Here is a 57,075-nt window from a genome sequence, read left to right on the forward strand (position 1 = left end):
AATGAAAACAAACATCCATAACCCACAATATAATCACTAGCCATGCACACAACTCTTGGGAAAGTGGACGTTATTTTCTCTAGACTGTTTCCTGCTGTCTGTTGGTGAATCATCTTTAGGATGCCAGAGGGAAATTTTGAGATAATAGCCAAGTCCTGGGAAAACCAGCTATAATCTTCATTGGTTGCTATCCCCTGTCAAGATTCAGGAAGTAACCCCTGATAAAATCTAATCCATAATAATCTGGAACGAGTCTACAGCCTCTTGTTTTCTGTGGAAACAAAAGCAAAATCGTTTTCTCAAAGTATCACATTTTTTTAATTTCTTTTTTAAAGTTAAGGCATTCCTAAAGTACATAGGTTGGTTCAATCTAGCAGTCCAGTTCACAATCCCATCAGCTGCTGTTTCTTGTTATAAACATTTTTTAAAAAATCAAAATCAACACAATAATGTACAGGACTCAGACTCCCTGTGTATTTCCCATCTCTACATGGCTTATTCTTTTTGATATTACTTTAATTCTCTCTTACAGACTTCTTATTTTTAAACTATTTATTTCTTTTTATGACTGTCTATACCCATATTATTTCTTCCTTAAGCCTACACACATTGTAAAACACACTGGAACCATGTTTAGAGGTTTTCCCACCTGGACCTTTTTTAGTGTATATCTTTTAGACTTTTTTTACCAAGTGAGCAAACGTTTAAATTACTAACCTACATCTGGATTCTCCACATGGCTCTCAGTTAGATCCACATGCTTCTCAGTTTGTGAGAGCCAAACCTAAAGCTCTTGTCCCGGTCAGAGGTTAGTGACCAAGAACTGCATTCAACCATTCTAGAGCTCTAAAATTCTGATACTTGCACTGTGGCAGGCATTTTTACTTAGATTTTTGTTCCTATTTAACATGCTGGAAGCTCAAAGGCTCACCAGCAGACAGAAACTCTTAAAGGAATCATGCCCCCCTCTTTTTTTCCATGTAGGGCTTTCTCAGGCCCTACATGAAAATTCGAGAACCTCACACTTGTACACCAAAATATTGCTGTTTGTTTTTCACTCTTTTACTCTTTGCTCTTTTGGGGGTTGGGCAATACCCAACTCCCATGTAAATCACACATGGAGACTTATTCTTAATTATAAATGCCCAGCCTTAGCTTGGCTTGTTTCTTGCCAGCTTTTCTTAACTTTAAATTATCCCATCTACCTTTTGCCTCTAGGCTTATTCCTTTTCTTACTTCTGTATATCTTACTTTCACTCTTACTCTGTGGATGGCTGAGTGGCTGGATGGCTAGCCCCTAGCATCCTCTTCTCCTTGTTCTCTTGCTCTTTGTTCTTCTCCCAGATTTCTTTTTCTATTTATTCTCTCTACCTGCCAGCCCTGCCTATCCTTTCTCCTGCCCTGCTATTAGCCATTCAGTTCTTTATTAGACCATTGGGTATTTTAGACAGACAAAGTAACATAGCTTCACAGAGTTAAACAAATGCAACAGAAAAGAATGCAACACATCTTTACATCATTAAATAAAGGTTCCAGAGCATAAGCAAATGTAACATATCTTATAATAATATTCTGCAAGAGATGACCTTCTGCTTGCATGTAGACAAAATGTAAATTTAGGTACTTAACCTTTAAAATCACCTGACTGAGGTGTCTGGGTGCTACATATAGGAATCGCAAGTCCCAGATATATACTTGATGCCTGTATTATCTATGAGAATCTCTTCTATGTTAAAATTTATTAATGGTGTTGATTCTTGAATTTGTCTTGGTTGGATAGGTGTTTCATTCCTTGGTTTCTGTTTCCTTTCTGGTCTTCTGGCCTAAGAGCCTAAGGGTTCTGTGACTAGCAAGGGATCAGGTCCAGTAGGGTGTCTCCCCCAGGTATTTTGTGGTCTGTAAAACCTCTGTGTCTTTTAGGTACCAACATTGCCTCTGAGGTTCCAAGTAGACATGTGACCTCTGAGGATCAGGGTACTTACTTGGTCTCTGGGATTCCTAGTATGGTATGGCCTCCAGTAAAGTAGAAGTCTTCTGACAAAGCTTTGGGTGAGAAATAGAGCTCTGAGGAGAGGATGGAGTTGGGAGCTGTGGGCCAAGTTTATCTTACCTTGGGTCCCTAGAACCAGCCTGGCCTCCAGTAGGAGCAGAAGTCCTCTGCTGAAGTTATAGCCTGGAAGTTATAGCCAGGGAAGTGGGGAGTATTGAGCTGTTGGACAGGTTTAAGGAGTGTTAGCAGGCAATGGATACTGTCTTACCTGGGGTGTCCAGGATCACACGACCTTGGGTAAAGCTGCAGGATTTGGGGGTCAGAATACAAAGCCCAGGGGAGGGGGTAGAGTCCGGGACATTTGGGGCATGGGCTGTTGGACATGATTTAAGGTGTCTTTACAGGACAGTGGACATGGGCAAAGTCTTACCTTGGATTACTGGAAACAGTCTAGACTCTATTAAAACAGCCAGAGCTGTAGCAAATTCAGGAATCAAGGCCTAGAACTATAATCATCCAAAAACCAGATGCCCAAATGCAATGTAAGAATACATTCAACAGCAGAAAGGGTGATATGGCACCACTGGAGCCTAGCTAATCTACCATAGCAAGACTTGAACATTCCAATTCAGCTGAAGCACAAGAAAATGACCTCAAAATCAACCTTATAAAGATGATAGGTACTAGTAAATAGGAAATGAAAAAAAAATCTCTTAAGGAAACTGAAGAAAAGACAAATAAAAATTGGAGGAAATTGATAAATCTCATTATGCTAAGAAAGCTCAGGGAAAAAAAACAGGTGAAGGAAAGTTTTCAAGACCTGAAAATGGAAACAGAAGTAATAAAGAAAATACAAATGGAGGGAAATCGGGAAATAGAAAATCTGGGTAAGTAAACAGGAACTACAGATGCAAGCATTACCAACAGAAAAAGGAATGAAAGAGACAATCTCAGACATAGAAGAGACAATAGAGGAAATAGATTGATCAGTTAAAGAAAGTGCTAGATCTAAAATATTCCTAACACAAAATATTCAGGAAATCTGCAACACTGTGGAAAGTCCAAACTTAAAAAATAATAGGTATAAAAGAGAAGAAGAATCCCAGTTCAAAGGGCCAGAAAATATATTCAAAATAATCACAGAAATACATTTTCCCAACCTAAAGAACATGCCTATAAAGGTACAAGAAGCTTATAGAATGCCAAATAGATTCAACCAGAAGGAAAACTACCAATACCATATAATAATCAAAACCCTAATCATACTGGGCAAATAAGAAATATTAAAAGCTGCAAAGAAAAAAATTTCAAATAACATATGAAAGCAGACCTATCAGAATTACTTCCAAGATCTTGATGGAGACTCTAAAAGTCAGAAGGACTTGGATAGGTATCTTAAAAAATTCTAAGAAAACACAGATACCAGCCCAGATTATGATACCCAGAAAAACTTTCAATCACCACAAAAATATTTAATCACAAAGCCAAATGTAAACAATATCCAAGCCTACAGAAGGTACTAGGAACAAAATTTAAGCCCAGGGAGATTAAATATACCCATGAAAACATAGGTAATAAATAATTTTACACCACAAAAACCCAAGGAAAGGAAACACACACACATACACACACTGCCAACAACAACATAATAACAGGAATTAACAACCAGTGGTCATTAATATCTCTCAATATCAAAGGACTCAACTACCCAGTAAGAAGACACAGGCTAACAGACTGGGCATAAAAGTGTGATCCATCCTTCCACTGCAGACAAGAAACACCTCCACAGCAAACATAGACATTACCAAAGAAAAGAGAATGAAAAAGGTTTTCCAAGAAAATGGACCTAAGAAGTAGGCTTGTGTAGCAATTCTATGATCTAACAAAATAGATTTCTGCCCAAAAACAATCAAAAGAGATGTAGGATATTTTTTTCTTTATTAAGAAATTTTCTACTCACACCACATACCATTCACAGATTCCTCCTCCTCACTCCTCTCACCCCCATGCCTCTTTCCCAAGCCACCCCACAACCCCACATCCCCCAAATCAAAGTCTGCCATGGGGAGTCAACAGAGCACAGCACACAGAGCCTAGGGAGGGTCAAGCCCCTTCCCACTGCTCCAAGGCTGTACAAGGCATCAAACCACAGGCACTGGATTCCAAGAAGCCTGCCCATAGACCAGGGACAGATAACGATGCCCCTGCCTGGGTTCCCCTGAAACAGTTCAAGCCAACAACCATTTTTCATATCCGGAGGGACTAGTCCAGTCCCATGGGGGCTCCACAGCCACCTGGCCACAGTTCATGGGCTTCCACTAGTGTGGCCAGTCATCTCCACACATCCTCCCATCATGATCTCGACGTCCCTCACCTCAGATGAGGGATATTTTAAACTCAGTAAAGGAAAATTACACCAACAGAACACTGCAATTCTTTTTTTTTTTTAACACTTTCATCTTTATTTTTATAAGGAAAATCTGAAAATAATGTATCTACCTGTTAGACTATGAATCACTGCCTCATAAACACAGAAAGGGGCAGCAAATTTTGAGCAGTGGTCTTTGTCAAAAAAATCATAGCTCATCTTAAGTTGAACATGCTTTAAGAAGTTCATCGGTACACAGCAGCAAGTCTCATGCTGTGCCTCATATCACAGTCCTGTAGAAAAGTTGTTTTTATGAAGTTAGTACTTTTCTCTCTTTTTTCTCGTTTCTTTTCCTTTTATTATTAAGAGATTTTCTATTAATTTTACATACCAACCACAGATCCCCCTGTCCTCCCTCCTCCTGCCCCCAAGCCTTCCCCACAACCCTCTTCTCTCTACCCAATTGAAAACCTGGAGCTCCACATGGGTTTGGGCAGGGATCTATGCATCTGCTTCCACCAGTCACTGGATGAGAGTTGTATCATAACAGTTAGGGTGTTTTTCCATCGGATCACCAGAGTAGGTCAGCTCAGGCACTCTCTTGACCATTGCTAGTAGTCTATAGTGAAGGTATCTTTGTAGCTCTCTGGGGATCTCTCTAGCACTCTGCTTCTTCCTATTTCTCATTGACACCAGAGATCACTTCCTAAATATAACAATGGTAGAGCAGACCCTGAGAGCAACAATTAATAAATTGGACCTCTTGAAACTGAGAAGCTTTTGTAGGGCAAAGGACACAGTAAATAATACAAAATGACAGCCTACAGAATGGGAAAAGATCTTCACCAACCCCACATATGACAGAGGGCTGATATCCAGAATATATAAAGAACTCAAGAAATTAAACATCAAAATAACCAACAGTCCATTTAAAAAACAGAGAATTCTCAACAGAAGAATCTCAAATGGCTAAAAGACATTTAAGGAATTGCTCAACATCCTTAGTCATTGGAGAAATGCAAATCTAAACGACTCTGAGATACTATCTTACACCTGTCAGAATGGCTAAAATCAAAAACACTGATGACAGTTTATGTTGGAGAGGATGTAGAGCAAGGGGAACATTCCTCCACTGTTGGTGGGAATGCAAACTTGTAAAGCCATTCTGGAAATCAGTATGGTGGTTTCTCAAAAAAATTGGGAATAAGTTTTCCTCAAGACCCAGCTATACCACTCTTGGGCATATACTCAAGGACTGCTCAGTCTTACCACAAGGACACATGCTCAACAAGAACCTGGAAACAACCTAGATGCCCCTCAACTGAAGAATGGATAAAGAAAATGTGATATATATATATATACAATGGAGTATTACTCAGCAGTAAAAAAAAACAATAATATCATGAAATTTGCAAGCAAATGGATGGAACTAGAAAATATCATCCTGAGTGAGGTAACCCAGACTCAGAAAGACAAACATAGTATGTACTCATTCATAAGTGGATACTAGATGTGAGGGAAGGGATGGCCAGACTGCAGGCCACAACTCTAGAGAGGCTAGCTAACAGAGAAAGACCCTAGGAGGAACACATGGATGACCCAGCAAAGGAGAAGTGAATGAGATCTACAGGAGTGGACTGGGTGTGTCAGGGTTGGTGGAGGGAGAGGGGTTGGCGGTAAGAACATAGGGAAATGGGAGGATCAAGCTGGAACAGGGACAGAGTGGGAGGGCAGTGAGGGAGATACCGTGATGGATGAGGACATCATGGGAATAGGAAGAGCCAGAGTTCTGGTGAGGCTCTCAGGAGTACACAAGGTTGACCCCACCTTGGCTTGCTGGCAGTGGTCCAGAGGGTTCCCGGACTGATCTACTCCTGTGACCGGTCTACTGAAAAGCCTATCACCATAGAGCCTTTGTCCAGTAACAGATGGAGGCAGATGCAGAGATCCACAGCCAGGCACCAGGCTGAGCTCCAGGAATCCAATTGATGAGAGAAAGGAGAGATTCTGCAGGCAGGGCCCGTAGAGATGATGATGGGAAGACATGCAGAGATGACTGGCCACACTAGTCGAAGCCCATGAACTGTGGAATGGTGGCTGTGGAGCCCCCATGGGACTGAACTAGGCCCTCTCAATATGGAAGTTGGTTGTTTAGTGCAAACTGTTTCGGGGGCACCCAGGCAGGGGGATCGGGATCCACCCCTGGTACATGGGCAGGCTTTGGGGAATCTGGTGCCTGTGGTGTGATGTCTTGCACAGCCTTGGTGCAGTGGGAAGGGGCTTGGACCTGCCTAGGCTCAGTGTGCCAGACTCTGCTGACTCCCCATGGGAAACCTTGATTTGGGGGATGTGGGGATGTGGGGTGGCTTAGGAGAGAAGACTGGGGTGTGGGAGGAGGGAGGAAGTGGGATCTGTGGGTGATATGTGGAGTTAGTAGAAAATTTCTTAAAGAAAAATGAAAAAAACAAGTTATTGTTAATGGTCAAGAAAGAGGTTAAACAAAGGAGATTAGATTTAAGGTTCTTGTTTGAAAAAAGAAAAGAAAAAGAAAAAAGGAGAATATATATAAAAAGTAGATTTTTTAATCTACTCTGAAAAAGATATAGAAATGATCAAATGAAAGGTAGACTATTGAATCTACTCTGAAAAGGAAAAAGAGAGGATATAGATGTGATATAGACAAAAAGGTAGATTATTGAATCTACTTTTAAAAGGCAACTACTATTTTTAAATACTTTACATTGGATTGGGTTTTTGTATATTGTATACAAAATATATATATTGATACAAATTTGAGATTGGTTTTGTTAGAAAATACTGTATGGATATTTCTAATCTTGTTCAGGATATTGTACCTATACAGTTCATTTAACAACACAATGCAATTTGCTAATTCTTGAATGTTATTATTACCAACTAATTAGGATATAAAGAAATGAAAGTTAGTCGTTAGACATTACAATTGAACTTGTAGTCGTATTAGGTATGTTTTCAATGTCAAGCAGAGATATATTTTAGATAGACAGATCATCTTAAAACCCTTCAGAGATCTGAAAAATATGGCATTTAAGATGTTTTAATGATATAGAATTTCTTCTTTTTTTATGACTATGAGGCATGTCTGCTCCTGGCAGAACCAATCTACTTCAGTGAAGATATGGACATTGAAGAACCTTGACATGGAGTTAACTTTCACTGTGGGAAAAGTGAGCCACTGGACATGAAAGTGCCCTTGAATGGACTGCTGACATTATGCTATCCAAAATGGACAAACAGGACACAAAACAAAGGACTACCGATCCTTGCCAAGACAAGTGAGGTTGGATCTTTGGCAACTTGTGTCCTCTGAGGCCAGAATAATATGACACTATTGGTGAAGTGGCTTTGCAATCCGGAAAAGGTGCAGTGCCCCTTCCTTGGAGGCAGCTGAGTAGGCAGTGGACTGAGAGCTTCTGGTATGCAGAGGAACAGCAGCTGGAATAGTTATTCTTGGAGGAGTAACTCGGCTGACAGAGTCTGGCCTCTCAATGGTAGACTGGCATTTAATAAAGGAAATGAAGCCATCCACAAGCCAAGAAGAATGGGAAACTGAACTCCAAAAACACCAGTAATTTCCAGAATTTAAGACCCTGAGTCATGACAGGACACTGGCAAAATTCAAGTTTATCTGGTACATGGAATACTCGCACTGAATGTGGGGTGGAGCTGTAGGCCTTGAGTACATCCTGCTTCATAAACAAATCTGTCAGATACGCAAAGCCTGAAGATGATGCCCCAACATGTAGAGAAACCTTGGGTGGCTGTCCAGGAAACTGGCTGTTTCCATCATAACTCATGTTATTTGGAAGTCACTTGTTTGTACTTTCTGTTTTACTAGGTAATAGTATTTCCTTCTTGGGTCTCTGAGGAAGTTAAAGATTAGGTAGTTGTAATTACAGTTTTCCTTGTTAAGAAATTAAGAAAAGAGAGCTCCCATCCTGCCCCGGACTTCCCTTCTGGACCAAAGGTGAGTATCCAGGCTCAGCCTGGACCCCATCCCTGGGCACCAGCCACTCCGGGGAAGACCTGCCCAAATTGGCTTCAGGTTCTGGCCACCGGGCAGGTTCCCTTCTAGCCCCACCGGGAAGGATCCCCTTCTCCAAGACCCCTGGGAGACCCTGCAATCTCCACGCCCTGCCCCCACGCCCATCTGCCCCAGACCCCAGGCACTTCTTGAGACTTAGAGACTGGCCCCTAGCTCCCATCCTGCCCCAGACTTCGCTTCTGGACCAGAGAGAGAGGGCTCCCATCTTGCCCTGGACTTCCTTCCTGGACAAGATCTCACATCCTGACCTGGACTTCCTGCCTGGACAAGAGCTTCCATCCTGCCCCAGAGTTCCCATTTGGACAAGAGAGCTCCCATCTGGACAAGAGAGAGAGACTTCCTGAATCTGTCAGCTCTGTCTGAACCAAGTGCACTGATAAGACCAAGAAAGATCCACAAGGAGATGGGCAGATGTCAAGGCAGAAGTACATACAGCAAAATGAAGAGCAATACAGCATCACCAGAACCTAGCCTGCCTCCAACATCTAGACATGAACATCAAAAATTGGAAGAAGCAGAAGAAAACAGCCTTATGAATAACATCATGAAGAAGAAGGCTTGTGTAGAGGAAAAGACAAAAAAATGGGAAGAATGCTATAAACAACTAGAGGAAAGGGCAAACAAACTAGAAGAAAACAATAAAGTACTGAAAGAAAATCATGAAAAAGTAATGAAACAAATGAAGGAAATAGTCCAAGACCTGAAACAGGAAATAGAAAAAGGGAGACACAAACAGAGGGAATGCTGGGAATAGAAAATCTGAGTAAACGATCAGGAACTTCAGATGTAAGTATAACCAACAGAATGAAAGAGATGGAAGAGAGGATCTCTGGTGTTGAAGATACAGTAGAAGAAATAGATTCATCAGTCAAAGAAAACACTAAAGCCAACAAAGTCATGAACCAAAATGTCCAAGAAATTTGGGACACCATGAAAAGACCAAACCTACAAATAATAGGGATAGAAGAAGGAGAAGAACACCAAATCAAAGACACAGAAAATATATTCAACAAAATCATAGAAGAAAACTTTCCCAACTTAAAGAAGGAAATGCCTATGAAGATACAAGAGCCTATAGAACACCAAACAGACTAGACCCAAAAAAAAGTCCCCTTGCCACATAATAATTAAACAACTAAATGTACAGAATAAAGAAAGAATATTAAGAGCAGCAAAGGAAAAGGGTCAAGTGACTTATAAAGGCAAACCCATCAGAATAACACCTGATTTCTCAATGGAGACTTTGAAAGCCAGAAGGACCTGGACAGATGTAATGCAGACACTAAGAGACCATGGATGTCAGCCCAGACTAATATACCCAGCAAAACTTTCAGTCATCATAGACGGAATGAACAAGACATTCCAAGACAAAGCCAGATTTAAACAATACTTATCCACAAACCCAGCCCTACAGAAAGCACTAGAAGGAAAATTCCAACCTAAGGAAGTCAGATACACCCTCAAAAACACAGGCAATAGATAAAGCCACAGCAGTAAACCCCAAAGAAGAGAAGTACACACACACTACCACCAAAAAATAACAGGGATGAACAATCACTGGTCATTAATATCCCTTAATATCAACGGACTTAATTCACCTATAAAAAGACATAGGCTTACAGAATGGATACAAAAGCAGGACCCATCTTTCTGCTGCATACAAGAAACACATCTCAAATTCAAAACATACATTACCTAAGAATAAAAGGCTGGGAAAAGACTTTCCAATCAAACGGTCTTAAGAAACAAATGGGTATAACCATCCTGATATCCAGCAAAATAGACTTCAAACTAAAATCAATCAAAAGAGATCAAGAAGAGCATTACATACACATCACAGGAAAGATCCACCAAGATGAAGTTTCAATTCTGAACATTTATGCCCCAAACACAAGGGCACCCACATATGTAAAAGAAACATTACTAAAGCTTAAACCACATATAAAACCCCACACATTAATAGTGGGAGACCTCAACACCCCATTTTCTCCACTGGACAGATCTCCCAAACCGAAACTTAACAGAGAAATAAAGGACTTAACTGATGTCATGACCCAAATGGACCTAATAGATATCTACAGAACATTCCATCCTAACAAAAGAGAATATACCTTCTTCTCAAGAAATTAAGAAAAGAAACTCCTAAGAGGTGTCAAGTGTGCAAGTTTGAAAGACATCATAAAATAGTTTTCTTTTGGAAATGTAAGTTAAGATAGAAAGTAAATTAGGCACATTTTGGACTCACCAAAATAGGATAGATAATGGAATAATTTCTGTGAATTTGTCAAATGCAAATGGACTAGTCATTGTTTATGTATTTATTGCTTACATATTGTATATAGTTATTGTACTTATTGTATATTGTTTTTCTTATATTAGTTATAACCTTTTAAATTTTTTATTTTTTATTAGACAAAAAGTGGGGAATGTGGTGATATTTTATTTATGCTTTAATAAATAAAGCATGCCTGGAGATTAGAGGAAAAAACAAGCCATTTTAAGTAAACAAAGAAGTCAGTCAATGTTAGCACACTCCTTTAATCCTATTACTTGGCAGGAAGGGATCTGTCTGGATCTCTGTGTGTTCAAGGCCACACTGGAAACAGAACCAGGTGTGGTGGCAAATGTCTTAAATTCTAAAACTAGTTAGCCATGGAGGTATGGAGGTCTGTACCGACAGATAGGAAGTGACAGAGTTGGGTAGAAAGCAGAAGTGATGTAACTGAACAGAGAGAACAACCAGATGGCAGAACAACCAGATGGCAGAACAACAAGGCAAAGAAGGTGTAGGTAGACAGGAAGCTGCCCAGTTGGTGAGGTAAGGTTGGCTGGTAGCTTTCCCTATTTCCCTGATCTATCTAAAGCTTTCACCATATATCTGGCTCCATGTTTTTTATTTACTAAGACCATTTAGATATTCATCTACATATGAGAGTGTGTGTGTGTGTGTCTGTCTGTCTGTCTGTCTATCTGTGTGTCATCAGTCTATTATTTGATAGAGGGACTCACTAAGTATTCTCCAACTTGTGCTCTTCCTGCCATACCTTCCCAAGAGTTAAGGTTACAGGGACTGTGAGAATCCTGAAGATGGAATTTTATTTGAAGTCTCTTTAATCCAAATTGCCTTGCAGGAAAGCAGCAGAGAGGTGCTTTCAAAACAATGTAACTTTAAAGTTTTATGAAGTATAAAAAAGTCTAATGCAAGAAAATGGATGCAATTGGAGATGATTATGTTTAGCAAAATAAGCCTGATTCAGAAAGGTAAAATTGCATATATTTATATGTGTAAACAATATTTAAAAGTAAGCTTTTAGTTTTTCATTTTTGATTAAGTTTTTAAGTTAGCACACAATGTATTGTGTTTCATTATGACATCTGCATACACAGTTGTCAATCTGTATATGGATGTAAGTAATATGGTGTGTGTGTTGTGTGTGTGTGTTGTGTGTGTGTGAGAGGGGGGAGAGAGAGAGAGAACTAGGAAGAAGGTCATTGGAAGGAAAGGAGAGATCTTCTTAATATAAGAATTTTTAATTGGAAAGAAATTTCAATGTATATACATGGTATTTTGGTCATATTCAAAGCCCCCTCATCTCCATAAACCCTCCCAAAAACAGTAATCTTGAAACATCTCAATAAACCCCTTCCAGAACTTAAGGACAACACAAAAGAGGATGCAGTGAAAAGAATGTAAGATCCAGAGGATGGGGAAGAGTGCTGGGCAAGGCTGGCTGGTCTCTGATGACACAAAAAAACTCCAAGCAGCTGTGATGACCTAGTAGATCAATAAACATAAATATGCAACTGTATCCATGGTGCACTGAAGACTAACAGTCCTTCTTCACATGTATTCCCATGATTGGTTGGTATAGTTAGATAAAGTGTTAACACTTGTGTCTAAATATTTTAGGCAATTTTAAATGGTAGTATCATCTTGCTTTTTCTGACATTGTTATTTTTAATTTTGAATGTCAAATGGCCATAATCTAGAATCACTTCAAAACAGAATCTGATTTCTCTAAATCAGAAAGAGTTGGCCTATGAGCATATCTGGGGAAATTTTACCTGTTTAGTTTAATTGATATGAGAAGACCTGCCCACTATTTAAAGAATGAGAGAATTCCCTAAGCAGGATATCCTGAACTGTCTATCAGTAAAGAAAACAAGCTGAGCCTGAGCATACATTCATTAAACTCTGTTTATTTAGCTGTGGATGCAATGTGACCAAATGTCTGTTTCTAGGGAATATCTCTGTGACTCACCCACAGTGACGGAACTGTGAGTCAAATAAACCTTATCTCAATTAAAAAGAAAAGTTTTTAAATACAAGTGCAGTAATTTTCACTTTATTCCCAGAATTTAGCTAGCTGAAGGAGAAGAAACCTGAGTTTAAGGTCAGTCTGTACTTAATAAACTGGGTGTAAACTGAACTGCATAATAAATCCCTCCAGAAAAACTTGAAACGGAATTTAAGGTTAAAATAGAATCAGACACATGAGCACTGAAAGGTGTGCTTTGAGGAAAACCTTCCTACATGTCAGAAATATACACAGAAAAACTCTTCTGTCTCTACTAAGAGTCCAGCCAAGATCAATTGAGAACTAATTATTTCAAGAAGGAACTGTTCTTTTGCCTTTGGATTAACAGATACAGAAATATGTGGTCAGGTTATCAGAACTCACCACCCTGTGCATTCTACTCTATCACAAATATCTGTTGTTTTGAACACACAGACAGGAAGCTAAGTAGGCTGAGACCATATTAACATCATGGCCACACAGGACACCACACTCTTGCCTCTCAGTGAGTCCTGAAATGAAAGTAAGTTAGCAAGTAAAACAGAGCTCCCACAAAAGCTAGACCTTCTATTAACACCAAGACTAGCTAATTGTAATAGCATCCAAGGATACTGTACTCTCCTTAGCGTTCTGCTGAGGTGGCTGTACCTGGGTATTGAGCTGTGGAGCTTGGTTGTTTCTATTCAACCCATGATATATCATCTGGGTTTCATGGTGACTGCAAGGAGACACTGAGGGACAAAAAACCTTAAGTGTGGTTCTCAAGACTGTGCTTATTTGGATATAAATGCTTATGGGTATACAGACCAATATGAGAGCTAGAGCTAGATAAAAGAAAAGATAGACAGACAGACAAAAGTAGATGACCTATAAAAGAAAGATAATTTGTAAATAGATAATTGAAAGATGGTTTGATAAATAACAAATACATAAATGATTGAATGGCAGATTTACTGATAGATTGAAGGTGGTAGATAAAGCATGATCATTGAAAATAATAGCTTCATAGGTAGGTAGCGAGAGATGATAGATGGACAGTGTTTCAATCCATGAGTCATCTCCCAAATACCAAAGTAATTGTTTTTAAAACTAGTCATTGTGGACACATTGAGCCATTTATGGTCAAGAAGCATTAACAAGAAGCTATTGCTGATGTTTCAGCATTTCTAAAGGATGGAACTGTGTTTATCTTCTTCATGACCACCATGGCAGAGTGACCTTAAGTGTGCAACAGTGACACATGTATCTTAGTGGCAGATCACAGCTGTCTAACTGGACTCAAGTTCTGCTCAAATACAGGAAATATGGCCTGGTTCTGGAAATCTACCCAACTACCCAGAGCTAGTGCCTTTGACCTTGGAGAAATCTACAACTGCAACTTTACTAAACAAGTTAATTCCTAATTGCATTCCAAATATCACAGTATTTTCCCTTGCACCCGTAGATAAATCTAACTCCAATATCAAAATAAACTTTGTTTAGCCTCGAAAAAACACTATTCCAAAAATGGACATAAATACAAATATAGATAACAAGTAGTTGCACAGATTACACCTCCAGCAGATGCGTTTACAACAGATTTCCTGCAACTAAGGCTGAAGGAACATCGTGTAAAAAGGTGGACAGATTGTGAGAACCAGTGGAAAAAGAGGCTTACTGTGAGATCTCATTTCCGTGGAATGTGCTCAACACTAAAATTATATACATATAATAGCATTATACAGATTAGTCAGATTGTGTTTTATATTTAGTAGTGTGTATGTGTGTGTGTGTGTGTGTGTGTGTGAGAGAGAGAGAGAGAGAGAGAGAGAGAGAGAGAGATAGAGAGAGAGAGAGAGGATACATACATAAAGGTAATTAAAGATAAAGATGTATTTGAGATTTTAAGTTCAAGATAGAAGAGAGTGGGAGAGCAATGAAAGAGAAACCATGATAGAGGGAGACATTGTGGAGATAGGGAAAAACCGGGAACTAGGGAAGTTCCCAAGAATCCACAAGGATGACTCCACCTTGGACTACTAACAATAGTAGAGAAGATGCCCCAACTAGCCTACACTGGTAATCAGATTGGTGAATACCCTGTCATCATAGAGCCTTCATCCATTAAGAGATGGAAGCAGATGCAGAGATCCACAGCCAAGCACCAGACTGAGCTCCCGGAGTCCAGTCAAAGAGAGTGAAGAGCGATTCTATGAGCAAGGGGCATCAAGATCATGATGGGGAAACTTACAGAGACAACCAAACCAAACTAGTGGGGACTCATGAACTGTGAACCAAGAGCTGGGAGCCTCCATGGGACTGGAATAGGCTCTCTGCAAAAGCAAGACAGTTGTGTAGTTTGATCTGCTTAAGCAGCCCCCTGACAGTGGGATTAGGATCCATTCCTAGTGCATGAGCTGCCTTTTAGAACCCACTGCCTGTGGTGGGACCCCTTACACAGCCTTGGTGCAGTGGGAGGGGCATGGACCTACCTCAGCTGAGTGTGTCAGGCTCTGCTAATACCCATGAGATGCCTTGCCTTGGAGGAGAAGAGAATGTTTGGTCAGTTAGAGGGGAAGTGTGGGTGGAAAGAGGAGGGAGGGGAGTAGGATCTGCGGTATCATGAATTGACAATTTATTAATAAAAACATGTATTTGAGAGAACAAAATACAGGAGAGATTGAGAGGAATAAAAGCAAGAGAAATGATAGAATTATAATTTATTTGAAAAAATATACAAACAAAAGCTTTAAGTTTAGATATGTAGAGTAATATAAAAAACATAACAATGCAATAAAATATATTTTAGTAGATAATAAATACTACATATGCATGATACATTCCCAGAGTTTGTGTAGCCAACAGATAGTCCTGTTTCAAAATTCCATTTTCTTGCAGTGTCTTTCAGGTTTTTATCCTCTGACAGATTCTTGTGGAAATACATCATTAAAATATTGATGTTTCTTATCTCAGTTCACTATTGTGTATTTACTATGTCCTACTGAATTAAAGAATTAGTGATGTAGACTCCAGAACTAGCACTGTAAATTAATTATCTATAAAAATGCAAAAACAACTTGTAGAATTGTACATATTAAACATTCTCAGAAATTTCTGTGTCAATCATTAAAAAATGAAATGGAAAAACACAGCACAAGAAATATGTATCTGGGCTTTTGGTAAAGAATGGTAAGTGCACAGGGCTGCAGAGATTACTCGGGGGGTAAGGGTATGTTCTGCACTTGCACATTAACCATTGTTAGTCCCCAAGGCTACACCAGAGGCTCACAGCTGTGAGACTCCAGCCACAGGGGATCCAATCAATGCCCACTTTAGGCCTTCCAGGGAACCAGCACCCACATGCACATACTCACACAGACATGTGTGTATTCACACATACTTTAAAATGAAATTTTTATAGAATGTGAATCTTAAAAAAAATCAGTTAAAAAATATACTTGGTTTATTTCTTTGAATTTTAAAAATGTGTGGAATTTTATTATTCTAAAAATCGACAAAATCAAGAAAAAAATTGAATAATTATAACCTGACACTGGATTACTACAAGTATGGTCATTTTGATTGACACATTAGGATTACTGTTACAACATGAATAATACTCATTGGACATGTTGCACAGAAAACTAGAGGAGAAATTGAGCCTCAGATGTAAAAAGTTACAATATGCAAACCTTTGGAATCATAATCAAATTTGATTATTTGAAATAAAAAGTGTTGGGTCCAGGATACAACTCAGTAGTAGTCATGGTGAATGCTGTGGCTGAAGAGCTGAACTCTGAAGAATTCCAAGAAGCTGTGATCCTCCAAGGCCATGGTAAACGGGGAGCATTTGCAAAGCCTCATATGGCAACACGCACCTTTAATCCAGGCACATGGGATGGGATTGAGGTGCACTTTGAGTTCAAAGCCAGCGTGGTCTACAAAGTGAGTTCCAGGATAAACAGGGCTACAGAAAAACTCTATGTGGAAAAAAATCAATAAACGTGGGAGTGACAGCGGATGTGCTCTGTTGGTCAGCTTTCCGTGCTGTGGTCAGGTAGATGCTTTGAGCCTCTCACAACATCCTGTAAGTTTTATTCTGGCTCTACCTCTTGTCAGCTGAAGCAACACCATGCTGTCTCTACTCCCAAACCTTGTGTGTACCGGTGAGTCCTCCGGGGAATGAAGGGTGTTGAATACCAGAGTGCAAATGTCATCCTGGGAAGCTGGATCCATCCTCAGCAGAAACACTGACTTCCATGCTGGATTTCAGTTCCTGAGTTCATCTTAACTAAGTGAACTCTGATTCTACTCTACAGAGACCCAACAGGAAAGGGGAGGGTCATATGGCTATGCTATTGGAAGGAGATGGATCATCCAGCATGACTTTTTCTTTGCAGGCTTCTTCCTAATCCTGAGGACATTGACAGAAGCAGGTGGGTCCATCCTTAAAACTTTGAGATACTACCCATCCCAATACATAGGTTTCATTCTAACATGAGAGCACATATCACAGGGTGTTGACCGGTGGCTTCTGTGAGTGACTCCTTGGTGAGTCTTCTGAACTTCTGAGTTAGGATCCAAGGAACCAGTCTCTCAGGTCTCTCCCAGATACTCTCTGGCACTGTCCCTGGCAGAGTCAGGCATCAGCTTTGATCAATTAAATTTTTTTGGTTTTTCAAGACAGGTTTTCTCTATAACTCTAACTATACAAGAAGTCACTTTTTACACTAGGCTGCCCATGAATTCAGATATTTGCCTGCCTGTGCCTCCCAACTGCTATGATTAAAACAGTGGGCTATTACACTTGGCAGATAATCAACATCTTTAATTAAAATAATCTTCCCCCTTGCCATGCTCTGAAATGACCACCTCCACATATTTTGAAATTTGATGTAATAATTTATGACTTTTTAAATATGTGAGTCACTTGACAACCATTGAAGTTGTTATTTTTATCTACACACATATATGCTACAGATAGAATCTGTGCACCACTGGCACACTATTGCAGCTTCTTAGTTTGGCTTGATTTCAGTGAGAATCTTTTACTTTTTCCACATGAAGATGTTTTCATGCAACTCATTAGCAGCCTTTACATTTAGTTTGAAGAACTCCACAGAATTTCCTGTGCTTGTGGTGATGAACTCTATCTCCTAATCTTTTTCTGAGAAATTCATTATGTCTATTTCTAAAGCACAGAGTTGCTGACATTTATAGGCAGGTTTTTCTTTTTTCTACTCACCTCATCGAATAAATCATCCTGGTCACTTGGGCCCAGAAATCTTTGCTCAGTTGTATACCATTAGGTGTGTTGAAAGTACCTCGTGTGTTCTTTGCTTCTTTTATCATTCTGATTTCAGGATCTCTTGTGAAAATAATGTGCTCTGTGATTGTGATTATTTGGGTTGGATTTCTTTTGTGTCTCTTGAACTTCTTGGACTTGACCATGTTCATTTTATTCCAAGTTTCAACAACATACTAACCTTTTTTCTATGATTTTTTTCTCTTTATTTTTATTAGCTCTCTTATTTCTGTCTTTTTGTTAATATTTTATTGAATTTCACACAATGTATTAATTATATTCACCCCCTGCCTAAACTCATCCTAGTTCTAACCCCCTATACCCAAGAAAACCTCTATATTCCTTTACCTTTTCTTGAAATTTTATGACTGGTAATTTGGTTTTGGGATGATATTTAAAAAATCCTGTCATTCTTCTTCATTGAATTTTAATTCAGTTTTTGTATTTACTCATTAGATTACATAATGCTTGATATAAGCACACTCATTCTCCTATTGTATCAATATACTATTGAAACATTTTATTAATTTTTAAATTTTTGCATTTATTTATTTATTTATTATACTATGCCACAAGTGTGGAAGTCAGAGGACAACCTTCTGAATTTCATCATGAGAGTCACAGCAATGAAATACAGAGAGCCAGATATGGCAGCAAGACCCTTTTCCTATTTAGACATCAAGATGACCCACATGTTTTTTCCAACTCAGTAGTTGTGTTCTTGACTTAAGAGGGATGTTGCCAAAATATTTATCTGTTGAATAATTAACTTCCAAATTTTATAAAATATTCTAGACGGTTCCTTTTTAAGTTATATCATGTCTTTTTATTTTATAAAAGATTTTGCCATTTAAATTTAATTTCTTGAGACTTTCATAAATGAGTACTATAATTGCATCATTCCTAGCCATTGGAATATATCAAAAGAACTTGACATCTTATGCCATGGATGCATTCCATGTCATGTTCTTTGCTGCTCTATTTTCAATAGCTAGGACAAGGAAACAACCTGAATGTCTTTCAGCTGATAAATGGATGATAAAAATGTGTCACAGATATATTGACGAAAAACAATGAAACCATGAAATTTTCAGGAAAATAAATGAAACTATAAAATATTTAGCTGAGATAACCTCGACCCAGAAAAAAAAGTGCCACTTATTCTCTCATTGGGGATCATAGCTCCAAATATTTATTCATAGTTTCTTATAATTCTATCACTTCATTAAAAATACTACTGTGAATTATTTATTGTGGGCTTCATAGGCCTTCCTTTCCTCTGTGTTTACTTCCAACGTCTCACCATTGTTCTCTGTCAGGTTTGACTTCTCGGATTTCCATGCTTAAGTTCTGACACAAACACACCTGCATAGTGAAGAGAATCACCTCCTCTGCACATGCAGAAGTTCTTTGGTTGTAAATAGACCTTTACTACTTAGTCTAGCCTGAGAAAGAAGTTGGACAAATTGGTTACAATTCTGAACTGGATGACCTTGATGTCAATTTCTGTTGTTTGACTAGCTTGCATCCTCTGTTTTGAGATCAGATATTGTTGTCACCTGGGCTTCTGGTTCAGTAAGATCACTGACCACACTCCACAATCAGGGACAGTTTCTCACTGGGTCCATAATCGCCTCTGCCAGGACAGTGTTGCAAGATGCCCTGATTATCTGGAGTCCAAATTGTCTTTACTGTGGTGTTTTGTTATTGTCTCTTTCATTAGGAACATCCACTATGTGAATACAAAACATAGACCAAGATTCATGGGCTGTCAATCGTGAGTCCAAACCCTTTTCATCACTATGTGATCCAAGTGACAGGCCAATTGTATACTCTCAATGTTCTACATGCAAGGAGTCGTGAGATGGTGGAGAAACTATATGTCTGCCTCTAACATCACTTTCAGTGTAGAAAAATGAGCAAGCAAGTGGCCCGAGTGGCAGAGCAATGCTAGACTCTCAATGTTCCACATATGTGCGAGGGGTCTTAAATGGTGGAGAAACTGTATGTCTGCCTCTAACTTATCACTCTTGGTGTGAAAAAGTGAACCAGTTTGACCTCTGTGAATGAAGCTCTGTACAAGAGTACAGAAGGGACAGAGTAGTTCAAAGACTGTTTTCCTCTCTTATGTTGTGGATTTTCTCAATTCTGTGGTCATATGGGACAGCTCATCCTCACCCCTGAGGTCTGGAATAATCACAATGTAATTCTAATCTTAGTATTGTTGGACTTCTAGAGTCAGTGAGGGTGAATCAAGAGCATTCCTTTTCTGCTGTCTTAGTGACCACAATTCCCTTCTGTTATTTTACAAATAAAGCTTTTACTCTAGCATCTAAAGTAATTTATTTTTAAATTACAATTTTTCATGACCAAATATACTTTGTTATTTAACACTTACTCTACATTATCAGTTAACATATCTTAGCATAGAAAAATAAACCATAGATATGTGGTAGTTGGGGGACATTCATTACATGAAAATGACCCTATTGTGTTTGAGATTATCCTTGGGAACATACAACACATGAAAATCTGCTCACCCCATAAATGAAGCCCATAACAGACCAAGCTGATTGCATCAAAGTTTAAATAGGTGAATTTATGCATTAAATGAGATAATAGCAGTGTGGATGAGGGGTTATTAGCAGAAGCAAAAGCATTACTGAAAGCACACCTCATGTAGGTGATTACCAAGAAAGCCAAAACTAGGGAGCTCTCTGCACAACTTGCAGGGAGATAAACAGGTGTTAAATATCTCCACTTAGGATTCAGCAGGTCCTATAGCTTACTGTTTCTACAGAACTGGGAAAAGCTGATGAATCTTGCAAGTTTCAGCTTTCCAATATATATGATGTTTGTTTACCTCCTGTATCCCCTGATCATTTCAACCTCTCACATTGAAACAGGGATGCTTCAGTTCAGAGAAAATGGTTGTATAAATGACCAAGAAGAAGTGAACACTGACACTCAGCACTCAGGAATAAAGGGGGATCATTAAATATTTTCTGTGTATCTTTCTGCAGGAAGTCATGACAAGCCTTCACTGTCTGCTTGGCCAAGCCATGTTGTTACACTGGGACAATATGTGGATCTTAAATGTGACTATCATAAGGAGTCTTCCATGTTCAAGCTGTACAAAGAACTTGGACCTCCTATCCCTCAGTTCCATGACAGAAAATTCTACAAAACCCTTCTCTTGGGTCCCGTGACACCGGAATTTGGAGGAACCTACAGATGCTATAATTACAATCATCAGTACCCTAATGAACTGTCATTACACAGTAACCCCATAGAGATCATAATATCAGGTCAGAGATCATGATTGGAGTGTAATTTCATTTCCCCAAAGCTCCTCATTTTTGAATTTTCAGAACAAGTTTTAGTCAGAGTCTCAGCATTATAAAGGAATTTTCAACACATGGAAATAGGTCCTATGGTGGACATAACATAAACCCAAGGACATGCACTTTCTTGTGCCTAAGCCTTCATGAGTGTTAAGGCAGTGTTAAGGAGTGTAGTGTCATGGATAAATTGGGCTTGAAGATGGAATTCAGACATTAACAAGTTGACAGCAGAATGGGAGAATGTCCTGAATTATCCTGACTCTGTAGAACCACAATGGCTCATATAACAAATAAGGAAAATGCAGTTGTGGGCAGAACAAAGTATCATGAGGGAGACGCCCTCTTGCTAATTCTGACAGTGGAGGACGGGTCCACAAGCTAAGGAGTGCTTGAGACTTCTAAAAGTCGAAGGAAAATAGTAGTGGATACTTCCCTAGTGATATCAGCAGCAACAAATCCCTGCAGATAACTGATTTATTCTGTTTGGGCTTGTTTCAGAATTCTGATCTTCCCAACACTTATGTTCTTTTTAAGAATATCATTTGTTATGGTAGTGATTGGAAACTAATACAGGAATTCACATCAAGGGAAAATTAAAAACTTGGGCAGAGAGCAATAAAACCCAGTTGGTAATGCATCAACATGGAGGAAACAATGCTCATGATGGTAGATCTGGAATGCCTTGTAGAACTTTAAATAATAGAGAGGGCTAGAAGAGTTGCCCTGATATATCTACCTTCACTACACATTCCCTTATCTTGTCAATTAGTATACTTAGTCCAAAGTAGTATTAAAAGGTCTCATGATGGAGCATGACACAAAGCTTGCCAAGTTTCCAGAATTCTTAAAACTAAGAACAGAACAACAGGAACTGTGGTGGACAGTATCAGCAGATACATTCCACAGCAAGCCATTGGGGAATAATTGTGCCGGTACAGAAGTGGGAAATGTCCAGAGAATGATGGAGGTGTCTGTGTAAAAAGTCAACATAAACAGAGACAGGACACTGGGACACTGACAGGAAGAACAGGTTAGGGGGGGAAACATAGATTTTCTTGGATTCATAGACTGGCATCAGGTTCATACTCACAATCTCCTTATTCCTAGGAATCTACAGGAAGCCTTTCTTGTTGGCCCTACCAACTTCCCTGGTAAAAGCAGGAGAGAAGGTGACCCTGGAGTGTCATTCAGATATTATGTTTGAAACCTTCATTTTGACTTCACATAGAAAGAAAATAATAAAGGCTTCTTTTGAGCTTTCTGCAGAATCTCATCTTGGGGGATCCCAAGCAAACTTCTCAATAGGCCCTGTGACACCTGACCATGCTGGGACTTACACATGTTATGGTTCTTACAATCACACACCATATGAGTGGTCCGAATTCAGTGACCCTGTTGACATAAAGATCACAGGTAAGTGAGTGATACCTGCTGCTCATCCTCTCTGCAATACAAAGTAGTAATTCTATATGCTAGAAGTCCTGGGAGGTCACCTAGAAGATGAGCATGGGAAATGTAGAGAAAGGCAGCCTTGGTGAGAATATTACTGACATAAACAAATAAAATGGGGACACAATAAGAGAACATTTGTTATATCATATAGCACAGATACAGAGCGGTCAAGGGAGTCATAACTAGAGGTAAAGAGAAAGGGGCAACTTGGTGAGCTTCATATGAATCAGAGACAATGTTGTCCTTCTACTAATGTTCAAAGGCCTCAACAGTTCAGATTTTGTTCACCTTCTACCTCCATAAGACATCTGTCAGAAGACCTAGACACATCATTTGTCTGACTTGAGTTTATGTGTTGGGTAGGTCTGGCTCTTCATTTGTCCTGAGGCCTTGGTACAGATGACATACCTAGAATTTTTATGTTGACTAACATTCTTCCTTTCTTGTGGTTGACTGATTATTCATCCTAGAAAAGCATTACCTTAGGAAATTGAGTAGACCTCCAATCGCTGTCTGTTTTCTACATCTCCAAACTGTTTTCTGTCCATGTTTCAATTATTCAGACATTCCAGGATGGCTGATAAATGCTGCAGGGGTGACCCCTGGGATAAGCTGATACAACTAAAACAGAAACATGGAAGTATATACATACAGTAAGTCAGACAGAGGGACTGAGAGATAGAAATGGCTGAGGAAATAATGGCATAACATGTGATGGAAGAGGAAACCTGCAAAAAGACTTAATCTTGAATAGAAAATTTGAAAGTAGAAATGGAGAAATAATGGGGGATATTGGATTTTTTAACATACAGCTAGAGAGGCAGATGAAAGGTCACTCTAATAGTACACACACTAAGAGGAACAAGAGAGGGGAGACCATCATGGCCCCTGCTCAAGGGGAACAAACGCATGCATAGAACAGTCTGTGCTTGAAAGAGAGATTGATTAATATGGGAATGTAAAAAGACACAAGATCGGATTTGAATAACTTAGAATGAACTCAGATTCTGGATTATCAGCATACATAGGATGAAGGAGCTATAGGTTATGAAACTGGAAACTAACCATGAGGGAGGAGGAGATTTACAAGGACAGATGAGGAAAGAGGTGGAATACACATGCCATGGAAGAGGAAATAAGGAGGAAAGGACCAGCAAAGGTGGTACAAGTGAGGGAACCAGGAAGAACTGTATGAGGATGTCTTAATGAAGTTCATTACACTGCATTCTAATTAAAAATAACAAGTGCCTCTAATTAAAAGAATTGATTGACAAAACATTTGGAAAAACTGAAAGGACAAAATAGAACAATTGTAGAAGGAATGGAATCAGGGGAAGTTCATGGACAAAAGAGAATAACAGCATAATTATGATCAAGATTACATAGATAAATATATAAGGAACAGTACTTGAAGAAAAAGAGGGCATGAAGTTATTCAATTATATTTTAAATTCAAGTTTTTAATGAAAACAAATATACTAATACATCATATATACAAGTGAATATTTCATAATAAATTCAACTGCTACATAAAATTAATATATGTTAATGAAACAAAATTAAAAAGACAGATGGTATGAACCTATTCATATAGAGGCATAAACCAGTAAAAGCAAAAACTGGGGTACAATGTGTGGTTACAGGATTGAAGTCAGAGACTCAGTAAAATAATGTAGGAGGAAAGGGGGAGAGGGGAATGTTACACGAATCCTAATTGATCTTTTAATAAAACCCAGAGCCAGATATCAGGGTGAAAGCTGAAATTTCAGAGAAACAGAACAGCCACAGCCACCACCTCTTACCCCACCAACTCCTCAGCCTGAAAGTGCCTGAGTTCCTGTCTCCTCCAGCCTTATGTTCCTTTCTCTGCTCAGCCATATCACTTTCTGTCTCAACCTTCCTAGTGCTGGGATTAAAGGTGTGTGATCCCAAGTGCTGGAATCAAAGGTGTGTGCCACCGCTGTCTAGCTCTGTTTCTCTTTTAGACCGGATTAATCTCGTGAGGCCATTGTGGCCTTGAACTCACAGAGATCCAGATCAATCTCTGCCTCTGCCTCACAAGTGCTAGTATCAAAGGTGTGTGCCACCACCGCCTGAACCTCTGTGGCTAACTCTGTGGCTAGCTCTGTCCTCTGATCTTCGGGCAAGCTTTATTTCCCAGATTACAAACAACATGTCACCACAGGGGAAGAGATGGTGGAGTAGAAAGAAGGAAGGTAAAGGTGGAGCCGAGAGAGAGAGAGAGAGAGAGAGAGAGAGAGAGAGAGAGAGAGAGAGAGAGAGAGAGAGAGAGAGAGAGAGATCACAGACCAGGAAGGAGGAGACAGAAATGAGGAGGGAACGAACCCTGGCAAGGAGCTGCCCCTCTAACTGTCTTTGGCTCTTTTCTTCCAGGTTTGTACAAGAAACCTTCTCTGTCAGCCCTGATGGGCCCTGTGGTGATGTCAGGAGAGAACGTGACCTTGTCCTGCATCTCTGACCATCAGTTTGACATGTTCCATCTGTCCAGGGAAGAGGTGCCTCTGGGGCACGGGCTGCCTGCAATGCAGAGCCACAGTGGGACATTCCAGGCCAACTTCCTTCTTGGTCCTGTAATCCAGACAGGGAACTATAGATGTTATGGCTCTTTCAGTAACTCTTCCCATGACTGGTCATCCCCAAGTGACCCATGGTACTTTCCTGTCACAGGTAAGAAAGCCTAATATAGAGATCTCATATCTTGTGACTAATGAAATACTAAAACCATGTCTGGAAATGATTCAAATGATGATGGAGAGAAAGTATCATAGGCTGCTGCAGAAAAGGGTTGCTGGGAGTCGTTTTGTAATATACATACAAATATAACATATATGTTAAAACATTGGTCTCAGTAAGATGTGTGTGTGTGTATACATGTAACAATACTAATCAAAGGCAAAGGGGCTATCAACTTAAGGGAGTATGTAGAAATCATAGCAAAAGATTATGTGGCGAAGGCTGGAGACAAAGGAGGGGGAGAGAGAGATAATTATATTTCATTTAAAAATATTTCATTGGATATCAGATTACAAAATAATCAACAAGGAGACTCCCAAACAATCCTTATCTTGCTTGGCCAGCCACACTGAGATGTGTGTGTATCCAGGGAGAATTAGAAAAAGGTCAGGAAAGACTCATTAGGTGTAATCTTGCAGTCAGTTTGGGCAGATCAAAGAAGGAGCAGCCCTCCTGAGCTCTCCCTCACATAAATCTCTCCGCAGTATTCCTATTGATTCATCACAATTTGAAATCCAAGGAGAGAGTCTGTTCCTCAAGTCAAACCACATAATGTCATCCTATCATTCTAAAGGGTCAGCACTAAGAGGTGTAGTGGGTTCTGGTTACTGTGCAAATTCATAGGACTTTCCATAAGTGGAAAGCAGACAGCCTCTTGATGAACTTTCTCCCTCTCCTGTCCTCTTCCCTAGTAAACTCATCAAGAAACTGCACTTTGTGCACAGAACTGGACTCCAAAACTTGTGAGTAATTGATTCCTCTCCTCTATTTTGGAAACTTAGGGACCAAAGACTCTTGCATTCATGTTTTGGCTCAGCTCCCTCTCAGCTCTGTAGTCTTAACATCATATCCCCTCTGATTCTTAAACTCTACAACATCAAAATTTTTGGGAGCAGCATGGGGGCTGCACCTGAGGCCTCCTACAAGTGAAAAGGAGAATATATTTTGCTGTCTTACCAAGAAAAAAGGGGTCGTTCGAGTTCTGTTTCCCCTGGAGAGGGAGTGATGGGTCATGACATAGGAAGCAAGTGAGCAGAAGGGAAGACTTTTTTAAAATATTATCTGTGGAAGAATAGACTTGATTTCTTTTTTCCCTTTGGGAGAATTTGTTGTCTGTTTCAAATGTGTTGTCGATGAAGAAGTTGCTAAACAAATTAAGTGAGCAGTGGTCTCAATCTCAGATTAAGAGACTGAATACAGACCTTTACCAGGTGTCCTACAGATTACTGCCACTGGCAGAATGTTCATATATTTTTGGATGTGTGAACATCTGCTGGAGCGTGGTCAACTTACTAATAACAACACCCTGGAAGCTGACACTCGTGCCCCCAACAGTTACCACTTGCAAATATCCCCTTGACTAGGGGTGGAACTTCACATCTACCTCCACTCTTCATGCTGGGATGTTGTCTTGTTTGATCTTGCACCACTCTTGGGCATGCTATGACAACCTCTTCTTCACTTCATATATCCAACTGCCCTGCAGTGTACAGAGACAGTTTCCCTATAATTATCTCTTCTGTCATCTCTTTCACAGTGATGCTGAACAGTTGGAGAAGGATATGAGACATAAACATCTGATTTAGGGGCAAGATTTCTACAGTCTCATATTCTCCACAGCTTTCCCAGTTGTGGGTATCTGAAATAATCACCATCTATAACAAACATAGACTTCACTGTTGAGAGTTGAAAATGCATTAATGGGAGCAGGGCGGTAGTGGTGCGTGTCTTTAATCCCAGCACTCGGGAGGCAGAGGCAGGCAGATCTCTGTGAGTTCGAGGTCAGCCTGGGCTACAGAGTGAGTTCCAGGAAAGAGGCCAAAGCTGCATAGAGAAACCCTGTCTTGAAAACCAAACAAAAATGCATTAACATATGGGCATAATGATAAGCCATTAAGAGTCAGCTTAATACTATTTTCATTGAACAGTATAATATTCATGAAGTTTTCCATCAAGTCTCTTGCCTGAAAAAAAATTATGTTAATTATCTATCAATCAGTAAATATTATGCAATCTATCAAAATGGAGATCCTAAGATTTGCCTCTTATTGGGTTCACATCTTCCTCCAGATAACCACAGGAACCTGTATATTCTGATTGGACTGTCAGTGACCATGACCCTTGTCTTCCTCATCATCCTCTTTTATTCTTGTTGCTCTGCCAAAAAGAGTAAGTCTCAGGAACAAGCCAGTGAGTGTCATCTGAGAAAACAAGACCAGAGAAATACAGGTGTGTATTCTTTACTTACAAAAGGACACTTGGACTAAGACAGGGAAACTGAGGCAGGGCTTTCTAGAGAGGAACCAGAGCCCTTGTTCTTCCCTTCAGCTCTCAGACCACTGACTAATTCCTCACTGCACCTTCTGCATCTTCACATCCAAAGCATGCACTAATATCCAGAAAAATGTTTTATAAGACACAGACAGAGGGGGAAAGGGAGAGAGAATGTGCAGAAGAAATAATTACTAAGGTAAAGCATTTGTAGGGCAGGGCTGTCAAAATAGAGCAGCAGAACATGTTTCTAATTTGCTACAAATGAGCAACCTTGGGTTTCACCATATCGCTCACTAGTAATTTGAATTTGAAATGAGAGTGCAGAAGTACTTTATTACATGTGCTTGATTACTTCTGTCTCCTAAAATGCAGCCATCATGGATCAAGACTCTGAAATGAGAACAACACTGAACAGACAGGTAGGTCCTCCTAAGTCTGCCCTCTTCCATACAATCTAATATTACTTCATTCTCTGCAAGATTGTGTGTACACAACATCACTTGACATTTATCTCTTTCTAGGATCCTGAAAGACAAGAAGTGCAGGAGGTGGCATACTTAGAATTTGATCAGATGATCTTCAAACAAAAATTGACCACTCCTAATTCCCAGAGTCCCAAGGAATTTTCCACAGACCCCAGCATATACATGGAAGTCAGGAAATGATAAACTAAGATCAAAGGTTGTTTGTACTCCATGAGTTCTCCAAGATCTGAGGAAGTCTTCTGTGGAGACCACAGCCCTTTTTCAAACAAGGACTGATAGATGCAGTGAAACAACAGCTGGAATCTGAAGACAGAGGTCTCTAACTTTGGAACATCCTTCGTGATTCTTATATGGTTCTCAAAGTGGCTTTCCTTTACTCATAGATGTTATGGTCCTCACTACCCACTCAACAGAAACTAAACTCTATGCTTGGTCCATGGGTCTCTATTTCACTTCACTCTGGCAGACCTCTACAACCTGATTAGCTGTAAATTCTAAACCTACTTAAAGCTGTAACCATGATAACTATTTCACAACTCTACATTAACAAGAAGCTCATTTTTATTAGTATAATTTCTAACATGTAATAATGTTATGCAATATATTTTGTCTCATGACAATTTCTTATATGTATATGTATTTTGATCATACAAAGTATTCCTCTAATTTTTTTCATTCAGGTATTCTTTTTTATTAAGGAATTTTTTATTCATTTTACATAATAATCACAGATACCCCTCTCTTCCCTTCTTCTGCCCCTCCACCCTTCCTCCCAAATGACCCCCCATCTCCAAGGCAAGGCCTCCCATGGAGAGTCAGCAGAGCCTGGTACACTCAGTAGAGGCAGGTCCAACCCCCTCCCACTGCATCAAGATTGTGCAAGGTGTCCCACCATAGGTAGTGGGCTCCAAAAGCCAGATCATGCACTAGGAATGGATCCCAATCACACTAGCAGAGGGCCCCTCAAGACTTTCTACCATTCCTACTGACCTGTTGATCCCAGGTATGGCACCAATGACAGGTCAAGACTGATCCACTCAGGTCTATTTCACTGAATTAATGAGTTTATTAGGATCATAGATGCCTGGATAATTATTGGAGCATGGGTGACTCAAAGGTGGCTGCATCTCAAAAAGCCCATGCCAGCATGGGTGCTGACTCATGAAAGCTGTATCTCTGGAGCTACCTAAAAGAGTTGCTGGCAGCTTGGTTAATTGGAAAATCTCCTCTCTTCAGTTATTGTTATTGCTCATAGTATCTTGGGGAGGAGCCTTGACTGATCTTGTATGTTTCAGGATTTTCCTGAGACTTGTGTGATATTGTTTACTTCCTTAGTCTTAATGAGTTCTCTTCCAAAAGGCAAGGTTTCAATACAGAGGAACTAAATTTTCAAAAGCATGCGATGAAAATGTGAGAAGGAGGAGATTTCTTACCTCCATTACATCCTAGAAAATATTTTTGAGTAGAGAAGTCTGTAATAAAATATTAAAGAAATATGTAGGTACCCCTGGTGAGAGAATACTTTGACAAACAGCATTTGGTGTACATAGAACAGTATATGATAAGGCCCACATGGGAGGCCTTGCCTTGTTGGAGAAGGAAATGGAGGGTCATTTGGGGGGAAGGTTGAAGGGGCAGAAGAATCAACAGGCTCATATCTCCCCCCCAGAAAGAGTCACACAATCTATGTACACACTACCAGTCATTGAATTGTTTTATATTGATGTAATAAAACCCCATTAACAAAAGGTAATTGGGGTAAAGGGTTTATTTGGTTTACATATCTTAAACATTCCAGTACAAAATCCAGTGAAGGAAGCAAAGGCAAGCAACTGTTGGCTGGACATGAAGCAGACGCCATGGAGATTCATGTCATATTGGATTGTTCCTCATGCCTTGTTCAGCCTACTTTCTTATACAATTTAGGATGGCCTGCCAAGGAGTAGCACCATCCACAGTGGTCTAGGCGTTTCCACATCAACCATGAATCAAGAAAATGCCCAACAGACTTGCCTATAGGCTAATCATGTGCACGAATTTTCTCAATTGAGACTCTTGCTTCACAAAAGACTAGCTTGTATCAAATTGAACAAAACCCAACTATTACAGTACCTCATACATTCTCTTTTGCATTTTCCTGACTGGGCTATGAGAGAAATATTTGCCTGTCTGTCTCTTTGCTGTTTTGAAACAGGGGCATGCTAGGTAGCCTCCAACTTTGATCTTCCTGCCTCAGTATCTCAAGAGTTAAGATTACAGAGTCATCATCAGATGTACTTATCTTCTTATACTCCCTTGGCGGTCTTTTACAGGTAAGCTGCATCTGGGTGTGCCAGAAGGAGACCATCCATATAATGGACCAAAAGGACATCCCTGGGGACATTGACCAAAGCTTGAGAAACATATAACTGGTCAATAGTGGGGCTAGTCTTCATTCCTTGGAGCAAAACAGTCCATTGATACCTCTTAGCTGGTTTATGTATATTAGGTTCCCACACAGTAAGGGCAAAATGATCTTGGTCCTGTGATGCCAGGGGAATTTGAAAAAAAGCAATCCTTAATATCTAAAACTAAATATAGCTGGGGGTGGCACACACCTTTAATCCCAGCACTCAGGAGGAAGAGCCAGGTGGATCTCTGTGAGTTTGAGGCCAGCCTGATCTACAGAGCAAGATCCAGGACAAGCACCAAAACTACACAGAGAAATTCTGTCTCAAAAAAACAAAAAAATAAAATATAGTAAGATGGAGGAATATCACTAGGTGGGGGAGGCCTGGCTGTATAGACCCCATTTTTTTCATATTACCATTAACTACATGAAGATCTAGGAGGCAGTAGTGTCATGATCTCTTGGGGATAACAGATAGAGGAGTATTGTGTTTACTTGTAGATGGTTCTCTGTGCCCCAAGTTTAGCTGTTCTGCAACTAATTCTTTTAGGATTGACAACTTGGGTCAGTTATAGGCCACTGTTCCACCCATACTTATTGATCCGAGATCCAAGTGAATGGAATGGGTCTAGGGGACTCGATCATGGTTGATCTCATAAGGACACTGGCCCTTAAAATTGGGGGTACAGATCTCATGCAGAGTCAAAGACCATAGGACCCACCTTTTCATGGATCTTGATGTCATCCAAAAAGGTCCTATCATCTGTAATTAGAACAATACCCATATCCTCCAAAATATCTCTGCCTGACAGGTTCCTAGGCACAATGGAAATGATAATGTGAATGGATCCCCAATTGCCATCAAGGTCCTTCCAATGGACCAGATGGGTGGCCATCTTAGAATCTTGTTGGCCTCCCACACCACTGATGGGGGCAGGCTGGGTTTAAACTTCCAATGAGGGAAGCAAGTGCCTCACCTCAGTCTTGGTTAAAATGGTGGTGTCCACACCAGTGTCCACTAAGCCTTTAACAGCTTGTCCATCAAGATAGATTGGTCAGCATCAGGGAGTGTGGGAAAAATAGGCATTGTCCAATAGATCCTTGGATTACTAGAGCCTCCTCTTACTGGTGGGGCAGAGGAGTACCCTGCCTAGAGTATAAAGGGGCTGCTACAAACCAATACCTCAGGAACTCTAATTAGCACCAGCTTAGATGTTTATGTTCTAGTTGCAGTGGTTCCAGAACTAGATAGAAGTTGTGTCTATTTATTTTTTCCCATGAAGGGACCACTGATTGATCCACACTGAATTATTCCCATTGTAAGGAAAAACAAACAAACAAAAAACTAAGCTCTGGGACCGTCAAGACACAGCTCGTGCTGTGTCAGACACTCAGGCCATTCCTTGCAACTCAGGGGTTCCCTCAGATGCCTTTCCAAACTCCATGATCTGCCAGACCTGACCCTCTAAAAAGGCAGAGGACCAGTAGGAATTTGAGTTCCACTCAGATGGCTTTAGAGCACAAGCCCCGAATGGGTGTGCTGGTCTGTAATCTAAGCAGCTGCAGGCTCCATTTGGTTCCCCTCGCTGAGGCCTGACCAGATGTGTCCAGCAGTCAGTCATTCAGTCAATTTCTCTCTCTCTCTCTCTCTCTCTCTCTCTCTCTCTCTCTCTCTCTCTCTCTCTCTCTCTCCCTCCCTCCCTCCCTCCCTCCCTCCCTCCCTCCCTCCCTCTCTCTCTCTCTCTCTCTCTCTCTCTCTCTCTCTCATTGTCTATCTCCCCCCAGCCTCCTTATTTTGCTTTTATTCCTCCTGAGAGGATCCAAGCATATACTCCTGTACTCTGACTTGTAAAATAATTGAGAGTGGTTTCATTTCTCCTTTCATAGGCACTCCATACATTGAATGCCTATGAATGAAGAGTATAAAGTTGCAGAGCTGTTGCCATGAATATTTTGGTACTTTTATGTTGGATCTTAGCAAACACTTGAATATTTTACAAAACGATTTGTCTCATAGGACTAATTAGAACCCATGTTAATTCCACCCTCACCAACAGTTGTGAACCCCTGGGTGTGAGATCCAGGTTGCATTAACCCCTGATTTCTATTTAAAGAAAAATGTTCTAACCTTCTCTGGGGATTGAGGTCCTCACGTGGTTTGTCAGCTGTAGAGATCCTTGCAAATGCAAAAATAAACCTCAAAGGCGAGAAGGTTTGTTGGCTTGGCTGGTACAAACTTCTGGAGCTTGACATCAAGCAGTTTATTTTAAGCATATTTAAACAGTATACTTAGAGGGGGGAAGCTTCCTTGTGTAATATAATCCCCAGCACAAAACGAAGTATAATAGCAGCACTACTCAACTCAAAGTACATCTCATTTCTTCCAAGAAGATAGGCTCTAGAGATAGACTACCTGTATTCGTTTAAGGGTCAAAGGAAGGTTCTGGCATGGTCTCAGTCAAACAAATAGCATAGAGGTCATTTAAGCTATTAGCCACCTCGGGTCCTGGTAGGAAGATCCTGGGGGAGCTCCTGGCTATACAGATAATGTAAGGTGCATGTAGATGATTAAGCATCTGCAGTTCTGGTTATAGAAGCATGATATGCCCTGGAAATTCAGATAACATTGAGATTCCCCTAGACTATTAGTTACCTCTACTCCTGCTTGTAAGAAATTGACATGATCTGTCCCTGCAGATAGCACAAATCACCAAGCTATTAATCTCCTCTAATTCCAAGACTTCTAGTAGGAAAAATAGGTGATACATCTTTTTCTTTGAAAACACAATTCTCCATGTTTAACATTCCTGGTTTCCCAAATGTTCAGTGGTCCCAAGGACCTTGGTACACCCAACAAGATGTCATAAGGAAATCTAAAAAGAAAATTTGCAGCAAAATGGGTGCAACAAGAAATCATTACTTACCATAATAAGCCAGATTCAGAAAAATAAATACTGCATGTCTAGATATGTAGAAGCTATATTTAAAATTATGTTTCTGTATTTTAATTTTTATTAGCTATTTGGGTTAGCTTATAAATATTGGGTTTCATTATGGCATCTTTATACATATGTGTCATACTATGTACTCTTATGTGTATGTGTGTTTGTGTGTGTGTGTGTGTGTGTGTGTGTGTGTGTGTGTGTGTGTGTGTGTCTATGGTTACAAAACTATAAAGTCATGAGCATTGGAGGGCCTTGTTGCTTGGTGGTTGCAGCCCACCATGTCTGAACAGCTCTCTGGAGATCAAAGCAAAATGGAGGACTCCTTCCCCAAAAAAATGGTTACCTGCTCTCTGTCCGACCTTACTTGGAAGCTGCCTTTGATTACAAAAGCCTGACTTACCTTAAGTGTGACCTTTTACAGTTCTTTGACAGCACTCTCCCCTGGCACCCATTAGGCATTGAGCTCCAGCTGTACGATGGGACCATGCTGTCCTGTATGACAACTAGATATGGGGCTCCAGCTGAATGATAGGAGGTGCTGCCCAATGCAAATCAGGTGATACCCCAGCCACTGTTCCCAACCTAAAGGTTCCCGTTACTCTGGAACAAAGCTGAGCTGTCTCACTGAAGCTGTATTCCAGAAGGCTGTTTCCTTCATGCTCACAGGCCATACAAAGCCCTGTTCATGGCTTCTACCACCTTGTCATCATGGCCTAATGACCAAAGGACCATGGGAAAAAGGGGACCTCACAGTGAGGAGAAATGAATAGACCTTAATAAATATTTTTTTAAATTGTAATGCCGAGGTCCAGTCATCTCAAGAAGGCATCTTTTTGCTCCTGTTGTCCTAAGCTCCTGGCTTATGTAATCCTTAATTCCTCATAGTTTATGAAGATCCCTGAAACTTGCAGGGAGGGTGTGATATAGAGAGGAAAGGAGCATAAGGAGGGTAGAAAACATAGTGGGTCTTGGAATGCATGTGGTACAGAAGCAGGAAGGAGAAACAACTAGAAGAAAAGAAACCAGTAGGATGAGGGAAGGCTGTGATCTAAAGTCTTCCAAGTACAAATTGAATCATTTTGTACTAACTTCAGCACAACTGACCTAAAACCCTATGTAGGGACAAAGACCCATCTCGGAACATCTGCATCAACACTTTCAAAGCCACAGGGAACTTCACAAAAGAAGGGAAGTGAAAAGAACACAAGAGCTGGGGGATGGGGAGGTGACCTGTGAGTGGCTGGTCTCTGGATATAACATGGCTGTGACAAAAATGAACTGTATCCATGGTATGCTGACTAAAAGTCCTTCAGTGATATTCTCAAGAGTGTTGTAGTGGGATAAAGTAGTGAGACTTGTTTCTAAATATTTTAGGCAGCTTACAGGTAGTGTTATCTTGGTACTTCTGCTAGTGTGAATGTTAATTGAAAATGTTAACATGCCATGATCTAGAATCATCCAAAAATAGACTCTGACAGAAATTTTTTCTAAATCCAAGAGAGTTGTCCTATGGTGAAATATGGGGGTAAGTTTTTCTGTTTAGTTTAATTGTTGTGAGAAGACCCGCCCACTATGTAGGGAGTAGCACCATTCCAGAAGCAGGATATCCTTAAATGATTGACAGTGAAGAACACAAGCTAGGCATACGCATGCATTCTTGATCTCTGCTTTTTAACTGTGGGTCCAACATGACCAATTGTCCTTCTCAAGTTATTGTCTCTGTAATTCACTCAAAGTGATGGAATAAGCAGAAAGAAAGACCTTTCATACATTAAAAATAACAGTAAAAATGGTTAAAAGTGAGGGTGGTAATGCACACCTGTATTCCGGAATTTAGCAAGCAAAAGGAGAAGGAACTAAGTTTGAGTGCAGTCTGTGTTTCATACGTGAGCCCTGGGATAAACTGGGCTGCATAATAAACCCTGTCAGTAATAAACAATGAGAAATTTTATGTTAAAATAGAAACAGGAATTTGAGCACCACTAGGCCTTGCCTTGAGGAAAGAACTACTTTAAGGTTAGAAATAGAAACAGAATTCTTGGTCTCTTATGTGAGTCCAGCCAAGACCAATGGAGAACTAATATTTCAAAAAGGAACTAACTATTTCTTTTGTCTGGAGTAACAGATATAGAAATGTGTGGTCAGGAACTAAGACCTCACACATCCTGTGGGTCCTACTCCATCACGTATATCTGTTCTCATGAACACACACAGGCAGGACGCTAACAGGCTGAGGCTGTATCAGCATGGCCACACAGGTCACCAACTTCCTGATTCTCATTGAAACTGGAAACTTCACTGCAAATTGCCCTGTAGCTAGCACTTACTTTTATTGCTTGCTTCAAAGGTCAATGTGTTCATAAGACCACAGTTGCCACAGCTTGGTCTATGAACCTATGACTCTCTTGCTCATCCTGTGAGCTTACTTATTTGTTACTTAGTCTTGAAATGAAAGTGGCTTAGCTGGGAAGACAGGACGCCCACAAAAGCTGAACTCTCTCTCATCATGAAGACTGGGTAATTTTAGCAGTAGTCAAAGAGAGTCTAATCTGAGCAGTGGGACATGTTTGCCTCTATTCAACCCATGACAAACTGTCTGAGTTTTATAGTGACTGTACACTTCTGAAAAGGAGATACTGAGGGACTGAAAACATACTAGGGACTCTCAAGACTGTGCTTATTTTGAAAAAAAAATGTGTTGCGGCTATACAAACATACACATGATAGCAGAGTTGTTAAAAGAAATGACAGACAGACAAATAATCAAGCAGGTGAAAGTAGATGATGGATGTAAGAAAAGATAAATAGATAATTGAAAGATAGATTTCTACATCACAAATACATAAATGCTTGACTGAAACATTGGCTGATTGATAGAATGAAAAAAATAGATAAAATATTATTAATAATATCTATATATGTGTGATAGATGACAGAAAGTCAGATAGATAAATAGATGATAGATAGATAGATAGATAGATAGATAGATAGATAGATAGATAGATAGATAGATATAGATGATAGAAGATAAAAAAAATAAATAGATAATAAATGGTAGAGTTATAAGTTATTAACTTATGTCTTAAGTCTCTCTGAGCCATTATAACTCAATGAGATGATAGATATGAAAATACTATTCAAAGTGTATGTATATATACTTATTATAATTATTATGAATTTGTTAAAAAACAATCTGAAGACACCAAAAAAAGAAAAAGAAAAGGGTAAACAGAGAATCCTAAGAACATGCTTTAAAAATCTGTACTACAACAAATCAGAAAATCTAAAGGAAATGAATGATTTTCTCTATACTAAAAATTTAAAACAAGAATACATAAGGAATTTAGACAGATATATAACACTGATGAAAAAAGCAGTCATTAAAACATCTCCCAAATAAACAAAAAACAAAGCCAGAACCCAGATGGATTTAGCATGTAATTCTGCCAAAATATTAAAGAATATTTGATACCAATATGCCTCAAGCTATTCCACAAAATTGAAAGAGGGGGAATGTTGTCCAGTTCATTTCCTATGACCATAGATAGTTACCATGATGCCAAACAACATAAAGACCCAAGAAAGAAAAAGATTTGTAGCCCAATACCCCTAATGAAAATAGGGTACAAAAATGCTCAATAAATAGGGTACAAAAATACTCAATAAAATACTTGCAAACTGTATCCAAGAACATATCAAAAAAATCATCCACTATGCTCATGTAGGCCCCATTCTAGAGAGGAAGGGATGCTTTAACATATGGAAATCATTAATATAATCCACCATGTAAACAAGAACAAAAAACATACAACTATCTCATTAGATGCATCAGAGATCTTTGAAAAACTCCAACACCCTTTCACAATAAAAGTCCTAGAGAGTTTGTGGATACTTGTGTCATGTCTTAACATAAAAAAGTCAGTTTCCATCTAGTACATAGTAAACATCAACTTAAAGTGAGATAAATTCTAAGCAACTCCATTCCAATCAGGAACAAGACAAACTTGTACACTCTCCCATATTTATTCAATATAGTACTTAAGGTAACTAAAGGAGATACAGGGGATGCAAACTGGAAAGGAAGAAGTCAAAGCATCTTGATACGCAGATGATAAGATGGGATGACCCCCAAAATCTACAAGAAAATGGCTAAAAATGACAGATGGGTCAGGAAAGAAATCGGGGAAACAACACATTTCATAATAACCTCAAATAATATCAAATATCTTGGAGTATCTCTAACAAGGCAAGTGAAAAACTTGGATGATAAAGACATCAAGTCATTGGGGAAATATCAAAAGATGGAAAGAACTTTCCTGCCCATGGATTAGTAGAAATAACATAGTAAATAAAATGAACATTCTACCAAAAGCAATCTACAGAATGAATGCAGTCCCCACCAAAATTCCAACACAATTCTACACAGATCTTAAAAAGACAAATTTCAACTTCATCTGTTAACATATAAAAAATAACACAATAGATAAAATAATCCTGAACAATAAAAGAACTGATGGAGGTTACACCATTCCTGATTTCATGTTGTACTACAGAGCTATATTAATAAACACAACATGGTATTGATACAAAGATAAACATTCCATTCATCAGTGGAATCAAATTGAAGACACAGACATGAGTCCACACACTTAAGCACATCTGATCTTTGCTAAAGAAGCTGGAAACACACACTGGAAAACACGGTTTCTTCAAGAAATGGTTCTGGTCAAATTGGATGGCTTCATGTAGAAGAATGCAAATATATCCATACTTATCACCTTGCACAAAACTCAGCTCCAAATGTTTCAAAGACCTCAACATATTGCCTAGTTCTGAAGATCTAATCAACTGTCCATGGCTAGTGAGGTCAGTGATTTTGAAGAAACCTACTACTGCCTTTTTACTAATTAAGCATAATTCCTAATTGCATTCTAAATACCTATTTTCTTTGTATCCACAGGGAAATGCACCACTAACCTTAAAAAAATTTTCGATTAGCCTAAAGCAATCAGCAATACAAAAAGTGAAAGCAATAAAAATACAGATAATGGGTGATTGTGTAATGTCCAGCTCCAGGTGGTCAATCTACAACATAACTCCTGCATCTAAGGCTCAAGGAACATCATACAAGAAGGGGAGGCAAGAGAAGTTTACTGTGAGATTGCATCTACTAGGAATGTGGTCAGCCCTAAAATAATATACAAAAGAATAACAATGTACATATAAATAGTTTCTACTTATATATTTAGAAAATCATATGTGTGTGTCTGTGTGTAGATATATAAAGGTAATTAAAGTTTAATTTGAGAGATCAAAAGCACTACATAGGAGATACTGAGAACAGTAAGGCAAGGAGAGATGGTGTAATCATAATTTATTTGAAAACTATATTAATAAACTGGTAAGTTTAGACAGGTAGAGTAATATGTAAGAAAAAAGCCTAACAATGTAACAAAACATAGCAGATAATAAATACTATACAAGCATACTAAATTCCCAGGTTTGTGTGGCCATTTGTCAGTACTCTTTAAATGTTCCCACTTCTTTGCAGTGTCTTGCAGGTTTTTGTCCTCTGACAGATTCTTCTAGAAATGCATCAATAGAGTACTGGTGTTTCTTATCTAGTTTAATTGTTGTGTATTTAATACATCCTACTAAAGCAAAGAATAAGTGCTATAGAGTCAGGAAACAGCTTTGTAAAATAAAATTTTCTGGAAAAAAATGCAGAACCAAAGTGTCAAATTGCAAATATTAACCATGTTCAGATATTTCTATATCAACCATTCAACAATGAAGTGAAACAACACAACATAATAAACATATATATGAGGGGTTTGGTAAAGAATTGTAAGTGTACATGTCTGGAGCAGTCATTCAGAGGTTAAGAGTGTGTTCTGCCTTTGCAGAGGACCCAATGCCCACACCAGGGGGCTCACAACTGCCTGTGACTCCAGCTCCAAGGCATCCAATCAATGCCCTCTGCTGGCCTTACAAGGCAACAACACTCACATATACATGTTCACATAATTTACAATGAAATTTTTTAAAGAATGTGAACAATACATTTTAAAACAAATTTCAATTAAAGCAAAGATATACTTGCTTTGTTTCTTACATTTATAAAAAGAGTGGAATTTTATTATTCTAAACAACTACATAATGAATCAAGTAAGAAGTTAAATAATTTGAATGACACATTAGAATTGCTGTTACAACATAGATAATAGACATTGGACATACTGCACAGAACCCCAGAGGAGGCACTGAGTCACAGTTTAAAAGGCAACAGAATGCATCAAAACTTTTAATACAACAAACAAATTTGAATTTTTGGAATAAAAGGGGTAGGTCCAAGATGCAACCCAGTTGTAGTCTTGGAAAATGCCGTTGCCGAAGAGCTGAAGTCTGGATAACTTCCAAGAAACTATGGTAGTACAAGGCCATGGTAAAGGCCAGTGCTCACGAAGCTGGGAGAATGACACACCTCATTAATCTAAGCACTTCTGAGGCAGACTAGGTAGATCTTAAAATTACAAGCCAGTCTGGTCTACATAGTGTGTTCCAGTACAGTCAGGGTTACAGAGAAACACTGTCTCAAAAAAAAATAAATAAATAAACATGAGGTGAGCACAGATACGCTGTGTTGGTAAGCTTTCCATGCTGTGGTCAGGTAGATGCTCTGAGCCTCTCATGACATCCTGTGAGTTTTATTCTGGCTCTGCCTCTAGTATCAGCTGAAGGAGCACCCTGCTGTCCATGCCCCTAAAGCTTGTGTGTACAGGTGAGTCGAGCTGGGAATACAGAGTGTGGAATAACAGGGTGGAAATATCATCCTGTGAGGTTGGGTCTGTTCACAACAGAAACTCTGGCTGCCAATGTTAATATTGGTGCATGAGTTCATCTTAACTAAGGGAGCTCTTATTCTACTGTACAGAGGCCCAACAGGGATGAGGAGGGTCAGATGGCCAGGCTCTTGGAATAAGATAGATCATCCACCATAAATTTTTTTCTTTCTAGGCTTCTTCCTAGTCCTGGTGACATTGGTGCAAGCAGGTGAGACCATCCTTAAAACATTGAGTTACTACACACCCCAATAGGTTTCATTTTAGCAGGAGAGCAGGTACCAGGGTTTTAGATGGTAGTTTTTGTGAGTGACTTGTTGGTGAGTCTTCTGAACTGTGAAATTAGGACCCTGGAGACCTGCATCTCAGTTCTCTCCCAGACTGTCCAAGACACTTCCCTTGGCTGAATCAGTCCTCAACTTTGATTAGATAAACATTTTTTCTTTGTGTTTTAAGAAAAGGTTTCTCTTTGTAGCCCTGACTGTCCTAGAACTTACTTTGTAGACCAGGCTGGTTGTGAAATCAGATTTTCACCTGCCTCTGCCTCCCAAGTGCTGAGATTAAAAGTGTGGGCCATAAAACCTGGCAGATAATCAATTTTTTTAATTTAAAAAATCTTTCCTTTTGCTATACTCACAGTGGACCACCACCACGTATGTTGAGATTTTGATGTTATAATTTGTGATTTTTTACATATGTGTGACTATTGAGAAATCACTGAGCTTACAACTTTTGTTTTAGATATCTGTGCTATGGATCGAATTTGTGTGCCACCAGCATGATTTGGAACCTCATATTTTGGATTGTTTTTATTTGAGCTACTTTTACTTTTTCTACATGAAGTGGTCTTCAGGAAACTCATTAACAGTCTTTTCTTTCAGCTTGAAGAACTCCACAGCATTTCTTGGTCTTAAGATCATGAACTCTGTCTGCTTTCTTTCTGAGAAATTTATTATCTTCATTTCCAAAGAAAAGTGTTGCTGACCTTTGTAGGAATGTTTTTCCTTTTTCCACTCACTTCATTTAATAACTCATCCTGGTCTCTTGTGGCCTGTAGATGTTTTCCCAGAAGTCTACACTTATCTGTAATTGAAGAACATTCTGTCATTATCCTCTATTGTCGTTCTGATGTCTGGATCTCTGATGATAATTATATACTCTGCTACTTTGAACATTGAGTTTAAATTTCTTTTGTGTCTTTTAACTGTGTTGGACATAACCATTTTGATTTTTCATTATTTGAGACATTTTTGTTAGTGAGTGTGTGTGTGTGTGTGTGTGTGTGTGTGTGTGTGTGTGTTGCATGTACATATGCCATGACATGAGTGGGAAAGTGAGAGGACAATCTGCTGGAATCAATTTTCTCCTCTAACCATGTGGGTCTTGGCTATGGAATTTAGAGAGTCAGGCTTGACAGCAAGGCCCTTTACCTACTGAGACATCAACATGGCCATGTGTTTTTCCAATTCAGTAGTTATATTCTTTACTTACAGGAAATGTTGCCAAAATTTTTATACTGTTCAATAATTGATTTCCAAATTTCATAAAAATTTCCTACCCATAGTTTTTTTCATAGTTAGATCATATCTATTTTCATTTAGAGAAGATTTTTTCTTTTTAAATTGAATTATTTTACACCTTCATACATGAGAACTATATTTGCATCATTTCCATCCCTTGGCACATAGCCAATGAACTTGACATCCTATGCCATGGATGCTTGCTCAGTTGTGTTCCTTTCTGCTCTGTTTACAATAGCTAGGACAAGGAAACAACCAGAATCTCCTTCAGCTAATGAAGAAATGATAAAAATATGTCGCATGTACACCATGAAATACTATTCAGCAGTAAGGAATAATGAAACAGTGAAACGAGCAGGGAAATAGTTGGAAATGGGAAATACTGTACTGAGTAGGATAAACCAGACCCAGGAAAACAAATGGCATGTGTTTTCTCATCTGTGGTTCCTAGTTCTAAATCTTTATTCTTTTTTTTTTTTTCAAAAATAACTGTCAGGGTATTTTTATTCTCTTTGCATATATTTCCCCTCCCTCCACTCCTCCCAGTCCCTCCCCTCACACATCCTTTCCCCCAGATCCACTGCTACTTCATTTCCTTTCAGTAAGCATCAGGTCTCCCAGTGATATCAACCAAGTACAACAATATAAGTAAATTAAAATTAGGCACATACCCTCATATAAAGGGTGGAAAAGACAATCCAGTAGGAGAAACAGGGTCCCAACAAGTGTCAGAGACAACCCCACCTCCCACTCTTAGAATCCCCAGAAGAACAGCAAGCTATACAACCATAACATATATGCAGAAGACATAGGTCAGACCCATACAAGCTATCTGATGTCTCTTCAGTCTCTGTGACTGTAGCCCATGAATCCTGCTTAGGTGAAGGTGTGGACTGTGTTCTTCTGGGGTCCTCGACCCCTGAGCCTCCTACGGTTGCTCTCCCCCCTCTTATTTGGGGTTCCTGTAGCTCTGCCTAATGCTTGGCTGTAAGTATCTGCACCTATTCCCATCAGTCCCTGTACCTGATTTTAGGTTGAGGTAAAATCAAAGGATCCTTTTGGATTTGAATTTTGTGCAGGGTGATAGATATGCATCTATTTGTATTCTTCTATATGCTGACATCCAGTTAGACCAGCACCAATTGTTGAGGGTGCTTTCTTTTTTCCATTTTATATTTCTGGCTTCCATTTCAAAAATTAGGTGTCTGTGGGTGTGTGAATTTTCATTTGGGTCTTCGGTTTGATTCTGTTAATCTGTCTGTTTTTATGCCATTATCTTGTGTTTTTATGACTATAGCTCTATAGTACAGCTTGAAGTCAAGGGTGATTATAACTCTAGAAGTTGTTTTATTGGACAGGATTGTTTTAGCTATCCTGGGTTTTTTGTTTTTCCATATGAAGTTGAGTATTGTTCTTTCAAGGTCCAAAAAGACTTGTGTTGGAATTTTGGTGTTTGGGTTTTTTTTGTTTTTTTTTCATTTGCAAATAGGATTTATTACTCAAATTGTCATATTTTCCTCCATCCTTAGGCAACAATATGCTTACAATCTGAAAAGAAGACAATATTTTACTAATGTAATATTTCAACTAATCTTGTTTGAGCACCAGTGAGACAACTCAGTGGGAAATGTCTGTAGTGTGGAAGGCTGGAACCTGACGTTGATCACCTAATGAAGATGGCCAAAAGAAGAAGATCCTACAAAGTTGTCTTCCATTATCCACATATCTTCCATGGCCTAGAAACCCAGAATCACAATTTGGACACACACATCATATATATATATATATATATATATATATATATATATATATATATATATATATATATATATAATCATTGCCATTATATTATCCAGCATCTCTGGATAATCATCTTAAGATGACGAGCCAACTGAATAACTAATGGGGACATGAAGAAACATGGATCATCAAATAATATATACATATCCATAGCAAAAGCTATGTTATGAGATACAGAGTTAATTGCTGATTATCCTACTATATTACATCTCTACCAGACAGATGAAAATGCTGCTTTGTATACACACATGAGGTATTTATTTACTGTTTCTTATATTCTCTTCTATTAAGTACTTTAACATTAACATTGTTAAAAACAGGTTGACAAAATAGCACACATTTGGGGTACGTCTTCTACCCTTGGACTTGTACTCAAGAAGCTGACACATGAGGATCAAATGTATCCCTGACTAATTACTGACATCCAAGCCAGGCTTGATAACAAGCATCACAAGGGAATTTGTGAAAATATGAAAACCAAGACCAGGAACAACAACCCACCACCCTTTCACAGACACACTTACTTGAAAAATAAGATCACACACTGCCTGATATTTTTTAAAAAATGGACCACTTAGATGATGTTGGGATTTTTTGGGAGAGCATGTTGAATCTGTACATTGTTTGGGATAGGATGGCCATTTTTATTGTTTGAATTCTACAAGTTCAAAAGCATGTAAGATCATTCCATCTTCTGATATTGTCATCAATTACTTTCCTCAAAGATGAAGTTATTGTCAAAAAAGTCTTTCACTTGTTTGGTTAGAGTTATCCCCAATATATTTTATATTATTTGTGGCTATTGTGAAGGGTATTCTATCCCTGATTTCTTTCTTATTCTGATCATCATATGTATATAGGAGAGCTACTAATTTTTTTAGATAATCTTGCACACATCCACTTCACTGAAGGTGTCTATCAACTGTTGGAATTCCCAGGTAGAATTTTTAGGGTCACTTATGTTTGTCTGCATCTCTGTGATTGAAACTAGTTGACTAGGGTCTGTGATCTATTTGATGTGTTCTTGGATGAGGTTCATGAGAATTAACTGAGTATTTTGCATCAATGTTCATGAGGGAAACTGATCTATTATTCTCTTTTTTGTTGAATTTTTACATGGTTTAAATATCATAGTGACTATGTCCTCCTAAAAACAATGTGGAAATGTTCCTTCTGTTTCTATCTTGTGGAATAATTTGAGTAATGTGAGGAATATTGGCATTTGCTCTTCCTGCAAAATCTTTTTCAAAGTCTTGTAAAATTCTTCATTAAAGCCCTCCGACCCTGTGATTTTTTTGTATTGGCTTTTAATGAGTGCTTTTATTTCCTTAAGGGTTATGAGTCTATTTAAATTGTTTATATGATATTTATTTTATTTTATCAAGAAAATTGTCCATTTCTTTTAGATTTTAAAATTTTAATGAGTACAGGTTTTTAACATAAGCCCTGATGATTCTGTGGACATCCTCGTTGTCTGTTCTTATGCCCTCATTTTTGTTTCTGATTTTCATAATTTGGATAGTCACTCTCTGTCTTTTAGTTGATTTTCTTGGGGTTTGTCTATCTTTTTTATTTCATCAAGGAAACAATTCTTTTTTGTTGTTGTTTCTATTTTATTGATTTCAGTCCTCGGTTTGATTATTTCCTGCCTTCTGCTCCTTTGGGTGTGCTTGTTTCTTTTTGTTCTAGAGATTTAAGGTGTGCTGTTAAGTTGCTAGTATGCAATCTCTCCAATTTCTTTATGTAGGTACTTAGTTCCATGAAATTTTCTGTTCCTATAAGTTTGGTTATGTTCTGCATTCATTTCCATTCAATTCTATAATGTATTTAACTTCTTTCTTCATTTCTGTCTTGACCCAGTTTTCATTCACTAAACAGTTCTTCAGTTGTCCTAAGTTTTCAGGTTTTCTTTTGTTTCTGTTACTCTGGAATTCCAGCTTCAATACATGGTGAACTGATATGATGAAGGCCTTATTTCAATTATCTTGTAACTGTTGAGAACTGCTTTGTGACTGAGTATGTGGTCAATTTTGGAAAAAAGTTCAGTGTGGTACTAGAAAGAAGGTATATTCCTTGGCATTTGGGTGAACTGTTATGTATATCTGTTGGGTCCCTTTGGTAATAGAACATGAGATTGTTCCAGTATTTCTCTGTTTAGTTTTTGTCTTCATTACTTGCCCATTGGTAAAAGTCAGGTATTGAATTTTCCTACTATTAATGTGTGTGTGTGTGTGTGTGTGTGTGATTTAAACTTTATTAAATTTTCCTTAACAAATGTGGGTGCCTTTAATTTGAGACAAATTTAATTTAATTTAAGAATTGAAATGTCATCTTGTTGGATTATTCCCTTAATGAGTATGATGTTTCCTTCCCCATCTCTTTTGGTTAATTGTGGTTTGAAGTCTATTTTGTTAGATATTAGAATTGCTACAACAGCTTGATTCTTAGGAAAACTTTTTCATTGCTTGGGAAAACTTTTTCCAATCCTTGACTCTGAAGTAATGTCTATCTTTGAGATTGAGGTGTGTTTCTTGTATGAAACAAAAGGTTGAATCCTATTTTCACACTCATTGTATTAGTCTGTGTCTTTTTATTGAGGAATTGAGTCCCTTGTTAGCAAGAGCTATTAATGACCAATGATTGTTAATTCCTGTTCTTTTTTATTGATAGTGGTGATGATGTGGGTGTGTGTGATCTTCCATTCTTTTGGTTTTGTTTGTGTGGGATTATTTATTTCCTGTGTTTTCATAGGGGTAGCTAATCTCCTTGCATTGGAGTTGTCTTTCTAGTATCTTCTGTAGGGTTGAATTTGTACATAGATATTGTTTGAATCTGACTATATAATGGAATATCTTATTTTCTCAATCTAAGAAAGATTTTCTGCGTTTGGGACCAGGAAGGGATGGAAGCATACTGGGTCTTTGGAAACAGAACCAGGGGAGTTGCAGAGTTCCTCTTATCTTGCCAATGATTGTACTTAGTCCAAAGTATCATTAAAGGGACCATGAAGGAACCTGGCATAAAGTTTGCCATGTTTTCTGCCTTCTCCAACTTAGAAGGGGACAATAATTGTTAGAGTAGACAGATTCAACAGATGCAGTCTTGCACCAGGCCAGTGGGAAAATATTGTGCTGTTACAAGAGTCATAGAAGTGGAAAATGGTCAAAGAAAGATGAAGGAATCTGTGTACAAAGTTGGCATAAACAGTGACAGAAACACTGGGGCACTGACAGGAAGAACAGGCTAAAGGGAAAAAACATAGGTTTCCTAGGATTCATAGACTGGAGTCAGGTTCATATTCACAATCTCTTTATTGTAGGAATCTACAGGAAGCCTTTCCTCTTGGCCCTACCAAATCCCCTGGTAAATTCAGAAGACATGGTGACCCTGAAGTGTCACTCAGTGATTATGTTTGACAACTTCATTTTGGCTCTGCAAAAATAAATAAATAAATAAATAAATAAATAAATAAATAAATAAATAAATAAATAAGATAATCAAGGATTCTTTCCAGCTTTCTGTGGAATCTCATCTTGGGGGTTCCCATGCCAACTTCTCAATAAGTCCTGTGACACTTGACCATGCTGGGACTTACACATGCTACGGTTCTTACAATCACACACCATATGAGTGGTCCGAATCCAGTGAACCTGTTGACATAAAGATCACAGGTAAGAGGGTGTTACCTGCTCATCATCCTTTTTGTGATATAGAGCAGTTATTCTATAGACTGCAAGTCCTGGGAGGTCATGAGGAATATGAGGAATGTGAAACTTAGAGAAAAGTAGCCTTGTTGCATATATTACTGACATAGACAATGAAAACAGAGACACAAAAACAGACCATTGGTTGTAATGTGAACCACAGATACAGAGAGGTCAAAGGAGTCACAACTAGAGGTAAAAAGAAAGGGACGGCTTGCCTAGCTTCATATGAATCTGAGACAATGGCGTCCTTCTACTAATGTTCAGAGACCTGGACAGTTCAAAATTTTGTTTGGCTTTTACCTCTACAAGACATCTGCCAGAAGTCCTAGACACAACATGTGTCTGACATCAATTTATGTATTGAGTGGGGCTGGTTCTTCATGAGTCCTGAGGCTTTGGTGCAGATGTCACTGATAGAATTCTTGTGGTTGACCAATCATTCATCCTAGAATAACAGAACCCTGGGTAATGAGGGGACCACCAATTATATGTGGGATGACTCATCCCTAATGGGCTTGTGGGCCAGACGGCCCAAACAAGTAAAACAGATACTTTCTGAGAGCCATCCTAGGTCTGCCTGATGGTCTTAGCAACAGCAGCTGACACATGATCTGGAGATGACCTGGACCAATGAGAGGCAGCCATGTCACGTGAGCTGATGCATAATCATCAGACCTCCCCCCAGGGTGGGGTGGGGGGTATATAAGGCTCGCCTCTTCCTAAATAAACTGAGCTTGTTGTTTTGACATTCTCCTGGAGTCTGAGTGGTTTGACTCTGCGCCTACTTGGCCCTCGCCCCCAAAGGGAACAACAGCAAGGACCCTGCTACAGTCTACATCTCCAAACTGTTGTCAGTACATGTTCCAAAGTAACTCAGACATTCTGGGATGGCTGAAAAAAATCCTACAGGCTTTCCTCCTATGATAAACAGAAACAAATAAAGTAGTGACATGGAAATATATACAGACAGTAAGTCAGACAGAGGGACTGGGAGAAAGACTCAGAGATAGAAATGGATGAGGACATGGTAAACAGTATGTGAGGGAAGAAAAAATTTGCAAAAGCCTTAAGCTTGAATGGAACATTTGAAAGTAAAGATAATAGCAGAAGTTGGATACTTCAAAACAGAGCTAGGAAGGCAAATGATAGATCACACTTGTGCAGTATACACACGAAGAGGAACAAGAAAGGGAAAATCATTGTGGCCACTGTTTGAGGGAAACAAGCACAATCCTCGAATATTCTCTACTTAGAAAAGTGAGATTATTTAACACAAATATGTAAAAAGAGACAATATAGAAAATGAATAACTTAGAATGAAATCAGATTCTAGATTTTCAATGTACATAGGATGAGGAAGTTCTAGGTCAGGAAAACTAACCATGAGAGTGAAAAGGAGATTAACAAAGAGTAGTGGGGAAAGAGGTGGAATACAGATGCCATGGAAGAAGAAATGGGTGGAATGGAAAAGGGAACAGTAAAGCTAGTACAAGGGAGGGGATGGGCAAAAATGGACAAAATGAACTGTATGAGGATGTCTTAATGAAGTCCATTACTTTGTATGCAAATTAAAAACAATAAGTACCTGTAATTAAACACATTGATTGACTAAACTTTTGGAAAAGCTGAATGTACAAAATGTAAGTAAATTGGTTGCAACTATTTGGGTTGGGTCCTGGGTTTTGGCACCAACAATATAAGTAAATTTGTTGCAACAACTCTGGGGAAAGGTGTCCTGACTACCTAGGGAGTCAGGCAACATCTTGAGCTGCTTAGGACAGCTCTGATGGCTGGAACTGCAAGGAGACAGTCCAGCCCTGGAGGGCAAGGTATTCTAGACACCTTGAGCTGCTCAGAACAACAGCTCTGCCCTGAAGGTGTTCAGCTCTCACAGCTGAAACTACAAAGAAGCAACCCAATCCTGGAAGGGAAATTTTTCTAACTTCTCAGGAAAGTCATGCCTGGAACTGCTTCAGCAGGGAAGGGTATCCTGACTGTTTGGGAAAGTCAGGGTATACCTGATGTGATGGGGGATGGTCTCCTCGCAGGATATAGCAATCCTGCTCCTCTCCTGGAGAGCCACTACAGCTGAGCTTTGCTCAGCCCCCACTTAAGGGAGATTTCTAACAGAGCTCTGCTTCTCCAGCCTAAGATGTTGCTTCTTTTGCTTCACTCTGCAAAAGGGGAAACCCCTGCAGAAATGTAGCAATCTCCTCTGGCTCCAGAGAAAAGCGTTACTTTTTCATCTCTCTTGTTCTGTCCATGGAGGGACATTTCAGCAAAGATCTTCTGTTCAGCTCTGCTCTTTCTGCTCTCCCTTGTTTTGTCCACTGAGGGACATGTCAGCAAGAATCTTCTCTATACCAGTGAATGAAGATCTTCACACCCAAAACTCTTTTGAGAAATAGATTTATTTGGGGAGGAGGAGTCCAGGAGAGTAGCTGCCACTTCTAGGGTGGAAAGAGCAACCTTTTTTTCTAACTGACTAGGCAGAGCAGCTTACACAGGATGTTTTGGGGGTGGAGTCAACCAGGGGTTGGCTTGGGCCCAGGGTTCTACTGTCCTGCTCAGTGATTGGTTAGTTTCACAAGTCAGTTGGCCAGGGGCAGAGATGGTTCTCATCTGACTCAGCCAAACTGTGTTTTTTTCTGCCCTGATCGAAGCCATCTTTCCCTAGTTCTGGGCTCCAGGGTCAGGGTGGGTTTCTATAGACAGACCCTTTTCCCTACACAAAATAGAACAATTGGGAAAAGGAATAGAATCAGTAGAAGTTGATGGAAAAGAAGAATGATCACATAAATATGATCAAGATTACACATATAAATTATATGCAAAAACACTTCAAGAAAAAGAGGCCATGAAATGATGTAGTTATATTTTAATTTCAAATTTTCAATGAAGACAAATCTAAAAATACATTATATATTTTAATATTTCATAATGAACTCAATTGCCATACAAAATTAATAAATGTTTATAAAAACAAACTTTAAAGGCATTTGGAATGACCCAATGCATATAAAGACAGAAACTGTCAAAAAACAAAACCTTGGGTAAAATATATGGTTACAGGATTGAAGTCAGAGATTTAGTAAGATAATATAAAAGAAAAGAGGGAGATGGGAAGAAGTAGAAAGAAGAAGAGTTAAAGGTGGGACAGAGAGAGAGAAAAATCACAGAAAAGGAAGCAGAGATAGAGAACTGATGAGTGAATGAACACTGGGAAGGAGCTGCCCCTCTAACTGTCTCTGCCTCTTTTCTTCCAGGTTTATACAAGAAACCTTCTTTGTCATATCTGATGGGCCCTGTGGTGATGTCAGGAGAGAACGTGACCTTGTCCTGCATCTCTAACCATCAGTTTGACATGTTCCATCTGTCCATAGAAGGGGTGCCTCAGGGGCATGGGCTGCCTGCAGTGCAGAGCCACAGTGAGACATTCAAGGCCAACTTCCTTCTCGGTCCTGTGATCCAGAAAGGGAACTATAGATGCTAAGGCTCTTACAGTAACTCTTCCCATGTGTCGTCATCCCCAAGTGACCTCTTGTACCTTCCTGATACATGTAAGAGAGCCTCATGATATATATATTTACTTGGTCACTGTCCAAACTGAAAGAACCTCTTGATGAAGTCTCTCCCTCTCCTGTCCCTTCCATAGTAAACTTGATATAGATAGATAGATAGATAGATAGATAGATAGATAGATAGATAGATAGATAGATGATAGATAGATATAGATATAGATATCATGTCTGTGACAAATGATATATTAAAGCCATGTCTCTACTGATGGTAAAGAAAAAGTATCTTAGGCAGCTACAGAGAAGGGTTTCTGGGAGTTATTTTGCAAGATAGATAGATAGATACATAGATAGATACATAGACAGACATATATAGATATACAAGCAAGGTCTCAGTAAGATATACATAAACATATGTATAAATATGTGTGTATACACACATTTTTAAAAGATTTATTTATTTATTATGTATACAATGTTCTGTCTGCATGTATGACTGCAGGCCAAAAGAGGGCAGCAGATCTCATTACAGATGGTTGTGAGCCACTGTGTGGTTGTTAGGAATTGAACCCAGGATCTCTGGAAGAACAATCAAGTGTTCTTAACCCCTGAGCCATCTCTCCAGCCCTGTGTATACACACTTAATAGTAATCAAAGAAAAAAGGCTATCAACTTAAAGGAGTATATGAAAAAGCTTGGAGGAAGATTACCTCAGAGGGAATGGAGAGATGAAAGGGAGAGGGAAAGAGAGATAATTATACTTCATTTAAGAACTTTTTTTAAAAAAAAAAAGATATGGAGTTTGAAAATGGGTATCAGAGAGATCCACAGCCAATCACTAGACAGAGCAAAGAGAGAGAAGACGGATTCTATGATCAAGTGCATCAGGATCATGATGGGGAAACATGCAGGGACAACCAAGCCAAACTAGAGGGATCAATGGCTGTGGAGCCTACATGGGACTGAACTAGGCCCTTTTCATAGTGAGACAGTTATGTAGCTTGATCAGCTTCGGAGGGCCCCTGGCGATAGGATCAGAATCCATCTCTGGTAAATGAGCAGGCTTTGTGGAGCCCACTACCTGTGATGGGGCACCTCGCGCAGCCTTGAGACAGTGGGAAGGGCTTGAACTTGCCTCTACTGAATGTGTCTCCATATAGGAGGCCTTGCCTTCTTGTGGGGAGGAGTGGAGGATGGGTTGGGAAGGGAGGTTGTGGGGTGGGAAGAGGGAAGAGGAGGATCTTTTATTGGTATGTAAAATGAATGAAAATATTTTCTTAATAAAAAATGGATATCAGATTACAAAATAATAGACAAGAAGCCACTCAAACATCCCTTATCTTACTTGGCCAGCCACACTGGAACATGTATTACCAAGGAGAGTTAGAAAAAGGTCAGGACAGACTCATTAGGGATAAGGTCACAATCAGTTTTGGCAAATCAGAGAGGAAGCAGCCCTCCTGAGCTCTCACTCACATAGATCTCTCTACAGTATTCCTATTGACTCACACAACTTGAAATCCAAGTAGAGAGTCAATACCTCATAGCAAACCATATAATGGCACTGAAAGCTCAGCACTAAGAGATGGAGTGAGTGCTGGTCACCATCCAAACTGAAAGGACCTCTTGATGAAGTCTATCCCTCTCCTGTCCCCTTCCATAGTAAACTCATCAAGAAACTGCACTTCTTGCACAGAACCAGACTCCAAAACTAGTAAGTAAATAATTCCTCTTCACTATTGTGGAAACATAGAGACCAAAAACTCTTGGGTTCCTGTTTTGGCTCAGCTCCCTCACAGCTCGGTGGTGTTAACATCATCATCTCCCATCTCTGATTCTAAAACTGTGCAACATCAGAAGATTTTTAGGAGCAGCATGGGAACTGTACTTTAGAACCCCTACAAGTGAAAAGGAGAGCAGATTTTACTCCCTTCCCAGGAGCAATGAAGTGCTCATTCTAGCTCAGTTCCTTCTGGAGAGGAGGTGATGGGGGCCTAAAAAGGAAGCAAACAAGCAGAAGGGAAGATTCTATAAAAATATTACCTGTGGCCAGGCGGTGGTGGAGCACGCCTTTAATCCCAGCACTCAGGAGGCAGAGCCAGGCAGATCTCTGAAAGTTCAAGGCTAGCCTGGTCTACAGTGCAAGATCCAGGACAGGCACAAAAAACAACACAGAGAAACCCTGTCTCAAAAAAAATTGCCTGTGATGGAATAGACATGACTTTACTTTTGCCCTTTGGGAGAACTTTTTGTTTGGTTCAAGGGAGTTGTAGATGTAGAAGTTGCTAAGTATATTTAGTGCACACTCATATCAAACTCAGATTAAGATCGTGATTACACGACCTCTACCTGGTGTCCTGCACTTTTCTGCAACTGGCATAATGTCCACATACACTTGAATGTGTGGGCTTCTGCGGGAGCATGGTCAACTTACTAGTAACAATTCTCCTGAAATTAACACTCCTTCTCCCAACAGTTATCAATTATGTACAGCCCCTGGACTAGGGGTGGGACTTCATGTTCACCTCCATGCTCCATGCTAGGATTTTGTCTAGCTTGAGACTGCACTGTTCTTAGGCATGCTATCTCAACCTGGTGTGAAGTGCGTATATTCAACTGCCCTGCAGTGTACAGAAGACAGTGTCCCTATGGTTATCCATAGCCTCTCTTTCAAGCTCTTCTTCCATCTCTTTCACAATGACGTTGAACATTTGGAGGATTTGAGATTGAAGCATCGCATTTAGTACCAAGAATTCTATAGTCTCTTCTCCTCTGCAACTTGACCATCCACCATCTATCACAAATACAAGATCCTCTGCTGACAGTTGAGACTAGCATTCATATATGGGAATAAGTCATTAGGGGTCAGTTTAATACTATTTCTATTGAGTAGAATATTATTAGTAGGTTCTTGATCAAGACTTGTCAATATATTAAGTATCCTTCAATCAATAAATATTATGCAATTTATCAAAATGGGGATCCTAAGATGTGCCTCTTATTGGGTTCACATCTTCCTCCAGATAACCACAGGAACCTGCATATTCTGATTGGGCTATCAGTGACCACGATCCTTGTCTTCCTCATCATCCTTCTTTACTATTGTTGCTCTGCCAAAAAGAGTAAGTCTCAGGAACAAGTCAGTGAATGTCGTCTGAGTAGTGTGAGAAAACAAGAGCAGAGAAATGCAGGTATGTATTCTTCATTTACAAAAGGATACTTGGGCCAAGACAGGGAAACTGAGGCAGGGCTTTCTGAAGAATGCACCAGAGCCTTTGCACTTTCCCTCAGCTCTCAGACTACTAACTAATTCCTCATGGTATCTTTTGCATCTCCACATCCAAATAATATCTAAGAGGATGTTTTACAAGAGTGGGTGGGCAGCAAGAGAGAGAAAAAGAGAGTATTCTGAAGAAAGAATTACCAGGGTGCAGCATGTATGAGATGTGGCTGTGACTATACAGAGGCAGGACATCTGATTCTAACTTGGGGCAGGTGAGCAACCTTGGGTTTTACCATATCTCTCACTAGTACTTTGCATTTGAAATGAGGGTGCAGAAGTACTTTATTACATGGGTTTGATTAATTCTGTCCTCTAAAATGCAGCCATCATGGACCAAGACTCTGAAGTGAGAACAACGCTGAACAGACAGGTAGGTCCTCCTGAGTCTGCTCTCTTCCATACATTCTAATATTCCTTTATTTTCTTCAAGGTTATGTGTAAACAGGACTCAACATTTACCTCTTTCTAGGACCCTGAAAGACAAGAAGTGCGGGAGGTAACATACTTAAAATTTGAGCAGATGATCTTCAAACAAAAACTGACCACTCGCATTTCCCAGATTCACAAGGAATTTTCCACAGATCCCACTGTGTACACGGAAATCAAGAAACAATAAGCTGAAATCAAAGATTGTCTGCACTCCATGAGTTCCCAAAGAATGGTCTGAGAAAGTTTTCTATGGTAACCACGGCCCTTTCTCTAAGAACACTGATATTTGCAGTGGAACAAAAGTTAGAATCTGAAGACATGGGTCTCTAACTTCGGGACCATCCTTCTTTATTCCAATATAGTTCTGAGAGTGGCTTTCTTTTGCTTACAAATGTTATGTCACTCACTGTCCACTGGACAGAAATCTAACTCTATTTCTTATTCCATGGGTCTCTATATCATTTCACTCTGGTGAACTCTACAACCTGACTAGCTTTAAATCAGGACCTACTTGAAGCTATAACCATGTTACGTATTTCACAATTCCCTATCAACAAGAGGCTCTACTATTTTATTAGTATATATTTCTAATAAGTAATGATGTTATACAACATGCTGAATCTCATGACAATTTCCTTTATGTATCTGTATTTTGATCCTATTTACACACAATTACTGACTTTCTTCCATTCCTGCTGATACTCAAGAATCTCACTCTTTTTTAATGGTTAAAAAATCACATATTTTATTTTATTTTGTTTTTTTCATTTTTCTTTATTAAGAAGTTTTCTACTCCTCATACTATCCACAGATCTCCCCTCCACCCTCCTCCCACCCCCTAGCCCTCTTTCCAAAGCCACCCCTCATCCCCACATCCCCCAAATCAAGGTCTCCCATGGGGAATCAGCAGAGCCCAGCACACTGAGCCTAGACAGGTCCAAGCCCCTTCCCACTGCACCAAGGCTGTGAAAGGTGTCACACCACAGGCACCAGATTCCAGAAGCCTGCCCATGCACCAGGGACAGATCCCAATCCCCCTGCCTGGGTGCCCCCAAAACAGTTGGAGCCAAACAACAACAAGAATCTCACTCTTAAGACTGGACTTTATCATATACTGTTCCGTGTATACCAAATGGTGTTTGTCACAGTCTTCTCTCAACAGTAGCATCTATACATTTCTTTAATATTTCAATGTAGACTTCTCTATTGAGAAACATTTTCTAGGATGTAATGGAGGTAAGAATTCTCCTCCTTCTCACATGTTTCTATTACTATGATTTTGAAAACTTAGTTCCTCTGAACTGAATCATTGCCTTTGGAAGAGAACTCATTAAACAAAATCTCACAAGTCTCAGGAAGATCCTGAAACACACAAGGTTCTATGTGCAATAACACTAGCTGAGGAGAGGAGCTCTTCCAATTAATCAAGCTGCCAGCAACTCATTCAGGTAGCTCCAGGAATGCAGATTTCATGAGTCTTCACCCCTGCTGGCATGGGCTTTTTGAGATGCAGCCACCTTTGAGGCACCCATGTTCCAATAATTATCCTACCATCCATGATCCTGTAATTAAATCTAATAAACTCATTAATTCAGTGAAATAGACCTGAGTGGATCATTTTCTGACATGTCATTGGTGCCATACTTGGGATCAACAGATGTTTTCTCATATCTCTCCAGAAAGAGCCACACAATCTATGTACACACTACCAATCTTTTATATGTTTTATATTGCTGTGATAAAACCCCATGGCCAAAAGCTATTTGGGGTAATAGGTTTATTTGTGAGAGTGCTAGGCAAATATCATGACAACCTGCCCTAATAACTCATTTAAGAACTAGGCCTCAGTCCCTACTTCTTGGAACTGAGCAGGCAGTTTCTGAGAAAGAGCCATGAACAAAGGACAATCAATTTCCAACACCTTCAACAGCAAGGACAAGGAGCCTGGTGCATGCAGTACCAGACCTCAGCCACAACAGCACAAGGTTATAACCATAATAAGGGCAAATCCTGGGACTTGTCCAGGCCTGCCCCAAAATGGAAAAACTATAGCCTTAACCAGCCCCTGACTAGCCCTAGCCAATTAGAATGTACTAATACGATTGCCACTTGCTTGAGCCAATTATATCTAAAATAACCTAACCTCCCTAAGAACTCCCCTTAGCTGTCTTAGAAGAAGCCCACACATCCCACTCAGGGCCATAGCCATTTTACCTTTGTGTAAAATGGCCAGCCCCAGCATGCTGAAATTTTCTTGAGATAATAAACACTCTTGTTGATTGCATAGGTGGATGGTGGTCTTTTGTGGG

General features: G+C 39.4%; 1 protein-coding gene across 1 annotated transcript; it reads left to right on the forward strand.

The window, feature by feature from the left end:
* Window positions 1–16,484: 16,484 nt before the first annotated feature.
* Window positions 16,485–29,436, forward strand: LOC143271169 (killer cell immunoglobulin-like receptor 3DL1). Its single transcript, XM_076563256.1, has 9 exons — window positions 16,485–16,554; window positions 21,048–21,332; window positions 22,476–22,781; window positions 25,215–25,501; window positions 25,734–25,741; window positions 26,280–26,317; window positions 27,645–27,770; window positions 28,221–28,267; window positions 28,370–29,436. The coding sequence occupies exons 1-9, from the start codon at window positions 16,485–16,487 to the stop codon at window positions 28,511–28,513; spliced, it is 1,311 nt and encodes a 436-aa protein (XP_076419371.1). The 3' UTR covers window positions 28,514–29,436.
* The last annotated feature ends 27,639 nt before the right edge of the window (window positions 29,437–57,075 follow it).

This window comes from Peromyscus maniculatus, chromosome 1, assembly GCF_049852395.1.
Source record: "Peromyscus maniculatus bairdii isolate BWxNUB_F1_BW_parent chromosome 1, HU_Pman_BW_mat_3.1, whole genome shotgun sequence".
Taxonomy (NCBI): domain Eukaryota; kingdom Metazoa; phylum Chordata; class Mammalia; order Rodentia; family Cricetidae; genus Peromyscus; species Peromyscus maniculatus.

Bases quoted from the DNA above. Each gene is read 5' to 3' on its own strand.
- LOC143271169 (XM_076563256.1), top strand. From the start codon at position 16,485: ATGGTGAATGCTGTGGCTGAAGAGCTGAACTCTGAAGAATTCCAAGAA. The intron at 21,333-22,475 runs GTCAGAGATCAT...CCTTATTCCTAG, and splicing joins CATAGAGATCATAATATCAG to GAATCTACAGGAAGCCTTTC. The intron at 26,318-27,644 runs GTGAGTAATTGA...ATCTTCCTCCAG, and splicing joins AGAACTGGACTCCAAAACTT to ATAACCACAGGAACCTGTAT.